Source organism: Ostrinia furnacalis, unplaced genomic scaffold (genome assembly GCF_004193835.3).
Source record: "Ostrinia furnacalis isolate ACB-3 unplaced genomic scaffold, ASM419383v2 OfSCF0918, whole genome shotgun sequence".
In the NCBI taxonomy this organism is placed as follows: Eukaryota; Metazoa; Arthropoda; class Insecta; order Lepidoptera; family Crambidae; genus Ostrinia; species Ostrinia furnacalis.
In genome coordinates this window covers 52,747-124,835 of record NW_021131157.1, presented here as the reverse complement: position 1 = coordinate 124,835, position 72,089 = coordinate 52,747, and the positions used below count along the sequence as shown (strand labels likewise).

Sequence of the window (72,089 nt, the reverse complement as noted above, 5' to 3'; positions counted from 1 at the left end):
ACTCCTAGCACTTGTTTCTGAGATTTCGTGAAGAGTAAGTCATTTAGTCAGTGACTCTTCGCTTTTATAGAAATAGATTAGCTATTACAGAGTATCATAGCATATAGGTAAGGGATGGAAAGCATCTCCTTTACCTACAGTTTGATACCTACATCTATATCCAGATACAGTGAGCCTAGTTCGTACAATGCGGATCAGTCAAGCGTGCAGAGACCAAATTGGAGACCAGGGTTGTCACTTCGTGTAATTTGAGACGAAACCCGAATAAATTGATAGGTTCCTTTACAACGAGGTTATTGCATGCAAAATTTTGTATAGGTAGCCCAGTGAAAACAAACTTTATGGTCGCAATGCTGTTCTAAGATTTTTAGAAGTCAAAGCTTTGTTATTACATTGTTTTCTTTTCAACCGACTTCAAAAAAGGAGGAGGTTCTCAATTCGACCCGTATGTTTTTTTTTTTTTTTTTCTATGTTTGTTACGCGATAACTCCGCCAATTATGAACCGATTTGAACAAATCTTTTTTCGGCGTATAGGTAATACCTCAAGGGTGGTCCCATTTAAATTTAATAATAGAAAAACAACCCCCAAGGGTGGAAAATTGGGGATGAACTTTTTTATACGCAATATTTTTAATTTTTAGTTTTTTTTTGTGTTCACGCATTTGAAGTCGGTTTTATTTTTAAAAAAAGTTAATTATTGTAAGAAAAGTTCGAAACCAACGTACCTATCGATATTATTTATTTAATTTTGTAATTTTTCTAACTATTCCACACCAATTAACCATGGCCCCAGGTATAAATACTCATCATAACACTGAATTCAAACCTATTCAGTTTAGAAGTCTGCGTAAATTAAGTTACTTCTTTTGGCAGCCCTACTGAAGACCTTTGTTTATCCTTAGCTCAGTGTTGAAATCTTGTTATGCCCCGTTTTATGGACTGTGCTCGGAATACTGCTTACTTTGTGGAGTCAGTGCGAATGGTTCGGGGCAGATAATGCATCAAATGAGCGTAACTTTTGGAGTAGGAGCAATAAAACACAAAGTTTCCTGAGGTCTGAGTTTATGGATAAATAATTTGGAGAAATAAATCCAAAACAAAAGTGCAAAGCCTAAATAATTTGCCCCAAATATGGCATGATTCACCTACCCACAAGGTGGACAGAGGACCTCATAAAGGTGGATGCAGGCTGCTAACAACCTGCCGATCTGGAAATCATTGGGGGCCTATGTTCAGCAGTTTTTATTTTGAAACTAGCTGACCCGGCGAACTTTGTTCCGCCTTAATGGCAATAAATAAGCAGACTTTTTATTATTTCGAACGGAATAAAAAGTATCCTATGTCCTTCTCCTGGCTCTAAACTACCTCCCTGGCTATTTTCAGCTAAATCGGTTCAGCCGTTCTTGAGTTATAAGTGGAGTAACTAACACGACTTTCTTTTATATATACAGATTATATCTCGCTTACTTAAAAAGTTATTTCAATTTTAAAAATCTGATACTTAGTTTAGTATTTTGAATAGAAATATAGCTCTTATCCTAATCCATCTTTCAACCTATTATTAAAATGTAAACCCTAATTAAAAAGTATGACAATCACGTCAAGCGAAAAACTACACCCCCACTTAAATATTAAAGCCCCGTCAAATTAGCGACCCCAAAATATTATCTAATGAGGCCCAACAAAGCTGAGCCGTCCCCAAACGTTTTGTCATTAACAGCTTAGCCTTTTTGCCTTCCTGAAATACGGCGTACATGAGAACCTTTTTACGCACGTTAATTATCAAATAGCTAACTAATGTGACCGTATTAATATCAAGAAACTAAAGATTAACAAGCTAGACTTTTTGCGGCAACATCGAACTTATTGCCACTGCTTCTGAGTGTGTGTTCTCGTCCTCTTAAATCAAATCAAATCAAATCAAAAATATTTTATTCAGTTTAGACCACAAGTGGCACTTATGAACGTCAATAGAAAATAATAAAAAAAAGAAAAAGGTAGCCCTTATGGGGCACTTTACATGTCTCCTTATCTTTTGGGCCCTACCAGCGCTTCGAGACAAACATATGGCAAGTGCTGAGAAGAAACGCCGGAACAAACATTTGTACATTAAAAAGAGTCATTAGAAATGGCCAATATTTAAAGACAATGTAGAACGTTTTGACACAAATTAATAATCCACACTTATCCCTAGATTGGACTAGAATCTGAATGAAACTGTGGAGATTATGTAAACTACAGGTTTACATAATCAAGATTTTCGTTTATTTTCAACGCAAGGTAGTTTATTGAGCAAATGATGACAGTGACGTTTGTTTATAAAAATGTGGAGTCACAACCATGCTCCCTAGGTCCTTCACGTTCCCCCAACAACACAAAAATAATTATTATTTCAATATGTTTAACAACTTAAAACAATTCCTAGAATTGTTTACCACTTAACATGATCCCCTTTCCCTTATAGCCTACAAGCATTCTTTTTGTAAACAATCAAGCGTAATTTTCATTAAATCTTCCTTGTCCTAGGGGCTGAATAAACTCTCGTTTGATACAAATGTTCTTTTTAACGAGCTCCTCGCGGACAAGCTGCTCATTAGCGGAAGGATTCAGCTGAGAATATGGCAACACTCGCTTGTTTCATAATGTTTTAAAGTGTGTTTGAAACTGGCAACACTTCAAGCAAGTGGAGGAGTAACATTGATATCGGATTGTTCTTGTATTCTTCTCTTTTGTTAGAAGCAATGTTGAGGATTCTGCAACTGTTAAATACATGTTTAGATAATTTTTTTACCAGATTTTTAGGATCATATGGCACAATAGTCTACGTCTGTTATATTGTGTCAGATTATCGCACTTGAACTGGTCAACTATACATATTTAGCCAATGTCAACCACAACCGAATAAACGCTAGTCAAAAATCATATTTTCAGCTTTCTGTGAAATCCAACTGAAGCGGCAACGCTAATTAATAAGTAACCTCTTCATCTAAGTATTTTGGAAATTACTTGTCTCATTTTACCCAAAATTAACTTAATTAAAAGGACTTGCTTCTAAAATGTTGCTACACTTTGGTTTTCGTGAAACATGAATTCACAGAAAGCCTTTAGATGCGGCACTAAAATTACAATGCAACTTTAGACCATTGTGAGTCGGAATTAAATCGGACTTGCAGTATAGTCGGCACTAATAGTAAACATTGTTGCATTTAATTTGATCACAAATTCCAAGGGAACTTGTTGAAAAATCGAGCTACGAATTACTAAAAGTGCGCGCGATTTTTTTAGTTTCCTTATTTTAGACTTTATCGTTTTCAACCCTGTTATTACAACTCTACTATATTTAGTTAGAGACTCTACACAATTCACCATTCGTGTGTATATTATCAAATGGTAGTTTCCTCTTAAGACTTGATGTTCCACGTCAGAAAATTGAGCCAAGCCTACTTATCCTCAAGTCGGCAGAATTTTTAGTTTCCTTAATAAATTAAGTCTTAAAAGACTACATATTGTTTTTTGCCCTGTTATTACAATATTTATAAGCCTTTAGTCATTAAATGACTCTACTGTTGTGTAGAGTCATTTAATTGACTTAATCATAGGTGTGTACTTATCATACTATCAAAATGGTAGTTTTTCCTAAAGGACTTGATGTTCCACGTCAGCAACTCAAGCCAAGTAGGTCCTCAGGATAGCAAACGGGACTATTCCCACCTCTCGTTCCCACCACTGCAACTCCTGTGTAGCCAGGATCTACAGCTTGACCGCCACAAAAACCCAACCAATGAAGGTCAAGTTTGTCCCGGGGGAAAGTTAAACTGTCATTGGACCCGCAACGAAATTAATCAGAAGAACATAGGAGGAGTTCGAAATTCAGGATAGCAGTAAGTACATAATTTAACCACAAATCTACTTGTATGTCTCGTATACAGGCGAAACTTTAATTAATTTGCCTTTTATGTATATTCTTGTACACACACACCTGTTATACTTAATTTACAAACTTAAGCAGATTAATATTGACGTAGTATGTTTAATCACATAATCTGCATACCTAGACAAGAGTGTGCTTGAATCAGTCCATTTTGTTAATTAGTAAGCTTTTTTAAAGTTACGTTGTGGAAATTAGTAAAAGCTTTTATGCACTCGAAGTCCGACTTAATCATTTAAATGAGCTCAAAGTAAAATTAGACATCATGATAGCCTTTGTATGTTGTAATAATATTATTATAACTAACGGCCGCCCGCGACTTCGTACGCGTGGACCCCGTTTTACCCCCAAAGGGGTGGAGTTCGTAAAAACCGTTCTTAGCGGATGTCTATACCCTTAGATGAAAGGCATTAATAAGTGAGTGGTATTTCGCTTTTATTATTATTGATAGTAGTAGGTACCTACTTCTAAATGTAGTTTCATTTATATGGTCCTGCACATGTATTCTTCTAATAATTTAATAATAGAAAATGTTGTCATCCTCTCAAGGAAAACAGTATTATTTTGTGGCAAAGCGTTTCTTCCTCTTCGAATAATAAAATAATCATTCACCAAAATATCGACGGGGCAGCTTCGGTAAAATAATCATCTCGATATATTGGGTTCTCAACGTAATCAACGAGGCGACAGGACATTTTGTATGTGCCGCGGGAACAATATTTTCCCTCGAAAATTTATTAGTAGCGAGCCGTATATAATAAATCTATATTCGGCCATATTATTATCAGATTATTACACAAAAGGCAATGATCCAGGTAATTTAATTAATAGTTCTTATGATATGATACCTACAAGCTATTTAATAACATAATAATATGCGAATCAGTAAAGCGAAATAGGATGAACCAAATCGAAAGTCTAATTCAAAAGTTTTAGATTAACTTTGAATAAGTTTAGGAACCAATCTAAATTATTCTGGGTCTAATGTATAGGTCGAAACCTAAGTATAATCAGGATTTGTATATTAGGTTATTTTGCGTGAAACGAAATTACTTGATTTCCACGTAATTCATCTTAGTCTTTCTATCGGGAGAGTCTAAATAATTGGGAATACAACAGCGGTGTGAAACTTTATAACTAAGGGCCCTCGCCCACGTTTTGTAAACGCTCGACACATGCTACTAACGCGCGTTAGTCGCATGTGCAACGCACTTTACGCACTACAGAAGGGATGCCAACGCGCTACTAACGCGCTACTAACGCGCAGCGCGACTGCATCTCTACAAAATGTCGCCGCGGGCGAGAGCCCTAAGCCATTATAAGCGTCTGACATAACGGGACTATACCCACCTATCGTTCCCACCACTGCAACTCCTGTGTAGCCAGGATCTACAGCTTGACCGCCACAAAAACCCAACCAATGAAGGTCAAGTTTGTCCCGGGGGAAAGTTAAACTGTCATTGGACCCGCAACGAAATTAATCAGAAGAACATAGGAGGAGTTCGAAATTAAGGTTCGACTTCCCTCCATTGCGTCTGACATAGTCACATATCTTTATAGCGCACATTATACAGTATTTACCATGGTTTGGTGGATTGGCCGTTTCATTACTATAAGAACTATTGCATCCCACAAAAAACATTTTCATGACAAACGTTGCTATGATGAGACCATTGGTTCGCACCGTGAAAAAGTTATTGGATCCCAATTAGATTCAGCTTCTAACTCTACTCGTCCACGCTGTATAAAGCTGTTTTGTTTTTATTGACCCCTAATACATATAGTATAGTAACACATAACAGGAATTTTGTTTTCAAATGGGTCACTTAAAAATTATAGAGCTTGATGGTGAAAACAGGCAATAGTCTTTTTCATGGTTTGTGTAAAACGATCTAAATCAATAGTTATCAAAACATGTTATTATGCTCATTTATTACATCTTCCTGTCAGAAAAACTTTTTAACCAGTACATCAACATCATATGCACTCGCACATACTTCATTATTCACGCGTAAAAAGCGTAAAACGCAAAACCAATCTCCATCATTTTCCGGCGTCTCCAATTTGTCATTTGCCGATTGGGAATCAATTTGAGAGAGGGAACACGTTCCGTGAATGTAAATGAAACATGTTGCTCGCCGTGTCTTTGGCGTGGTTCTGCATATCGATTGACTTCCCTACTCACGACTTCACGGAACGATAGTAAAATAAAACAGTAACGTATAGATAATAGAGAAAGAGACAATTTTGGGCATAATGAAGCACGATAGATTATCCGTATTTATTAGGCATTTAGTTGGNAAGCACGATACTTACCTATATTTGTTCGTTCGTTCGTTTCAGCAGAATGACGTCCACTGCTGGACAAAGGCCTCCCCTAAGGTTTTCCACAAAGACTGGTCCTGCGCCACCCGCATCCAGTAACTAAGTACCTATATTTGTACTGAAACAATAACAAACAGTGCTTTAAAATGCCTATAATATCCAGTACAGTTTTCAAGCTTTCGTCGTGACTTTGACATGGCATCGTATTACATTGCTGAAGTGATGGTCACTGGATAAGAATCTGATAAAAATGTCATTTGTAGTTAGTGAAATTGTTTGAAAACTTGGTACAGACAAACATAGTTTTTATTAATGCAAAATCAAGTCTTTTTTGTAACAATATTTTACTGTTATCCTTTACTGTGGTGCACCCACAGATATTATCAGAGATTGTAGAAAAAATTATAGGAATATTATGAATGTAAATGCAACTTAGCCCGCATAATTCTTTGCGTCTGTACTAGGCATAATGATTGTAGTTCTTTTTGTGTATATTGCAGTGGTGGTGGTGAATACCGCTGTGTGAAAATAATGCAAAGAAAATACAGAGACTGATGGCATGTTCCTAAGAAGCAAAAAGTGGGAAATCAAGCTTCATGGCTCTTGCAGGAGGCTAGACTTAGATCTAACGGAGAATTTTAATGGCAATGAATACGAATGAATTTGATTTTTTTTTACATAATTATAACTACGAGATCACAATATTAATGATAAGTGCACGTTTATACGAGTATTATTCTCTCTTTGACGACCCCCTCGTCAGCGAACTCTTTGTAGTTCGTTGAGCCGGGTCAAAGTGACTCGGCCGCTATTAAAACCTAACCTGCAGCGTTGATTATGAATATGAACAAACGTTACTTTATTTAGTAGCAGCCATATTTTCTTAATATAAAGATACAACAAAGATTGTCCGTGGTTTTCTTCACTAATCTTTAAAAAAATATTTTAGTCTCTTCCAACCGCGTCGCGCGTCGCGGCAACTAACAATCCCTCACAATGACATATCAATACACAATCCCTCGTTCATATATCATCAATAATAACTTTTGCATTGTTTTGTTATTTCTTGTATTGTGCTCTACGAGTAGTGTCAATTCATAAAAATCTCCTGTCGTTCGAATTTTATTGTTTCAAAACTGTTCTATGAAAATAAACATTTTCGTGCTTGCGGCTCTACCCGTGTTTTAGGTTTGCTGTAAAAATTCCATAGTTTTAATTTAAAAGTGTACGCTATTTGCAATGATTGAGTATCTCACAACTTGATATTATCAATATTCATAGGTCCCAGTATTAATATACGTGCATGAAAATCAGTACCTACTTAACGTACTGGATTAATACCTGACATTTAACAAAACATCGTATTTTCAGAGACAAAAACAGTTAAGCCAGTCAGAAAATTGGATCCAGAAAAGTTAATTACCTCACAAAATCAAAGCTAAAATTAATTGATTCATACGGAGTTCGCCCATTTAAATCTTATAGCGCACTCCGAACTATTTAGTTAGGAACTAAAAGCAATACCCTGTTTGCCAGTGGAAAGTGGGAACTACCGAACTACGGGCAACTTTTAGCGCGAACCTTTGATATTGCATCGTGGAACATAATCTAGGTGCGTACTAGAACGTATTATAATTATATTAGCACGAAATTGAAATTAGCTTGGATCGAAAGAAGAATCGATAAATTAGGTTACTTTTTAGGGTAGGTACTATGTATTTTGTTACACATGCTTAAGAATTTACTTACAGATATAAAGGGGTAAGTTATGTGATACAGCGCAAAGCACGCACAGTTTGCGCTTACGTTAATACAAATATTTGCATAAATATCAAAGTAAATAAACCTAAAATACGGCTACAGCGAAGCCGCCTTTATAATATTTATGTAGACCATGTATTTGCATGCAAAACAAAAACATTACAGTCAATTCTGCAGTCGGCAACACCACCAACTTCCGGTGCCGAAGTAACACACCTTTTTTCTTAATAAATCTACTTCAAAAAGTTCGCTCGTAAATCAGAGGGGTGCTTATTTTGAAACCCAAATTAAGCAGGGTCACTCTTTCCGGGTCACCTAATGAATTTATTAATCTATCTCTTATTGAATTCTCGTTTTATAATAATGCTCTACGTGCAATTTGGAACTTTTGTGATATTATTTATTTTTAAGATTAAATAAGCGTTTAAAAGGTTTTTAAAGTTTGCATAAGATGTTTTACAAGAACTTTCGTTATTTTGATCGCGATTAAGGTTTAAAATAATTGTTTCAAATTATAAATACTTAGTTGCACATGTTGAGCAGTATCGACTGATGTAAAATTAATAGTATTTTTATTTTATAAGTAGGTATTGTTTATTATTTATTATCTAATATTAAATTTAACTAAACAATAATGACTTATTATGCTTTTCGTCGGGTACTTTACTAATTCATAAAATGTGTACAATAATGATAATAGAGATGCTACTTATACCTATTTTTAGCATGTTTTCCCCAATAGCTCCCAAGGCACGCAAAGAGCAATTTCGAGGACCAATTATAAAGAACATGGAGTGTTCTCGCCTGCGACTGAGGAACTTCCAATTTATGCATTTTAAAACCCTCTTTCCGTAAATAAACTGATGCAAGAATATCGTTGTCTGTAGGTATCTAAAAAGTTTTGGTAATTGACACGTAACGTAGCGAATACAACATAGTTTCGTTACGATTAAGTTGGATCACCCTAATTACAATGAAAGGATGTTGCTAAATTGCATTGGTAAAAAATACACAGTTATTTACTAAAAGGCAACATGGGATGAATGGCAACTGTTTAAGATGCCCAAGGGCCTTATTACAAAAAGGCAATCCCGGGACGAACATTAAAATTATATTTCCATACTAAGGCTGAGTTGCACCACCTAACTTTGACCGGAACTATAACGGTAAACGGTGCTTTTTGCATGGACTTTAAATTTAAGTAAGACCTTAAAGAAGAACGGTCACGCCCCATACAAAAAAAACCAAGACCCGACAGAAACGAGACATACCTCAGTTTTTTTTGTCATGTCTACTAAATCTCATTATGTTAAAGAATAAATTAAATGGGACGAATCCAGAACGAAAAATATATATTTTTTTAAATTCAGTGTTTCTTACCAGTGGGACGAACCTGTTGTGGGACGAATCACTGAACTACCCAAGTTCAACCAGAGTCTAACTTTTTGTAATACCTAAGGGGGCAAGTGTTTAACATGAAATGCTGTCGTCGAAACATCGTCATGAGCTTTTTCTAAATTGTTAAATAGTTTAAACGTTACATCATCATCATCATCATCATCATTTCAACCACAGGACGTCCACTGCTGAACATAGGCCTCCCCCAATGACTTCCACGTCGCACGGTTAGTAGCGGCCTGCATCCAGCGCCTTCCTGCTACCTTTATCAGATCGTCGGTCCACCTTGTGGATGGACGTACCACGCTGCGTTTTCCGATATGCGGCTTCCACTTCAGAACCTTGCTGAGTAGGTACTATGTGACCTGCCCATTGCCACTTTAGCTTGGGCTATATCAGCGACTTTAGTTCGTTTTTACTGTCACTGAAATTTGCGGGAAAATTAATGATCGATTTGAATTTATTTGTATTTATTACGTAATAGTTACAACATTAATGCTACAATTTCAAAGCGATGAAAGCTGACAGAAGTCTCGTCATTTCAACCGACTGAACCCTGAACGAACGGCGTCCCTTGTGGGTGCATTTGAACATCCTGACGCATTATTCCCGCTCATGTGAGCAGTAACGAACCGAGATGGAATTCAGTGCTCAAATTGCGACAGAATGGAATAAAATAATGGGAATAGAATTCAAATCTTAATGATAAAGTATTCCTAAGTTGTAAGTACGAGTATGTCAAATTATGATAGGTTCATACTTACACAGCTCTCAAAAAATGCCATGAAATTACATTCACCCACGATTATACTTATTGTGCTATAAAATAATGGTTGCATAAACAACTTTGCTCTTTTGTTTCTTAACACTGATATATTCTAATCTCTCCTAGAAGAACATTATTATTGATTGAACGAAATTTAAAAGGTTCTAATGGATCAGTGTTATCTACTTAAATAAACTTTATAAGGTAGCTGAGTTAATTCGTAAAAAACAGATAAAAATAACCGCTGGGATGTCTAAAACTATTGTGTTCACCTGAAATAACATACCACCTACTGTAGCTAAATTTTGGAATAAGTTTAACTTTAACCTTAACTGTCGGTATTATTAATACTATTCATGATAAAGCCCACCACCCAGTGGTCAGTGCCATGGGTATTTTAGGTTCCATCCTTCCATTTCAAGAAATGAAAAAATATGTACTGCATCGAAGATCTTCAAAATAGAAGTATTCTGAATACAAACCCGAAAAACTTAACATGTATGGCATTCATTTAAAAAACACCTAAAATATACCTACATACCTTTTATATGCTGCTTCAAATATGGGAACATAATCCAAAGCCTCATATTTGACATAGCAGAAAACAGCTGCCAAGCGTGAATGTTGTTAATAATTTAGGTCCTGGATTACCATACAATAAACTGCGGGATTGGCTGTCCATTAAAAATACTGAAAAACATGTATGACATGAACAGAATTTTTAATTAATCCTAATTTGATTGAAAGCGCTTGTAAAAGTATATTTTTTTCCTCTGAAGAGATGTTTTACGCATACCAGCTGGTGGTGGTAAGGTATGTAGTTTATGTGGGAATCCCTTGCCCTTGCATAGCTAGCAACCGTCAGTCCATAAACCATCCAGGAGTTCTTTATGAACTCTATATTAAAGGGAAGTAAAGACAATGACGGAAGAATCTTTATCGCTTCCTCTCTTTCTCCTGTTATCTATACTTCTAGTAATAACATTGTGGTGAATACACAGATAAACTATTATTATGATGTGCCATATCATTTATCTACATTACATTGCGTATCTTAATATAACATTTTTAATATAACTTTTCTGACTATGTAGCAAAGACATTTCCTCGAAGTTTAAAAATAGAATCCAAGTCTGTCGCAGCACATTTACATACTTGCTTCGAGATGAAGATTTGCGTGGTGCATTTTTATTTAATAAACAGTCTAGTCAAAGAAATAAAATGCAAAACCATTTTTAATCTTCCGCGGAATCCTAAGCATACGCTGTGTACGTAAATGTGGCGTTATACGTGTACCTNATCTTACGCTGAATGGACTTATAGCAACCGTCAGTCCATAAACCATCCAGGAGTTCTTTATGAACTCTATATTAAAGGGAAGTAAAGACAATGACGGAAGAATCTTTATCGCTTCCTCTCTTTCTCCTGTTATCTATACTTCTAGTAATAACATTGTGCCGAATACACAGATAAACTATTATTATGATGTGCCATATAATTTATCTACATTACATTGCGTATCTTAGGGCTGATTTTTCAATCGTCAGATAACTTTTAACTGAAGAATAAATTGACACATTGACAGTTTCAGTATAGGAATTATGTCAAAATGACAAGTTTATTCTTCAGATAAAAGATATCTGACGATTGAAAAATCAGCCCTTAATGTAACATTTTTAATATAACTTTTCTGATTATGTAGCAAAGACATTTCCTCGAAGTTTAAAAATAGAATCCAAGTTTGTCGCAGCACATTTACATACTTGCTTCGAGATGAAGATTTGCGTGGTGCATTTTTATTTAATAAACATTCTAGTCAAAGAAATAAAATGCAAAACCATTTTTAATCTTCCGCGGAATCCTAAGCATACGCTGTGTAAATATGGCGTTATACGTGTACCTATGTATGTATAAGACATCTTGTGGCAAAAAGTGAGCAAGCACATAATTTAGAGGATTGGGGACATTCTAGGGAGGGGGGAGGGGGTGAGGGTTGCACGTCATTACGGAATGCTTCCAAAACATGCAAAACTACCCAGCAATTAAAGACGCAGTTTAAATTAGAAGGACCGTAGGCTTTACCAAAAACATGAAATAAAATAAGTGCTTCTTCCTTTACCTGAACTTTCATAAAGTTTTTCAGTTTTTACTACGTGACCTCAACTGTTACAACAAGCCTTATCATACAAGAGAAGATTCAGAGCGGGCTCTTTGAACATGTAATTTCAAAACCTTTAAAAAAATCCTTTTTTAACTGCTTTAAGTTTATTTAAGTTAGCCTATTTCAGGCTTGAATGAAGCTGATTTTCCGTAATGCCTAAGATTACGGGGGTCTAAAGTTACGTTAATCCGTTGAAAATTGAAAGTCCGGAAGAGCGGTATTATGCATATGGGTAAATAGAGCTGTCCATGTAGCTTATGAAATTTGAAGTCAGGGTAATGTATTTTCTTACCCACGATTATATCTTAGCGATCTGACATAATCTTCCATGATATATCCATGAGATTTGAAGACAGACACCCCGCAAAAAGTGCTTCTTATTTTTAGATCTACAGATTTTGCTACTTAATTTAATTTACAATTCAATACTAAATTCACTCGTAGGTACTACATACTTAAGTTTTCCTTGAACACATCAAGTAAATTGTATTTCATATTAAGAAACTTGCAACTGCCTGCATGCTCAAAACTTCGTGGAACATAGATTTAACCGTTTCTGCCAACAATTTCGCAGTTCATGCAAATATGAATGTGGTAAAATAAAAGTCACTAAGTTACAACATCATATTGAATACTTAAGATTCTAATGTGGTTTTGACATGATTTTGTCACTAACAAGAGTATCATCGCTTACAAAAAAGTTATACCTACCTGTTAAGTTCGTGTTAAGTACTTTTATGTGCGCTAACTTTTTGAATAAACAAACTTACAAATTGATTATTGAAGCCATCAATAACTTTGAATTCAAGGCTTTCTAAAAATTTACAAACTTTTAAAGAAATTAAACGTCAATTTAAGTTGTACATATAAAATATTAAACATTACTTATTTTTGTATGAGAATAAATTTTATAATAATAGATACATTAACTTAAAATGACTTAAAAACTAAAATTTAAAAATTACTAATTATAAAAACTATTTACAAATTAAAAAATACTTCACCCCCAGCGCCGCAGTCAGGAATGGTGCCCAAAAGGCTGGCAGCATTGCCACGTTGAATGATNTTAATTTAAGTTGTACTAATTCTGACCTACTGAGTAGGTACTACTCGTAGAACCTTTATAATACAATTCAATAAAATGGAAGACAAGGCCTGTCTTTACTACGAACATCTTTACGTTCTAATATAGGAAGTGAATAGTTTCGTTTAGTTCCAGCAGGACGAGCAAAGCGGCGAATGTAATTACATTCGCAAGAAGCAATTAAGAAAACACGACTCTACACAACATTAGTAATATACGAGTACGTCCTATTAAAAAATTAGCGAGTGATGAAAGAGATTGCACTGGTTTTCGTACTAAAAAGCATAAGCTAGATTCATTATTCATAGTTTTTCAGACTTTTCCCTACTAGGTATTCCATACCACCTGTAAATAGGTTTTTAAAATAATGGTAATGAAACTCCTATCTAAATCGCCTACCTAAATAATCGAAGTATGAAACTACTTTATAGTAACTTTACACTTAGTTGGAGTCAAAAAGTAATAGGCAACTTTATTTTGATCTTTATTTTAATGGTACCAATTTTCATCATTTTTGTACGAGTAGTCGTACACACGTATTACTTGCAGCATTATCATATTTAAGTCTCAAACCGAGTAGTGTTTTCATAGAAATTCTGAATTACACTTCAAAACTCGTGTAAGCAGTATTCTAGTACCAACTTTATAAAAACAGCACTTGAGGATTTACGCGGGCCTCTTACAGCCACGCCACTTAACGTCCACTGAACCGACTACTTCCCTGTCCAATCAACACAAAAATAAATAAACCGGGAATCAAAAAGGCTTACATTGATTTCAAACCAAATGTGAATGGCCTTATCGAATGTTTCAATGCAAACACTCGTCATGAAATCACTTTGAAATTCACTCAACTTTGATTTTCATCTTGTTAATCCACAATCTACCTGAATACTTCACGTGAATATGATATGTTTTTCAATATGCGATAAAAAGTTTTCGAATTCAATAAAACTCGAATGCTCACATATTTTTATTCGTCAAACGAAGATCTCCGAGCACAAAAAGTTGAACATTACCAACAAAAAACGTACACAACATTCATGTGTTTAAATTACATAAATTCTGTGTGTTGCCGCGAATATGAAAAAGGGGGAAAAGAATAAGTTCCCGACAAAGAAAGCCAGAATGTCGCAGAAACGCGAAATTCACCAAACGAAGTTTAGAACTCGATTTGCATTTGAAATGGAAATAAAAAAATTGTCAATTGTGTTCAAAGAAAACGTGAAAATTAGATGGAGGTAAAGAAACGTAAATATTTAATGATCTCATCTCGGGAATTGGAACAAGCTTTAGAAGGAATCTGAGATATTTCGGATTTGATTAATTTTAAATTATTGGTGAAGTTGGGTTTTTATTTTAAAGGTGGTTAGTGATTATTAAGGACATTAGTATCTAACATAACAAAGTGACTGCTTATACCTACGTACATTTTATTTTCATTTCAATCTATGGACCCGTGAGCGTGTAATGGGATTAAATACGTACGAGAACCTCAGATAGACTAGTCCTACTAGGGATTGGGTGTAATTGGAAATTACTGTCACATCACTTCTGTAACATCATTGTTAAAGGCACTGTTTTGTGAGGATGGATGTTTTTTAACCTAGACCTAAAAACATTGGACTCAGCATACTCCATTGGTAACTTTTTATCGAATTCTTCGCGGGAGAAGTGATTATTTTTTAGCAGTGCTGTCTACAGCACATTTCGCATACAGAAAATACGTACAAAACGTAAAAGCACATTATGACGCTTAAGATTGAATTGGTATGTTAAAAATAGATAAGAAATGATGGCTGACAGTTTGGTGAGAACTCATATAAATCAGATAAAATCTAGTTTTAATACTTTGGAGAAAAAGAAATTATATCTCTTTTGAGATAACATTTTCGCGGTATAAAGGCTAGATTAAAATATTTCAGCAGTCTCAGTCGCTGGCGCCCAACTCGTAATTTAGTTTTCAGCTTCAAATATGATTAAATGTCTAAGAGCAAAATATCCAAGTTGTAATTATGAAGTGAAGTTTTAATGAAAACCCTGTCGGGGTGAGACGCGATCGCGAAGCCGATCCCACGCGGCAAATTATGGTTTCAAAATAAATAAAAACTCTTTTCTGTCTTTTAACTATCTCTAACTTTAAAATAAACTAAGTTTTCTTTTTTATTAGATGAAAAGGTTGACGCATTTTGATCTGTCATATTTGAAATTTGAATCTGTTTGATAAATGGAACATTTGAAAAACGAAGTAAAGTTTTTTTTTATTATGTAATTGAAAAAAGTTTACGTATTTTGATCTGTCATATTTAAATTTGAACCCGTTCTGTGTTCTATAAAAGAACGTTTGATTTAAATATTTATTTATGAAGTTAACAAAATGTAGTGTATTTTACTTCCTTCCAATCGCAAACCATGGAATTTATATCAGGCCATTATTTTATAACATGACACTGATTGGTAAAAAATAAAAATGTTAAAATCTGTGCTTGAGTTACGAATGAAGTTTTAATCTAAGACGAGTTTTAATCTATTTTAAGATATCGAGACAAGAATCGGGCACAAGTTTATCTAAAACTCAGCTGCTCTCTTTACCGTTAATTTATTTAGCTCTTGTTTCAGTTCTGTTTTAATTGACTATTACCAATTTAGGCGACGCTAAATTAACCAAATAAATTACCAAGTGACACAAAGTAATAAATCAGGAGATCTGTGAAATGAAGTGACGAAAATGTTTTTCAAATATTTATTATCCGGGTTGTATTTAAGCTTCAACCACACCAACGCCGGATAAATAGAATACTGCATATCTACAACATGTCCTGTAATGAAGCTAAGAAAAAAATTTACGACTGGTTGAAACAGATGGACTATATGGAAACTGAAAAACTATTGATTTGTGAATTATGATATTAATTAAAAGCAGTGCATTAATTTCTTATTTCATTCTTATTCATAGAGATTTTTATAAAAATTGAAATGGTGGAATTGTTAAACGTAAAATTATTAGTAACTCATGTTAGAAATTTTAAACATTGTGAAGAGCAGCTTTATCCTAGGACAAGTTTTTAAAAACTTAAATGGATAAGGCTAATTTGTAATGACAATGTAACATGTGTTTCATAATAAAAATATTTGTAACGCGTGCAGATCGCCATCGCCGGCGCGATCACGGGATCATAGGGAAATAACAATGACGACCTGCACGCGTTGGTGTGGTTGAAGCTTAAACGTTGATTTATTGTCGGCCGTTTGGTGTAGTGGTTCAGAACGGACTACTATACCGAGAGGTCCCGGGTTCGATTCCCGGCCGGGCAGAAATTGAAATGATGAATTTTAATTTCTGTGACGGGTCTGGGTGTTTTCTATGTATAATATGTATGTATTTACAAAAAAAAAAGTATTTAAGTATGTTTATCCCGTCGTCTAGTACCCATAGTACAAGCTTTGCTTAGTTTGGGACTAGAGGCGCAGTGTAAAATGTCCAAGGATATTTATTTATTTATTTATTAACAGATCTTTAAACTTTAATTTATTAATCAGTGATTAAATATCAAGAGATAGTAAAAACGAAGTTGAACAGTCAAATTAAGGGATCTTATGGAGTTGTGATAGGAGCTATATTGCAACAAAATGTAGTGTGATGTGTTGTACCCCTATCCTCTATTCCCTTTCCCATCAAAGTTGAGGTCATTTTGGGTCGCCATTGGTTAATCAACCTTTTAGTCGGCATTAGAGTCACAACTTCGTATGAGTTATGTGATGACAATCCTATGGTTATGTAGAAATATTTGGTTTTACACGTAACGACTTTCAGTAAAAGTGATGACAATGAGCATTACTATGAGGTCTCACAGTGCGCGTAGACGCACACACAGGGTGACACACGAACCAATCGAAGGTAGAGCTCTATTCAACGCTGTGCGTTCGATTTGCTGCTCCACTTAAGCAGGCATCGTTTGTGAATACGAGCGTTAATGTTCCCTAGATGGGGCAGAGGGCGTCCACAAAAGTAAACAGTCCAAAAAAGACCTCAATAAAAATGGTCGTGTGACATTTTTGAGAAATATAAGAATACTTTAAAATATTTTATGTACTGGCCACCAATTCAATAGAAAATAAATTGGACTTTAATCATTATGAATTAAGTTCCTGGATGTAGGCAGCGCAGCCGAGCTTGGATGTGATCCGTGATAAAATCTTATTAATCATTTTACTTGACAAATGTAACGTGAAATCGATAAAGTTACGCGCATCCTAGGTCTATACTGGACCGGTCTTTGTGCAAATCCTTGGGAAATGCCTTTGTCCAGTAGTGGACGTAATTTGGTTAAAACGAACGAAGGATTTAAGCAAACAAAAACACTAACTGTAAAAATGCTTTAACTCTACATGGTATAATTTTAAGTATTTTTTTTATTCTTACCCGACTGCGCCAGATGGAGGGTTATGTTTTTTTATGTGTTGTTACAAATTCCAACCCTAAATCGTCGTTGCATGTAAAGGGTCAGATCCCATCCGTCCGTGTATCCGGACTGGTGGATTCAAAATAAATAAAATGCTAATCCGAACTCCGTTACATCCTTTACAGTGGCAGTTAAGTCATAGCAAAAATTAAATCGTAGCATTACTTTTCACCTTTTTTTTAAGGAAAGCAAGTCTAATAGTACCACGATTGTATGTTATTGTCCTGATTCGTAAAAATAAAAATTTTGCTAAAACAATAATTTAGATATGGCAGGGACGGTAGCTATGTTGCTAAAGCTTTGATTTGGCATGTCAATGCCACTTGCTATAATCAAAATAATCACCCACCTTCAAAATCACCCCATAGATGGATTGCCCTTGGAAATCATCACAAAATTCTAGCCAACTTTTAGCTACAATAACGATTACGCGCGCGATGATAATAACATCAAAACTTTAATACAAAATAGTTTTACTGTTCTCTTTTACTATGGCAAAACCATGTTGCGACCCAGGTGCGTCCTCAAGGGACATCACAGTTGGTAATTTGTGTAGTAATTGGTGAATTTTGTTTTGTCATTTCGAAGTTTGTGATTGACTTATTGTGGTGTGCGAGCGGAAACGTACCTAATTGAAACTGGCATGCACATAATGGTAATCTGACTGGTTGACAAGTTAATTGTATTTTGTGTTTTGTTGTAGAAAGAGACAAGAACTGCTGCATTCTAGTTTCCTCATCCATTGGAATGACACATGTAATGTTCATCGGCCAAAGTGTTAACTATCCATTTACGCTTTTGTTCTCTCTGTCATCAAAATAAATGGTGATTCTTGCGAATTTTGGAAATTAAATAGGTATGTCATAATCAACTCAATGAGAGATTATGCTGAATGAACATCTTGAACATTGTTTCACTTTGCATTCAGATATGAGTTTACGAGTACTGAAATCTCTAGAGAAATAAATAGATTGGTATCGACTTTATTAGTTTGCGAGATTGTCAGTTTCCGTTGACACGGACTTACATAATTATTACATCGATTGATCTTTAGATTAACTCGCCCATGAGAGTCGCCTGATATATTGGTCTGTTTTTTATAGTTGGTAAACTAATTTGTATTTATATTTATTTATTTTAATCCAATAAATACACTCGTATACTCTACCTTCCTNGGACGGAGATAGCCGCTCCCCATAAATACGGAATGGACCGCTCCAGCTGGCATGTATTGTTTTGTTCAGTTCAGAGAACAAGTGTTCTGAAGAAGCAAGAACTGAGAAAAGGAAGCGAATAATAAACGCGAGAAGTCTCAGCAAGTGAAATAGTGGTTTTATTCCTGCAAGTAGCACCTACTACGCCTGACATAGTAAGGGCAAGCTCTCAACGGCAGTCATCATCGTCCGGTCAGCGCTCTCGAACACACACAAACGCATACAGTCCACTGCAATCCACCACATTCCTCAAGCCACCAAAAAGACTTACAATTATGTCTCGCCGAACATTTACACAGGGAGAAACTTTTAATGTGTTTTCCCTATAAAAGTACCCTACTAACTAAACTCGATTTGTGCCCTCACTTGTAAGCCCAGTCCGGCCCTGTTCACTGTTCTTACCTAAACTGTACTTGGAAAAATATCCCACTCAAGTGATATTGTCAAAGTTTCGACATAATATCGTTATTTCCCCCCAGCTCGACCCTTTAGTGACATTTTTTTTATAGACGTAACTACCTTTTGCCTGCGGCTTTGTCTAAAATAGGTTTGTAAACAATAATGTATTTTTTCCTGAAATCTCAGAGCATAAAATAAATAATAACTTTTATTATTTATTTAGAAAGATACACCAACAGTACATGTCATTGTATACTTTCACTATTTAAAAAATACAGGTTGTTCACATTTCTTAAACGAGTATACCTATTAAAGGCGTATACAACATTGACAGATAATCTATCTATATAAATAAAAATGAATTGATGTTCGTTAGTCTGATTAAAACTCGAGAACGGCTGTGCCGATTGAGCTGATTTTTGTTTTAAAATGTTTGTCGTAGTCCAGGGTAGGTCTAAACGGTGAGCAAATAGGTACGCGCGCGATATTGTTTTTCTGTGACAGACAAAATTCCACGCGGGCGAAGCCGCGGGCGGAAAGCTAGTATTAAATAAAACAAAACTAAAACTACTCCAGTCTTTTTACAACAGATCGGCCAGTTTCCTTATCAGTTAGTATCAATATTGGCTATCTAACACCGAGTCCTGGCAAAATAAATTTGTTCGTTTCGAACATTAGAAACAAACATTATCTCCCATATAAGGAACGTTCTAAAAGTGTTTAATAAAATCTATTATTTTAATGAAATACAAACAGACACTTCAACTTTATGAAATGTATTTTTAGTTACTTGTTTGCAAGCCGCTTCATAGAATTCGTTTCGAGCTTTTGATTACAAAGGTAAATGAAACACCCTTTTTCATGCCCAAAGTGGCGATTGTGAAAGCGAAATTGAATTAATTATAAGCGTCCTTTTTTATGTGGGTTGTACAGTCGGTAGCACATCCAGCTGTAAAATTTTGCTGCAAAATAGCCCCTAACATAACTACAATAAGATGCCACACTTTGTACTACTGAAGACGCACTTTGGTACCAGACTGCCAGACGGACTGAAAGATTCAATCGAGCCAACTTAAGGGTCCTTAATTGTATGGCTGTTATTTTCAAATAATTTACATGGATGAATTTTATAAAACCAACAATTATTATCATCTTAAATTGGTTTCTAGTTCAATATAATGAAACTCCTACCAAAGAGATGAATTTTTCAGCAGCCGACTGCTGAAAAATTGAAAGAAGAAACTTAACTTTATTTATTTTTAGGGGTGATTCTGTGGTAAAACTAAATTCGCTTTATGTAGTCTTTTTTATGTGATTACATAAACTTAAAAAAAAATAACTGCGGCAACTTTCTAAAAATACCTACTAATAGAGGAGGTTGGTAGCAAAGTGGACATAATAAAAAAAGAAAAAGACCAATTCCTGCATTGTATCCATACATTTTCCTTAATAACCTGCACAGGCCACATTTTTTCCGCGACACAAAAACCTAGCACTCCTTTATTATTTGAGTTTTTCCCGCCACTCACATCCGGTTCTAAGGCATTATTATCTGAGTACAGACGAGGCACCATCATTTTGCCTTTAAGCTTTGTATACATGTAAGTAGTGTGTAGTATCTGTCTACGTATAGCGCCCTCCCGTGCCGAGTGTCGGTACTAAAACACTGTAGTGCGTAGTTAGTCCAAGAGCTCGTATTGTCGCTCATACAAAAGCAAGTCATTTATATGTGTGTCGCTGGCACTTGGGAAATTCTGGCAAAGTAGAAATGGACGGAAAAATAAATAAAGTTTAGAAAGTTGCATTTTATACAGTTGCATTTATGAGATATTTTGCATCAAAAATGTAGGTAAGTATTCTGATTTGCTGGCACCTGTATTTCAAGCTTATTTAGTGTTGGAATTTCACTAGTTTGCCCGTTTTAATTAAATACAAATTAAGTATATTAAGATTCCCCAAAGTGCTATGAAAATGTAAACTTGCACAGCTGTTGATTTTAGTTTTCACGTGAGAATGGACCGGTAAAATAAGCAAAACCTAGGACAAAACGTACTAAATTGGTCCCCAGGTATAGTGCAGGTCCGTTTATGTTCACCCAATTTGAAACCTTATTGTGTTGAAAAACGAATAACATTGGAATATCCGTGCTAGTTCAAACATGAATTTGCTTGGACGTAATCGCAGCTGGACGCGAGTTAACTGAATAAACAACTGGCTATGCCATCGCGTCCAGACCAATAACATAAAAGGAAGGGGATATGAGTGAATCTTGTAAAATTATTATTTGCACTTATTATTATTTTAACAGGACTTTTGAACTAAGAACTGTGATGTATTGTGTAATCAAATCAAATCAAATCAAATCAAAAAATATTTATTCAGTTTAGACCACAAGTGGCACTTATGAACGTCAATAGGAAATAATAAAAAAAGAAAAAGGTAGCCCTTATGGGGCACTTTACATGTCTCCTTATCTTTTGGGCCCTACCAGCGCTTCGAGACAAACATATGGCAAGTGCTGAGAAGAAACGCCGGAACAAACTCAGTCACCACTTATTGCCAGGAATTATCTAAAGGTAAGAATAGTCAAATTTAAGTACATCAAATATGTGCAGACTGAACTGACATGTAACAATGTACGTACATGCAAGTTAATAGAGACTTTAATTCCGGAAATTGTATATTTTTAATATTTACCTGAACATACAAAGCAAGAAACGTTTTTTAAGCATATAAAGGCATCTATTGCACTAATTCCGACACCAAGAAGGAACTTTTTAAATGAACTGTCAATTTTATTGCTATTATAAAAAAAATCATCTTTTCAACAGTTAACCTTGCAATAAATAATATACAAAAACCAAATAAAACCTTTTTGAAAGACTTAGATATTTAGAGTATTGTACAGTTTACTAAAGTGCCTGCAACATTCTTTACAGTTTATTGAAAGAGTGCCTTTGCTTTGCTGGCGCAGTTTTCATTTGCAAAGAAGTATTGTATCGCCGCCTAAGTACGTACCTACAATTGCAAAGCTCCCACTGGCAACTTTTATACCTTGGAAATTGTTGCAACTAGCATGTACTCAAAAAGTACTATAATAGGGATGTTTCCTGGGTCAAAAAGCAAGAGTTTTAATTAGTCCGTCAGTTAACTTATCAAAAAATACTCTACACGTATTTTTCACTTTTTCAAACTAATGAAAATTTAAAGAGATAAAGCGCGCCAAAGTTCATAAGAAGAGGCCCGTGACGTCAATGCGTGCATAAAAGTGCCGCACGTTGTGACGTCGTGCGGAACTTCAACGCACCATAACTATGTAATTATTTGTTAGATTGACAAATAAAAATATATGTGTCCAATATTTTTTGATATTAAACATGACGGACTAAAAAAATTTTTTTATGAAACTAGCCTATTCTGCATTCTTTGGTAGGTACCTTTATTTTAATTAGAAACTACAGAGGTATAGACATTAAAAGAGAGATAGGCTCTACGTAAGGAATTAAAAGTACACCAAGTTGAGATAATTGAAAAACAACACTCCTCTGTATAGTTTTGTTTTAACGATACAGTAAATAACACTAAATATAGGTTTTTCATGACCTAGAGGTTAATTATTCATCACTAAAAAGCCTCAAAAGTGGTCCCTGAAAATGAATTACCTAAAGTTATAAAATATTACGTGATCGTATGTCATGTGTAGTACCAATTAGAGTTTTTGAATAAGCATTTCAAAACGAAACTGCGAGCTTTTTTTTATCCTTTCCAAAGAGAATCTGCCTGCGTACTTACTGCGTAACAACGTATTATAATACCTAATTCTTTGATTAAACTCAGATACTGAGGACTAATAACATCAGAAATACCATTATTATTTCAAAACACATACCATTTCGAATATCAGAGCCAATTACAAGGTTACTTACTAAAAAAACTCCACATCTTGAATAATATTGTTTTCAGTTAAAACTGAACTGAAAAAGGCAGAGACCCGAGTGAGCAAATCCCAAGAATGTTTCGTCGAAAATAATTTATAAAAGAAACACTTGGAACGAAGGAACCAAGAGGGCATTCTCTAACTGATGGGCAATTTATTTAGGTTAGAGGTGTCTTAAAGTTTCCCTTCAAGTGACGCCGGGTTGAGCCGAACTGGTTTTGTTTTCATTCTATAACGCTTTTTCAAAGTTACAAGTGTATAATAATTTGTAGCTAGTCATATGTAGTTATAAAATATTAATTTACAGTGAACTCAAAAAACAACTTGCCCATGAAAGAAAGAAAGAAAGAAAAATAGTTTATTTTGGTTCATAAGATCAGTATTGCAGTATGACTTGAACTAATCTGTCTTTTGCAAAGTAAGTAGATAAGTAGGTACTTTTGCCTTTTTATCTTTGTAGTAAATCTAACGGCATATCAGGAGACTCAAATTCAGTCCTGGAAAGAACTCACTAGCGTTTAGTTGCAGATCTTTCAGGTACTTAATCTAACCTGTGATCTAACAGTCAATTAGATTACCTATGTTTAATATTAATTTTAGCTATAGAAATGGAATTTAAAAACTTAAGTCTATAACCATTCAAGTAACAGCAAATAGAGGCAGTCTTTTGCGACCACTTGTACATATAGGGTTCCACGAGCTAAATAATCTATGAGAAATGGTATAAGTAAGTTACAACCATTTATTTCCTTTCCATTAGATACTAGTCGATTTATATGGATTGACTCGAATGTTTAGTGCTAAAAAGTGATTTGGTTCCCCTAACTAAAGCAATTAGGGTTAATGGTGCGTGTGTAAGCCCGAACGAAGTTCAGCCGTTTAAACTTCACTCAATACCATGAGTCTTGATCCTGCTTTGCCATTACCTCAAGGTTACCTATCCCTGCGTTAGTTTCATCTTATTCTTCTTTACCGTTGGGATATCGACATTAGTTTATGAGAAAGGCCTCGCCACATTCAGCATCGGCATTTAAGACATATATGCCGGAGACCAGACAATTAGTCGGCCGATAATTTCGTCGGCTTTGAATTTGTATAGAGATTCGGCTGATATTAAGTGCGCACTTTCATACATGTACATACTAATTAACAGCCTGACCCAACTATCGGCGGACAAAAATTTTGTGTCTATAGGCTTAAGATACCCCGCAGACTACTATCGGCCGATAGTTTGGTCAGCTTCGAATTTGTATGGAGAATCGGCCGATACCAAATCGGTTATTCGGTGCAATGTGCGCGCCGCCATACATGTTCATATTCATGTTCATTCATGTTCAGTCAGTTACAAAAATCCCACTTTATCCTTACATAAAGTAGCATCCGAATCTGCACCTTACGACTCTTTGGAGAGATGTTATTACATAAAAAAATATACCAACCAAATTGAGAACGTCCTCATTTTGTTGAAGTCAGTTGAGAGTATAGCAACAACGAAATTATTCCGTAATTTCCTGTAAGATCCTATAGCTAATTAACGTTAAAAACAAGTTTTGATGTTACCAAGGAAAGTCGGAAGATCTTTTATACCTTGTCCACCTACGCCAGTAATTTTGTACGCGTATCATAATCTTCTTTAACTTTGAAGATGACAGGCTAAGCTTAGTTACAATTACGATTATAATTAGGTACATACCATTATAAATACGGCACGTGTAAAATAATAATACACACATACATGGTTTTCAATCTCCATTATTCTAAACTAAAATGGGGAATGCTATTAACACGCATAGTCCTCGGTTCTACTTCTTCAATCTCCAGTAGATCAGCATCACATTTCATGTAGTTTAATGGTACAACTACATATTACCATGGAAAAGTCATATTACCTATAGAACTACTGATAGGAAAACTGGTTTTTTCTGTGACTATTATTTGGGACCACTGTACTGACAACGTATGGAAAATAAAAAGTTTCAATGCTTTCAAACAAACTGCTTTTCAGGCTTTTGAATTGTCGTACCTATACAGCTAATAATATAGAATATTGAAGATAGCTATTTATGTCCACTATTTTGTACAAAGCAGAAATAATGGGAATGTCATTTCCGGTAACTACTTTTCCAGTTAAATAGATAGCCTACTTGACTTTTCCAGTAAATATCTTAAGAAGTAAAATACTCAGCCTTCCTTGTGTTGTCTTTTAATACACGACTATACAGGCGTTTTCTGGTTATTTTGAACCAACTCTCTAAATGGAAAGAAAAATAATGTTTTCATCACTATTTTCTCTTTATTAGATGCATAATCTATACTTCTATACTAATATTATAAAGCTGAAGAGCTTGTTTGTTTGCTTGAACGCGCTAATCTCAGAAACTAATGGTCCGATTTGAAAAACTATATTTGTGTTGGTTATCCCATATATTATAGAGGAAGGCTTTAATTTTAGGCTATATAACGTCTCCCTGCAGACAATAGGGTCGGAGTAGTATAAAGAAAAAATTGCAAAAACGGGAAATATTATCCAAATACAGCTAGTACCTAAATAAAAATCATGTACCTACTCTTTTTATACTTACTAGTAACATGTTTCACGACATGTTTATTTATTTATTTATTTATTCTAGAAGGCTGCTTGAAGGCTTACAGAAAATCCAACGCGCCAACAAGTTATAGGTACAATCGTGCAAATAATATCAATTAAAAATGTCAATATTGTGTACAATTGTCAAGTAAAACGATAACAAATCAGTCAAATAAAATCAAAAATTAAATACATAAATAATTGTCTTAGAATGTCATATTACCTACATAATAAGAATAAGTATTAAATATTATGTTATGAAACACTGTATCGTTCGCGTTATTCTTGTATCTATTTTAACATTTGTTATGTTTCATAAGTTATTTCCAGATAAAATGTCACAGTGTCCTCCCTGACCGGCAAATATACGATGACAAATCAAGTTAAACTGAAGCANCCTGTTGTAACTAAGCTTTAAGTTTACTAAGGTACCTGCATGCCGAATTTCAAGCGTCTAACTTAAGCGGTTCAGATTTTTCATACAAAACGATTTTCCCGCTAATTCCCATTCCCGTGGGAATTCCTAGGTATCCTATAACCTGCCCAAGAGTATGAAGAATAATTGTACTAAGTTTCGTTAAAATCCGTCGTGTAGTTTTTGTTTCTATAAGGAACATACAGACAGACAGACAGACAGACAAAAAATTTACTGATTGCATTTTTGGCATCAGTATCGATCACTAATCACCCCCTGATAGTTATTTTGAAAATATATTTAATGTACAGAATTGACCTCTCTACAGATTTATTATAAGTATAGATAACGTCACCCTGCAGACAATAGGGGCGGAGTAGTATAAAGTAAAAATTGCAAGAACGGGAAATATTATCCAAATACAGCTAGTACTTAGATAAAAATCATGTACTCTTATTATACTTACTAGTAACATGTTTCACGACATGTTATGAAACACTGTATCGTTCGCATTATTCTTATATCTATTTTAACATTTGTTATGTTTCAAAAGTTATTTCCAGATAAAATGTCACAGTGTCGTCCCTGACCGGCAAATATACGATGGCAAATCAAGTTAAACTGAAGCACCTTATGTACTAGTAACTAGTGCTATTTTGATACAAACATAAGAGTGTACTGAAGCTGTACTCTTAAATTCACAGACACGTGCCAACCCCCGTGAAACAAAGTTATGAAAGTATGTTGCAAAAGGAGGAGAATCCATAGAAAAGGGGTAAGAGACTTGAAGTTTATGATAACTTTTTTATAATTTTATATTTGGATTTTATTGAGTAATAGTGTGAGCTAAACTGGACGGTGATGACTACAACGATTGAGTAAGCGATTGTACATAATCATCAAATGAAAGCTAATGAAGCTGGAATATTAAATGTGCATATGGATTGAGTGATACTTGCTTCAATCTTAACAAAAATCGAGGAAGGTTTTAGCTCGATTCGCACATATCAGTGAAGCTACAGTTCCGTTACAGTACCGGCACAGTCCCGGCACGCATCCCATACATCTGACAAACAAGTGTCAGTGTCAGTGACGATAGAAACTGTATGAAAGAATATTTCGCTTTGTGCCGGTACTGTGACGGAACTGTGGCTTCACTGATATTATGTGTGAATCGAGCTTTAGTTCAAAATAAAATAAGAACGGAACGGAAGCCAAATTATATTGTTTCTGTTCTTTTCAACTTTTTGCACCAATACCGTAGGTACATTCCTAGGCTTATATCTTATTCCTGTAGATACAAAATAACCCGTATCTTTTGAAAATATATATACAAACATATAAGGTAAACGGAACTCAAACATAATTATTTTTTTTACTTGAGTTTGCCCAAACGCAGCCTAACAATGAGCGATGAAGATTGGATGGTTCGATGTCCACGGCATGATAGATGAAGACAAATTGCGACCTTTGTTCGCGAGGACATTGTTGTCGCACCTGTGGGTCGTAAAGGGTTTATGACGTGTCACAAGGACCCACGTGTGGTACAGTAGGCTTGACACCCGGTAATTAAAGCTAGATTAACGATAACACGGTTTATAAGGGCATTTCACATTTTTATAAGGACTGGATTAATCCTTATACTGTCACTGTAGTGTACGTAGAATATCTCACTATAGTAGGTACGTAGAACTGACAGCCTGGTTCTGGGGTTCTGGAGGCCATGTACCAGAAAGCGCAGCGTGGGACGCCCACAAGGTGGACCGACGACCTCATAAAGGCAGCAGGAAGGCGCTGGATGCAGGCCGCTACCAACCGGTCAATATGGAAAAGCATTGGGAGAAGCCTATATTCAGCAGTGGACGTCCTTTAGCTGAAATTATGATGATGATGATGATGATCCCACTGTAGAGCAGAGAGCGCTACCCAGTGATTCTAAAAGGTTATAATCAGACGGATATTAGACAAACATTATGCTTAGACAAATAAAAACTAACTTTTAAGATTTGTGAATTACGATTTTAAGCTTGATAATGCTCACTGAAGCATGAACTGAAAACTATTTTTGTTGATAAGTAGTCTTATTAAGAAATATGATGAATAAAAATGCTTTTGTCAAAAACAACTGTGTATTTGTTTCTATATTGTTTCCTGTACTATGTGAACCAACCATACACACCTCGATTGTGCATGCAACGTGTTGCGCACAGTAACGTGATACATTTTATAGTGATACTTGTCACGTTAAGCGCTGTAATGGTTTCATGGCGGCTACAGTTGAACTTTGTTGGAGATAAATATTCGTCGTACATTGTGGGAGAACTGTATACACGACTACATTTTAGGAATCTAATAAAACTTAGATTAGAGATTGTAGAGCAATAAGAACAGCTTTGGAAGGTTTCGTTTATGACCTGTTGAGCAGTTTGTGGACGTTATTTGACTGAAGGGAAGGATCAATCAGTAATAACGTGCAAATTCGAAAGACACTGAGTAAGTTGTATTTATCTAACTACTAGCTGACCCGGCGAACTTTGTTCCGCCTTAATGGCAATAAATAACGGGATAAAAAGTATCCTATGTCCTTCTCCTGGCTCTAAACTACCTCCCTGACAATTTTCAGCTAAATCAGTTCAGCCGTTCTTGAGTTATAAGTGGAGTAACTAACACGACTTTCTTTTATATAATAGATAGATTGTCTATAAAACCAGTAGGTATTAAACAACCTAAATACAACAAGAATAAAAAATCATTTCTTTTTCAGTGAACGACATTAATTTAATTATTATAAATCAATGACAACAAAAAATAAATAAAAATACTCTATTGTGAATCTAGAAGTGTACTGACCGTAAAGTTTTTGTTGTCAATAAGCCGACTACTGAATATTGTCATTTATAAGCTCCATTATTGAAATATTTTATTATTAATCCTTTATTATTATTATTAATGTAACTTCAAATAAATATCATGATAATGCCATCTGTGTCGCATTGGCTCAATCAGCACTGTTCCAAACCGAGGGGAGACTAGATTCAGCGTGAAGCTCTATCGACAATGAAACTCCAGGCTTTGTGTGTAGATGGCGCTTCAACAAGATTATGTTAGTAGAGCCTGCTTACTAGATAGGTCGTTTAGGAAATTAAAAAACAAAAATAAAAAAAACATTATTATGTTAATTTATTTTTGTTTCTTTGCAATTTATTTTAGTTTCGATTAATTACATTAGAAGGTAACCTACTTAGATAAAATTATGTGCTCTGTGGTAGATAACGTCAAATAAAAACAAAAGCTGAAAAGGCGCGAAAATATTTTAAACTTTTTCATATCTTTCATTTTCAACTGTCACCTTTTCAGCCAGCCAGATACATTTTTTTAATACGTTACAACCAAAGAGGTTTTATTTAATGTCATTTCAAATAAATTGTTGAGGTTACTAAATGAAAACTGTTAAATCAATAGCATCGAGTCGATTTAAATTCTAATTTCATTTAAGTATGTTTTCTTCAAGCAACAATATATTTTACTGAATTTTAAGTTAACCCGAGCGTAAAATACTTAGTTTAGGAAAGCCTACTTTTAAAGATTCTGATGTAGCTTAACTTAATTAATTCACAAAGGCGTATCTTTCTTCAATAAGCTCACAGTTCACAGCGTTTGCGAGTGCAATTACAGCTTTAAAAGCTTTGTCCATCCACCCGACTGAGGGCGTATTATTTTACATTTCATCATCATCATCTCAGCCATAGGACGTCCACTGCTGAACATAGGCCTCCCCCAATGTTTTCCATGTTATCCGGTTGGTAACGGTATTATTTATTTTTAAGATTTCAATACCCACCTACAAGGTGGACCGACGACATCGTAAAGGTAGCAGGGAAGCGCTGGACGCAGACCGCTGCCAATCGATCAACATGGAAAGCATTGGGGGAGGCCTATGTTTAGCAGTGGACGTCCTATGGCTGAAATGATGATGATGATGATGAAGATTTCAATAGCAATTTCTTATAGATAGTAAGTAGGAAATTAGGTGTAAACCAATTATTACAATTACTTTGGAGTTTACACTGCTTTTAATCAAACTTAAATTAGCATTCGTTAAGTAAGAACTTGCTAGCTCTACTTATTGTAAGGCAAGGTTTAATATGATAATTTTAGCAAAAAATCTATTATTTTATTTATATTAACCATTACCATTAAAGTATCCGAAAAAAATTTATTTCATATACATAAAGATACACAAAATGGGCAATGTATACCTATTTTAAAAAATAATTCTTGAAAAATATCTATCTTGGCACACGCCAAGCTAAAGATTGGATTCCCACCTCAGGCAGCTAATTTTTATCAAGTTCAAAGTCTAGAACAAAATAAGATTATTAATTTCAAACATGACAAACTGCTTGCGCAACCTCATTTGATTGAATCCCACCTTCCCACCTCGGTACAGAGCTATACAACATCTGTATTTCATCTCGTCGGAAAATTCCCAACCCCCGGCTAGGTGATGTGGAGGGCGTCACAACAAAAATAAATCCTGAAATGTCGAAGTTCATACATGATAGAAAAATGCAGAAGGGTCATTGTAAACACAACAAGAAGTACTAGTAGCCAAATAGAAAATTATGTCCTAATTCATCATTATTTCAGCCACAGAATGTCCACTGTCAGCAATAAATCTGAATTAGGCCTCCCCCAACGATTTCCAGATCGACTGGTTGGTAGCGACTTCATCCAATGCTTTCCTTAAAAATAACCTATTTTTAACCAACTTCAAAATAGATAAAATCATGGTAGAGCTGGAAAACGATGAAAATGGTCTCGAGAAACGCGTACCTATGCTACTTAATTTTAGTGTTGCTAAGAATTGCCTATTTCAGTGCAATTACCAATATTTAAGTACTAAATGAAACTCATGGGTGCGAATTCAATGTCGTGATTGGTTGAAAGTTAGTATAATATTTATTTAGTGTCTTGAATCCATTCTTGAATGTAGATTGCTGATTATTGAGGTTCGAATTTTACATCAGTTCACGCCGACACTTAAAACCACACAAAATGCAAGTTTCATNTTCATACATGATAGAAAAATGCAGAAAGGTCAGTGTAAACACAACAAGAAGTACTAATAGCCAAATAGAAAATTATGTCCTAATTCATCATTATTTCAGCCACAGAATGTCCACTGTCAGCAGACTTAAATTCAGACTTAGGCCTCCCCCAATGATTTCCAGATTCGCCGGTTGGTAGCGGCCTGCATCCAGAGCCTTCCTTCTATAAAGTTTTTTGCTTTTTATACTAACCTATTATAACCAACTACGAAATAGAGAAAATCATGGTAGAGCTGGGAAACGGTGAAAATTTTCTCGAGAAACGCATACATGGTAGTTAGTTTTAGTATTTGCTAAGAGTAGTCTATTTCAGAGTCATTACCAATATTTTAGTATGAAATGTTACTCAAGGATGAAAATTCAAGCTTGTGATTGGTTGAAAGTTACTCCAATATTTATTCAGTGTCTTAGATCCATTCTTAAAAGTAGATTGCTGATTCTTGAGGTTAGAATTTTACATCAGTTCACGCCGACACTTAAAACCACACAAAATGCAAGTTTCATCGTTGGCGGCGAGCAACAGTCGCCACAAGCAGGGGTGCTATCCAAGTGGTCCTTCTGTCCCTCCCTGTGTTGTGAGCCTCCAGAGCGAAGCCTCGGCAACTGCGTAGCTTCAACACCGCGCCTGCGCGACCCCATCGATCGCGCGCACCGGTGTGCCGGGGTCATTTTGCCCGCTGCTACCAAATTGGTGAGTACGCTTCCAAATTTCTCCGCGAAACCAGTGTTGGAACACATTTTTGTCCATTTTCGAGACCAAGTGGGTCGAAAAGCGAGTGCATGTACCTGGCAGTGGCGCTGATCATTATTATTGCGAGTTTGGTCAGGCTGCACGTAAGTCGATTGTTTTAATTAACTGTGAACGTCTGCTATCCCACGTGTCTCTAAGCCTTCTTTGAGCTTTTTATTAAAAAATAATGTTTTTTTGACAAACAAACTTCTGCCACTGCTATCGATTTTTTTGACAAGTTTGCCTAATTTTACTTTGAACGCCTCCATTTTGATTTAACAATATTACCCCTGAGCAATTTTCCAACACTTTCTTGTCACTTGTTTGTTGTAATTTTTTATAATGTGTACCTATGTTAATGTTAAGTGCGGCCTTTTTTAACGCGTTACGTACGATTTTTCGTAATTTTTATCGTGATCTTGATAATCCTTCAATTGCGATATCAAGATAAAAACCCGCTTAAAAATCGTTCCGTTCTCTGTTTTGTTCGAAAGCGAAAAAAATCGGAAAAATTTTGATGGCGTCGAAGTTGACGAAAAAGTCGTTAAGACACGTCAACAAGGACGTCTCAAGACGCAACAGGTCGGAGTCTGCGCGGTACCTACTTTGGTGCCGGCTCAAGAGACCCTCCTTAACAACAAGGGTTGACTAATTGGGACAAAGATTTAAATAGCCCTTCAAATTAATAATAAAACGTTTCAGATTTCACGTTTCATATTAATTAATGAGCAAGACCTCATGTATAATCAACTTTTAAATGCTTCAAAAAAAGTCTTTAGAATCGTACGAGCTTTTAAAATGGACAAATTAAAATTTTTCACAATTCCTTTGTTCTTTAAACTCGGCCAATATTCGCAAAAAACATTCAAAACCATTAAAAATTGATTCTCACGAGATTTAATTTCAAAAACTACCCAAAATCTATCTTTAACCGACCTTTATCTCATGATTAAGCCATAAATTCATCATTCAGTCGCACAATATTTTCATGGACGCCATTTTGCATCCTCCATTTCAACATGTCCGGTGCACAAATTGCGTCATATTACACCATCTAGGCCATCTCGTTGCATCCAGACCTGCGCCGTTGCCTCTCCCGGGTCCCGGGCAATATCGATGAAAGCTACCTAGGCTACCTAGACCTGCGCAGTTTGATAGCTCAGTCTATAAATAGCGAATCGATATGATTGCCTGGGGACCCTCCCAGTTGCATTCGGATGCGTCGTAAATTACGACACGCGCGGGGCGAAGTGGGACTTAGACAAAGAAGATAAGGTATATTTCAAGTTGAATTGGGATTGGGTTGTTACGTTTTGATAGGGCAGTTGAAGACTTAGGGGTGGCGCGATTAGCTTATTTTGATAATTGACATTGAACGTACCTAATTGATATTTAAATAAATTATTATTTGATTTTAAAGTTTCAAACTATTGAAAAACAATAATTGATGAGAATTTCAATTTAAAGAAATAAAAACAATACAAAAAATCTTACAATCATCTTAAAGAGTGCAAGATTATTTACTTACATAAAAAATATTTTTTGACATTTTACCAATCTATCTCATACGCGCATCAAAGATATTGCTTTTAGTTTTATAGGACTGGCTCTATTGAATCTTCCTTCGTTTCATCCGATCTATGTGAGTGAATGGATAATTAAATCGCTCCTATCATTCATTCCGGTCACGTACTAACATAACAAGGTACGAGTAATCAATAACTTGTTGCTAACTCATTCAACATGAAAGTGAAAATGGCGGTCACTAGTTCTCGTACCTACAGTGGTCGGTAATGTTCAGTCGAACGACCGAATTGTTATCGTTCATTGCTCATTCGTTCGTTAACACAGAGTAGTGTTTATTCACTACCCTTTTATTCATTCATTTGGTAACCGGTCATTCGTTCTCTAGTTATCTGCCAAACAAATCAATAACTTGTTGCGAGCACATCCAAAATGGAGTGAACGAAAGAGCGGTTGATTGTGTTCACTGATTCGCTCACACACGTCATTTAGGCGATCGTTCATTCCTCTTCAATTGTCATTCGGTCGAATTTTGTTTACAGTTTAGTCAGTCATTCAATACGCTTGCGCTTTTGGAAAGCATTAAAGTTTTTTTAATAAAAGGCATATCGTAAATTAAATATATTATTACTGAATCTTAACTGTTACATTTAACTTGTCACTTCACTTTTAAACACACGATTTAATTGATTTAGTTGGAACGATACGGGCTAATGAAAACTTTTATGAATTGGGCAGTTATTTATTCAGATTCTTTTAAAATAAATAAACTTTTTCGTATTGTTATATTACTCCAACGTTTTTCAACTTTTGTAACATTTATTTGAATGATTGATCCATCATGCAAAAAAAAAGTAGTCATTCTTATAGTTGCTATTTATTTACCAATAAAATACGTATACGAATTTAAAAAAAACTCACACAATAAAAGATTTATTTTCCACAACGAAACCTTTTGTAGAGTGATAAATCACACTTTGCCGCATCGGTAACTCGGTCACATTCGTACATTGTACAGTATGACGTCTGTTATGACGTCACGGCGATAATAAATCAACCTGTCAGTGGTGTCACGAAAACTTGACCTTTAGAAAAGCTATTTATCAATGCCGGGCGCGCACCCTTCGCACGCGTGAAAAGACATGACGTGTCGCTTCAGGACTATTCCCACCTCTCGTTCCCACCTCTGCAACTCCTGTGTAGCTGGCTACATAATATATATAATATATAATAGATCCTGGGATCTACAGCTTGACCGCCATATATGTCGCTTGTGTGCAGATGCCGTGCGTGCCTTATGTTATTATGTTACGAACTTAAAATAAACTATTAAAATTAATATTCTAAAAAAACATGTTACGTATGGAAAAAATAATTTTGCAGTTGCAACTTGGGTATACTTAATGTTTAAAAACTATGAACATTGATGTTTTTCTTAATTAATAATTTTAAATAATGTCTTCTTAAACCTATTGATTTAACATTTTGGCCTAGTTCTTCATTAAATTAATTGGGCTAATTTACAAATAAATCAAACGAACGTAAACGAACCAAAGTCGCTGACATAGCCCGACGGATTAGCAAGCTGAAGTGGCAATGGGCAGGGCACATAGTACGCAGAACTGACGGCCGATGGGGCAGTAAGGTTCTGGAATGGAGGCCGCGTACCGGAAAACGCATCTTGGGACGTCCACCTGCAAGGTGGACCGACGACATCGTAAAGGTAGCAGGGAAGCGCTGGGCGCAGGCCGCTAAAAATCGATCAACATGGAAAGCATTGGGGGAGGCCTATGTTCAGCAGTGGACGTCCTATGGCTGAAATGATGATGATGATGATGATGAATTTACAAATAGAAAGAAAAAAATATACATTTAATACAATGGACATCACACAAATACAGGCAATTACATAGGCATGACAGTGGCACATAATAATGGAAGAAGAAAAAAATAAAAACAAGAGTAAACTGAGCAGTGCCACCCATTCACCAACAAGATGCCCACTGCAACGGGACCCCACTCAGCATATTATTATGCCGTGGCCCACGGTGACGAATGCCACAGCGCTGGTTTTCAGTGTGAGGGTCACGGACCATTGCAAAAACAGACGTCCATTATTTAATCAGTTGGTTTTTTAAATTAACCAAACAAGTGCTAAATATTAACATTCAGTTAAGCCTAAAAGCAAAACAAATCTAAAAAAATATTTACTTGTTTAACTTTGCTATCGATTATTAGATAATATGCTATTGCTATCAGTATGATAAACATCATCATTTGTGGGATTTTTGTGTCAACCAGGATTTAGGTGTACGTGTCGAAATAGAATCGAATCGACGTGTCCCGGATTCGTGCGTGTGCGCCGGAATTACTAATGAGGTGATCGATACGATAGCGATCAATCGATATATCGATACAGCGGTGGCATGTAAATATATGGGTTATTTTCCATGACCAACACTTGTCAAAAAAATTTGTTTGTCAACCAAAAGGTTACATGAATCCCAACTTCCCAACTAATATTATAAATGCGAAAGTAACTCTGTCTGTCTGTCTGTCTGTCTGTTACGCTTTCCCGCTTAAACCTCGCAACCGATTTTGATGAAATTTGGCATAGAGATAGTTTGAGTCCCGGGAAAGAACATAGGATAGTTTTTATCCCGGTTTTTGAAACAGGGACGCGCGCGATAAAGTTTTTCTGTGACAGACAAAATTCCACGCGGGCGAAGCCGCGGGCGGAAAGCTAGTAGGATATAACTTAGTACTTTTCTTGAGCCACCAGACTTGTTTGTGCAATCTATATTTATAATAAATCTGTAGAGAGGTCAATTCTGTACCTACATGAAATATATTTTCAAAATAACTATAGTGGCATGCAGGTACCTAAGTAAACTTAAAGCTTAGTTACAACAGGACATTGCAAAATTTCCACGGGAACGGGAATTAGCGGGAAAATCCTTTTGTATGAAAAATCTAAACCGCTTTAGTTAGACGCTTGAAATTTGGCATGCAGGTACCTTAGTAAACTTAAAGTTTAGTTACAAGAGGATATTGCAAATTCCCACGTGAACGGGAGTTAGTGGGAAAAAACATTTCTATGGTAAAACGGGATCCACGCGTACGAAGTCGCGGGTGGCCGCTAGTAAATACTAATTATGTGGTTTCAATAATTAGAAACAAAGAAAGAAGAAACGTTTATTCAGTATCATCGACAATACCATAGACAACACAATACAAGAATTAATTACTATAATTGTCCAGGACAAAACTTTGAATTAATAATACCTTTTGCCTCGTGGGATTCGAATCCGCAACCTCGCCTGAAACTCTAATTTCCATGATAATATCCTGAATTCACTTAATTTGATACCTGACTATTCTTAATATCGATAACTTAACAGTTCTTTAAACTGTCGTTAAATTATATCGATAGCACTAAGTACACAGCTTTCGACACTGGATCATAATTACTACGTAGGTTGCTCATGTAGGCACAATGTGACCATCGCACGTTTATGGCCATAAAATATTAAGCCGTTTGCGAAACCCACCACGACTTAGCGCGGACTTAGGGACTGCAGTAAACTACAGCAATAAATTAAGGATTTGGATAATCGTTATTGGAACTGATACCTAAGGGCTAATGTTAAAGAGTCGATCTAAAAAGGATTAAGGTATAGTTACCTAATATCACTTAACCTTAAAAAGGTTAAAATTGTAATTCAAAATTGGTGTAGCGAGCAATCTACAGTGGTAAACTCTACAATTTTAACGGTGTACAAAGTGGCATATTTTATAGCAAAAGGTATACTCAAGTTTCTATACAGTGTGAGTCACGTTAAAGTGTACATATGAAAATAGATGAAACTAGACCTATTTTATCGACAAAAAAGAGGTCCAAAAATTTTTGAGATTTTTTTTTTAATTTTTTATAGAATTTTTTTTCTTCCAATTGTTTATTGTTAAGAAAACGTAATAACTTTTAAACTAAGCGGTATATCCTGATAAAATAAAAACAGTAATAATGCTAAATAAATAGGCAATACTAAAAAATACATAAAATACGCAAAAAATGCCAACAAATAATAAAAAATGATACTTTTTGAAAAAAATGTGCTTAAAAATTCGTATTTTTTTTTATTTGATAAATTTCTCCAAAAAATGCCCCTATAACAGATGGTTTTTGTTACTTTTTATTATTCTCTATCGTATTACTTTTGTAAAACCAAAAATCGCATGTCTCTATCCCAATCACAACGTTTGCAATGATCGTTTGAACTAAGCCTCTCCGGGCGCGCCATTCAACGCTTCCTCAACAACGAAACTGAAAGTGACTCTAGATTTGTAATTTTGATAAAGACAAGTTAGATTTTAAATAAAAACAAAAGATTTCGAAGTAAAATAAGCATTTGAATTAAAATTGAAATTGTCTCTACCTGTAGCGGAGAAAAATGTGGTGGCAGGCCTTTGTTCAAACGATCATAGCAAATGTTGTGATAGGGATAGAGACATTCGATTTTTAAGTTTTACAAAAGTAATATGATAGAAAATAATAAAAAGTAACAAAAACCATCTGTTATAGGGGCATTTTTTGGAGAAATTTATCAAATAACCAAAAAAATACGAATTTTAAAGCAGATTTTTTTCAAAAAGTATCATTTTTTATTATTTGTTGGCATTTTCTAGGTATTTCATGTATTTTTTTAGTATTGCCTGTTATTTAGCATTATTACTGTTTTTATTTTATCAGGATATACCGCTTAATTTAAAAGTTATTACGTTTTCTTTACAATAAGTAATTGGAAGAAAAAAAATCCAAAAAAAAATTTAAAAAAAATCTCAAAAAATTTTTGACCTCTTTTTTATCGATAAAAATAGGTCTAGTTTCATATATTTTCATATGTACACTTTAACGTGACTCACACTGTATTAAAGCAGTAGGTATCTACTCAGTAGGCATTATGTAAAAAAAACGTTTGTACAAACTCGCATTTCCCTTTAATATCCTCAACCTTAGTACGCACGCTACTCGTACCATAAACCCTACACATGACATGCTCAGTGGCCTATCAGGTTATCTCCGTCATATTGCGTGCTTCCATCAATATAAAATGGGAGTTACGTTACTATCTTTGGCGCCCCCGCATTGGAAACAGGCTGTGTAGTGATGTGCAAATTTTGTATCGACTTTTTTTAAGTAGGTATGTGTGCGAAATTCGAAGGTAACTTAATGCGATCTGGAAAAAATACTACGATTTTTGGTTTTTACTTAAAATACAAAAATACATTATTACGTTACAACCTTCAGGTTACGAAAAATTCTAAAAAAAATCATTCTTGACAAAATGCATTTTAGAAACTCTTGGTAAGCAAAACACATAAGAAGAATAATAATATCCACAGATTTTTAATACTTATGGAAAATTCAAAAATATATTTTCTTGATTATAACCAATATTAAATATTATGATCCTACAGTGAGTTAAGAAATAAAATCTCATTAAAATACAATACAGTAACGTAACGATACTTTTCAAGTCACTTTTATGTGTTTGGAGAATCAATTTGCCTTATTTGGCTATAACGATTAACTAGATATCGATACATCGATAAATTTGCAACGCGAGCAGACGCGTCGAAAGCCGCCCACGCGGCGCGCGCGCAGGTGCCCCCGACCCGCGTCCTCACCCCGCGCATAGAGTAAACACGAAGGTAGATTAGGATAATACCTACACACATCATTTAACAAATCTTTCCCGAACATTATCGTTCGTTCGTTTCAACCAAACGTCGTCACCTGCTGGACAAAGGCCTCTCCCAAGGCTTTTCATACTGAACGGTCCTGCGCTGCCCGCGTCCAGGTTCTTCCCGCGACCTTTAACAGATCGTCGGTCCACCTAGTAGGAGGCCTGCCCACAATTAACCCGAACACTATAATCTGGGCCTTTTCAAGGCGAGAGTGAGTAAACACTTACTGGGCAGATAAATGTACCATCCTAGACAGCATCTTAATTAATGACAAAATAAGTTAATGTAGACATTAACCTACTAGATGACCGTGATCTTCCAATCAAGCACTGAAAAAAGAATCGCGCGTTCGTCGCGCTACTTTTAAGTGTCTATGAATATAATAAAGCGAAAATCGGTTTATAGTTTTTTTATATATTTATGCTACACATTAACCAAATTACAAAAACCAAAGACAACCTCACATCTTCATAATCTTTGACCGTAGAAAGCTTGAATGAACAATCTAGTGAATGGAGGCAGCTTTAGTCCTGAATCTCGCGCATATCCCCAGTTAGTGGGCCGGTTGTTATCGCGTCTGCAGTTTGCGCTAAAGGTTCGGCCAAACCAACGCGATCACACGCGATGATCGCTGATCGCTGCGTGCAGACGTTGCATATATCGCCGCGACCAATGACAGGACGCTTTGATGTGAACTCATCGCTACAAATTCATACACACTGTCTGGTCGTGGTTTGATTGAACCTTAAGTCTGGTCGCCATCCGCGGCCTGATCGCGTATGATCGCGTTGATTTGGCTGAACCTTAAGTGCGCCGCATCATAACCGGCCCACGTCGAAAATCTTTTATTTTCTGTGTAGGCTTGTACTACACGTCCTAATGCAAATTTTCCCTACAATTGCTTGTTAAAGTGTAGGATAAACCTACGCCTCTTTCCGGCATTAGCAGCCAAAGTATGGAACTACTATTCTAGCAACTTAGGCAAAGTCCAAAACACNAATCTGCCGGTGTGTGTATATGGGTTATTTTCCATGACCAACACTTGTCAAAAAAAGTTGTTTGTCACCCTACCCAAATGATTATGTTCACAATTCGGGATATCGTTTACTAGTTTCTTTATTTATTTAAGTCACGAGACTTATTAATAGATAGATAAATAGAACATACATACTTTATTCTATACACAGGACAAGAAAATAAAAGAATGAAATATACAAGAGAGACGGTACAATTTAGGCGGTCTTATCGCTATAAAGCGATCTATTCCGGACAATTGTTCCAATAATACACCAATTATCTAGGAAAAAATATACTTACCTCACGGGATTTGAACCCGAAACCTCAGCTTCTAAAGTATCGATAGCTTAATAGTTCTCTAAACTATCGTAAACTTTAAATTATTTTATCGATAGCACTAAGTACACAGCTTTCGACACTGGATCATAATTACTACGTAGGTTGCTCATGTAGGCACAATGTGACCATCGCACGGTTATGGCCATAAAATATTAAGCCGTTTGCGAAACCCACCACGACTTAGCACGGACTTAGGGACTGCAGTAAACTACAGCAATAAATTAAGGATTTGGATAATCGTTATTGGAACTGATATAGGCTAGTTCAACGGTCGATTTAAAAAAGGTTCTGGAAATATCATTGAACCTTAAACAATACTTCCAAATATGGTGGCAAATTAAAGGTATAGTCGCAATCAGACTCTACCTAAAGAAAAAAATTTTGACACTTAGTTTAACGGTGTTAAAATAGCACATTACAAAAGAAACACTTTTTATAAGGACAATATTACATTTTAAATTCAAAAATGACATTCAACAATCCACAGCTTTCAAAAAGAGAGACATAAGAGTACCTACCTATGACAGTAGCAGTACCTACTCAATACTTTATTGCTTTACCACATTATTTATTAGCACATTAGATCTTACAATTTAAGCAGAACAATGTGGACCCAGCTAGGGCACAGCAATTTTTGGAAGGAGGCAGAATTATCTAATCTCAGGTGGCATTACGTAAAAAAATCGATTGTACAAACTCGCGTTCATTCGTTTTCAGCCAAATGACGTCCGCTGCTGGACAAAGGCCTCCCCCAAGGTTTTCCACAATGAACGGTCCTGCGCTGCCCGCATCCAGGCTCTTCCCGCGACCTTCACCAGATCGTCGGTCCACCTAGTAGGAGGCCTGCCCACGCTACGTCTTCCAGCCCGTGGTCGCCACTCGAGAACTTTCCTGCCCCAACGGCCATCGTCTCTACGAGCTATGTGCCCCGCCCACTGCCACTTGATTACTACAAACTCGCATTTCCCTTTAATATCCTCAACCTTAGTACGCACGCTACTCGTACCATAAACCCTACACATGACATGCTCAGTGGCCTATCAGGTTATCTCCGTCATATTGCGTGCTTCCATCAATATAAAATGGGAGTTACGTTACTATCTTTGGCGCCCCCGCATTGGAAACAGGCTGTGTAGTGATGTGCAAATTTTGTATCGACTTTTTTTAAGTAGGTATGTGTGCGAAATTCGTAGGTAACTTAATGCGATCTGGAAAAAAATACTACGATTTTATACACTATTACGTTACAACCTTCAGGTTACGAAAAATTCTAAAAAAAATAATTCTTGACAAAATGCATTTTAGAAACTCTTGGTAAGCAAAACACATAAGAAGAATAATAATATCCACACATTTTAATACTTATGGAAAATTCAAAAATATATTTTCTTGATTATAACCAATATTACATATTATGGTCCTACATAATGAGTTAAGAGATAAAATCTCATCAAAATACAATACAGAAACGATACTTATCAAGTCACTTGTATGTGTTTTAAGAATCAATTTGCCTTATTTGGCTATAACGATTAACTAGATATCGATACATCGATAAATTTGCAACGCGAGCAGACGCGTCGAAAGCCGCCCACGCGGCGCGCGCGCAGGTGCCCCCGACCCGCGTCCTCACCCCGCGCATAGAGTAAACACGAAGGTAGATTAGGATAATACCTACACACATCATTTAACAAATCTTTCCCGAACATTATCGTTCGTTCGTGTTGATGAGCACCTTCATGCTGTATAACGTAGAGCTGGCTAGCTGGAACCGCTATGATAGAACTGTCATTTATATTCAAATGTGATGTTGTTTTTAGCTGTGTAATGGCTGTGCCGAACTCTCTATTGTAAATATTCTACGTGTGCTTTGATACCAATATATTTATAATGTTACTACCAACCACTGTGTTTATTGCTCTGTAGCGGACTTAATATATCCCTAACAGTTCGTTTCAGCCAAATGTCGTCCACAGCTGGACAAAGGCCTCCCTCCCCCAAGGCTTTCCATACTGGACGGTCCTGCGCTGCCCGCATCCAGGTTCTTCCCGCGACCTTTAACAGAGCGTCGGTCCACCTAGTAGGCCTGCCCACAATTAACCCGAACACTATAATCTGGGCCTTTTCAAGGCGAGAGTGAATAAACACTTACTGGGCCGACAAATGTACCATCCTAGACAGCATCTTACCTCATCAGGTGCGATTACGGTCAAATCCTGCCTTGTTCTGCAAAAAAAAACTATCGATCTGTGGTTGAAATGATGATGATAGTTATAGGCATGGGATCTAGCTCTACTTGCCACCCCTTTCGAACTTAATAACAAAATAATAATAAAAAAGTGCTACAGAAACAAAGTTTTAATGTCAAAATAAGTTAACGTCTAGATAACGGTGATCTTCCAATCAAGCACTGAAAAAAGAATCGCGCGTTCGTCGCGCTACTTTTAAGTGTCTATGAATAATAAAGCGAAAATCGGTTTATAGTTTTTTTTTATAGGTATATATTTTATGCTACACATTACTTAAAACTTAAGTAAACACCAAAGACAACCTCACACCTTCATAATCTTTGAGCGTAGAAAGCTTGAATGAACAATCTAGTGAATGGAGGCAGCTCTTAGTCCTGAATCTCGCGCATATCCCCAGTTAGTGGGCCGGTTGTTATCGGGTCTGCAGTCTGCGCTAAAGGTTCGGCCAAACCAACGCGATCACACGCGATGATCGCTGATCGCTGCGTGCAGACGCTGCATAGATCGCCGCGACCAATGACAGGACGCTTTGATGGGAACTCATCGCTACAAATTCATACACGTTGTCTGGTCGTGGTTTGACTGAACCTTAAGTCTGGTCGCCATCGCTGCACGCCGGCTGATCGCGTATGATCGCGTTGGTTTGGCCGAACCTTAAGTGCGCCGCATCATAACCGGCCCACGTCGAAAATCTTTTATTTTCTGTGTAGGCTTGTACTACACGTCCTAATGTAAATTTTCCCTACAATTGCTTGTTAAAGTGTACGATAAACCTACGCCTCTTTCCGGTATTAGCAGCCGAAGTATGGAACTACTATTTTAGCAACTTAGGCAAAGTCCAAAACATNCAAAACACTTGAAACTTGAAGCAGTTTTCACGAAAGTTGATAAAAGTTTCTAATCATCATCATCATTTCAGCCACAGGACGTCCACTGCTGAACATAGGCCTCCCCCAATGATTTCTAGAATAGTCGGTTGGTGGCGGCCTGCATCCAGTGCCTTCCCGCTACCTTTATAAGGTCTTCGGTCCACCTTGTAAACGTCTTAACGATTGCTGCTGCTGCGCTTACCGGAAATTTTCTAATGGGGCTTAATTATTCCTGTAAATTTTTCGCAAATTAAAAATATAACCCTCCTTCTGGCGCAGTCGGGTAAAAAGCTTATTTTCGCTATTAAAGCCGTGATTTTTTTTTTTATCAAATATTCAATGAAATGCAATACAATAGTCCAGCTTTCGACTTGAGTTAAATTGAGTCGTCAATCTACATACTTGTTGTTAGCTGCATTACTTGATCGATATTACCCACTAAGTACTGCAGCGGCGCTCACCTTTCAATTTTATTATTCACGCAATCGATTCTAGTACCTCTACTGTTAGGGTTGCCAGGTGTCCGGCTTTAGCCGGACATGTTTGGCTTTTTACGCTCTTGTCCGGCCAAATATTGTCTTGTCCGGCCTGACCGGCTTTTGGCCGGTCCTTGCCGCGCCAGGCGAAAATCGAGCCACAGAATAATATGAAGCGCATCAGGATGTGTTGGGCAACCGATGATGATTGTAGTCACTCGTGAGGCTATGACCCCGTCACATGTCCGGCTTTTAGGGTAAAATGTCCAGCCAAATGAATCACAGAGTCCGGCTTTTGTGTTTTTGACCTGGCAACCCTATCTACTGACCAATCGATACTCTATATTCAATTGGAGTGACAACCTAGCTGCATTGTTTACGTGGTAGTTGGTACTGATCGATATTACCTACGATTTTAGAACTCGCGTTTTATTATTCAAGCGGCTGATTGGTAAATTTCCAAGTCATGTACCGATGCCTAATGACATCAATGCTTACGTAATCCCTGAATAAAATATTTTCGCCACTGCACACGGCCAATCGGCCAAAGGAGACTTGATTCCTGAAAAAAATACTTGTTTTTTTGTTTTACCCAAATCATAGAGGTACCTATTAACTAAAATGTGCTGAGTAGTAGGTGCCATTTTGGTTGAATTTTTTTTGTTATTATCTGTTATTCTGTTAAACTGTGTTTGAATCAAATAAAATATGTTTCTTTCCTTCTTTCTTTAAAAAAGCAAGTGAAAGCAAAGACAGCAAAAGCATAAGCTTTGCATGGGTAATCCATGCAAAGCTTATGCTTTTGCTGTCTTTGCTTTCACCAAAATCAACGTATTTTCAAAATTCACTGATATTGTTAATACCTATCTATGCGTTACTTAGTACTCAGTCCAAGCAAATAGGTTTAAATACAGAATTAATCAATAAGTAAAAGCTACAACTGCAGTAGCGCTGACCTATCAATAATTCACGCAAGCTAAAGAACTTCGAATGACCGATGTTCGATATACAACTCTACATCGTAATAATACAGTCTAGAGTTATTTTTACACTAAGTCGAAGATTATTAATAAATAAAAGTTATCGTCGTTTATCTCTCTTCAGACGCCTGAGCTTGTCTGTGGCTTATGAACAGAATTTAATTAGAGACAAATGAGCAGTGACGTCATGCGACATGGCGGGATCAAAGGAGACCGCCCCAAAACATTTGATAGTATCTTAATCGTCCCACCCACATGGATACACAATGGCACCACGCTCAGTTTTTATTAAGGTTCCGCTTTGTGATAGAGAAATATTTACACTATCAAAGAAAAAGGTAAATAATTAGGTACTTTATTCCGACCTTCTTAGACTTTCCAACATACTTCGTTAGGTTGGGCTCTTTACACATCGTCAATAGATTTTTTTTTCCAAGTTATAATACAATTCGATTTTCTAATTCTCTGAAATTATTTTTTCAGAAACACAAAATCTGAAACGAAACGAAAAAGACATTTTCATAACAGATTTTTATTATAATAAAGTCGAAGATATGATTTTCTTTAAATTTTTCACTGAAGCGAGCAGTAGGTACGCTGTGCGGCCTTAAAATAATCAATAAACATTCCATTTTTATGGGCAAACTTATTTCAGGATGCTTAGATGCACACACACAAAGCTCAAATGTTTTACAAACAAATAATTAGAAACCATAAAGCACCATCAACCATACTGAACCCGAAATATTTGTTTCAACTTGCACTTGCTCAATACCGATATTTTTTTACAAAACATCTGGCAATAATGTTATGTCATGTTAGTCATAAGTCATAATATATTATTGATTCGCGTCATTTCGCACCAGTAAAATTTCGGGCCACGACAAAAAAAGGCTTAGCTGGTCGCTATGGCCACATCACTTTAACCATAACTGAAATGAGTACAGTAACCTAATTAACTGCAGACAGTGGTGACTGAGTTTGTTGCGGCGCTTCTTCTCAGCACCTTGCCAAATGTAGGCTGGTACGGAAAAAACAGTATGAGAAACGTAAATGCTCCATAAGAGTTTTTTTTTTCTAGAAATAATCGACGGTTTGTAAGCAGTATTTAATAGTCCATACGAATAAATAAATATTTGACTGTGACTCCTAGTATAGTTCACTAATTCCATACAAAAAGCACCGGTTATCGTCCTAGTTACCGTCAAAGTTAGGTGGTGCAACTCAGCCTAAGTTAAATACGAGTTAGCACTGCGCACGCGCGTGGTGGTGATTTGTCAATCAAATGAGATACAATAAGCAACGAAGTGTTTATAAAACCTAAATATTCTTTAAAAGTTTAATGAAATAAGGAAATTTTATTAATTAGGATAAGGCCCCCCTCAAAATTCAGTTTCGAGACATCAGACTCTATGTTTGCTGAGCCCTGACAAAAAGGCACCCCTTTCTGTCAGAAGGGCACATAATTAGTTGTCTGTACATTCTTTGTATATTTTCCTCTATTTACTAAAAAAATCTATTCTACTCTCGATTAATATTCAATTAATTAACATTGAAGACATAACTTCAAATAATTTTAACTTTACTTAATTGCAAGTCAAGCATGTTATTCTTAAATCAGAAACTATGATAAAGTTTTTTTTAATTATAACTGCGCCTACTGTATTTCTCTACATATTAACGTTTTACGATGACTAATACAATTTGACTTAGTGACCTTTGTTTGTGTTTTTGTGCTTTATTAGTCCAAGATAAGAGGCTCTTTATGTAGTTACTACTTAAAGTAATCCGTTGTTACTAATTCGATCCCCTAAAAAATTTAATCTCGTTTTCTATCGTGGATCAAAATATAAAAAGAAAATTTTATGATATTACAGTTTATAACCGTCAATATAACGTGTAACTGTTCATAACCTACAATGAAAGAAACCTAGTTACGTGTATGGCTACTGAAAAATTGAGTTATTTCATAAAGTCATTTCTTTGTCCACAGATTAGAAATGGGCCCGCACGAAGCGCTCTTCTTGGCGATAAGCATCGTCGGAACCATGGGCTTTATCCCCCATGGTTCTATTGGGGGAAAGGTTTGTTTTATTTTATATACATAGTTAGCTATGTAGTCAGATACATACCCCGAGGCCCAGTTTCCACCAAAGCGGAGAGAAGATGTGAAGTGTCGGGCCGTCAAATTTTTCTACAGAATTTGACAGCGCGCAGCGCGGAGTGGAGACGAGAAGTGGAAATAATGAAATCTGATTGGTTATACAAAACATTTTTCTGCTCCGTTCCGTTTTGATGGAAGCCGGGCTTTATGTAACAAAGAAGTGTTGCGAACTTATTAGCTCTGACTGTAGTACAAAAGTCGAACCTTACCTTCGACCTCCTCCTATGTTCTTCTAATTAATTTCGTTGCGGGTCCAATGACAGTTTAGCTTTCCCCCGGTACAAACTTGACCTTCACTGGTTGGGTTTTTATTGGCGGTCAAGCTGTAGATCCTGGCTATACAGGAGTTGCAGCGATGGGAACGAGAGGTGGGAATAGTCCCGTTTTTTGTAGTACAGTCAGTGTACATACGCATGCACACCTTGCACCGCCTTATTCGAAGATTTCACTTGAANCACTTGAACGTCTCAACAACTGTTAGCTCATATTACCCTCCTTCCATAGGAGCACATCCTCACCGAAGCTTTACTTCGTGAGGTCGTGGAGCGTATGGGGAAGGAGTTCAACGACGCAGCTTCGAGTTATCTGGATTTCCCGTCTAGTGACAGGCACCTGGCCCTCATGGCTCGGGCCAATAAGGAGCTGGAGAACGAGCAGTTGGACTACGATTCCCTCATCGACGGCAACCCAAACCCAAGCTTGCGCGATCAGGAATATTTGCAGCACAGGTGGGCCCTTTTTATCAGTCTCAACTTTATAGTTATAATAGGCAAAAGGAAGACAGGGCAGCAGACCTACTCGTATACAAGAATCGGATGACAATTACGGAACAAATAAAATAACGTACCCAGCAAAGCACGATGGAGCTATATGTTTTAGTGACTTAAGTACAGCACATAATGAGTTTAATGGACTTATGGAAATAGGTCCGTTAGTTCTAGAGATGAAGCAAACTGGAAACAATGAAATCCTTTGTCTACCGTTTTATGTAACTGTGTATGTACTTCCTAACACATAATATAAGATAGCTAATTAGTTTAAACTTTCCTAGCTCACTATGGGGGCATCAGTACGTGACTGGGGGTGCCGGGGAAGGCGACCAGCGTCTTCACCCTTCAGGAGTGGTGCCCAACCGGCAGATGGTGAAGACCGACGCCGTGTTGCCGGCCTACTGCAACCCCCCCAATCCATGCCCCGTTGGTTACACTGGTAAGTTAATGTTTAAGTTGTTCTTTAGTTCATCGTCATCGTCAGTTCATTTAGACTTTACTTCGGGAGGCAGACCTTCTCTTATTTACCAGAGGCAAATACATGACGACGGAGAATCATGTGTATGCGCACGGAAACAAAGGCGAATAAAAGTGAACATATTTAGCTCGCGAGCACATGCTCGCGATTTTCCATTATTGATATTTGACATTTCAAAACTTCAATATTATTTTCATTTGTTAGCTACTTAATTCATCTTTATTTTTACTAGATTGTACTGTAAACGGCTCTTTTTCATTTTTTCTCTTGAATTCTGTCCTCTTTTTTTCTTTCTTCTTTCGCTCGTCCACCAAAAAATCCAAGCAAGTAACAAGCTGGAAGCCTGTCAGTCCAGGTCCAGATAAATTATCTTCTTGTTAGTCGGGCACTCTTGTCAAAGTGGTCGTGGTTGCGCTGACGAGGTACACGGTGGGGTGTTCGATGTCATCTCCGATGATAGCTCTCCTGGCGATGTGCTTCCATGATGGTTAGAAGCGTCGCGAGTACACTGGACCATGGTGTACAGTAGCCTTTGTGATAGCGTCTATCCAGCGGGTTCTCAGCTTCATATATCTTCTCCTAACAGAAGACCAAGGCTGCATCAGCGAGTTCGAGAACACGGCTGCCTTCAGCCGCGAGTATCAGCTGTCGCAGCGCTGCATGTGCGACGGGGAACACATGTTCAGCTGCCCAGAGTCGCCCTCTGAGCTGGACATGCGCTTCCCTGACCACCACAAGAACCTGGTTGCCAAGAAGTATAAGCCTGACGTGAGTATTAAGTATAAGATTGGACAACTATAGTAGAGTATTTCAAATGCTCTCTGTGTTGACTTGAAGATAAGTGCAACACTTATGAAGGAGTCATTCATTAAATACGAGTATAAAATTTGACATAATACCTATTTCAACTGTTCTCTTTAACATAACTTGAATATGAGTCCAAATTAGAGTCACTTCAATTTTTTTTCAAAAGCACATTTGAAATTTTACAAAAAAAAATACTGTTCACTAAAGGGGAGTCAAGAACTTCAATATTGAGTAGGTACAACTATGAATTGACTGCATCAATAAAAATATCTATTTCCTTTTCTTTCTTTCTATTTGTAACTTTCTTGTGGCCAGCACATCAAAATCACACTTTCAATAATTCCATAAACCAACTGATTTTCTTTCAGGTGGAAAATCCATACTTGATGGGTGAGCGGCTGCCTATAGCGGCCAAAAAAGGTTTTGATGTTATTGTATACTAATAATAATATAATTAATAATATACTACGCATTTAGTGTCTATTTTATAAATTAACACCCCTAAGTACAGTAAGGGATGCGTTAATATTGTTTTAGAGAGTTTTACGAAAAAATTTAATATTCGATTTATTGACATAAAATGTCCAAATTTTTAAATATCAAAAAGCAAAAGGCAGTAACTAAACCTTACTATACTTAAGGTCCTGATCTCAAAATTCTTGTTACAACCTCATTAATGGAATGCGTGGGAGATGGAAATATTTTGCTAAAGAATTTTCAATACGTAGCGGGATCGTTTGAAGGTATATTATAGTTCGGCCATTAAACTTACAGTAATATTTTATTAAATAATATCAGTAGAAATCAGTACAATTGGTGTAATATGGATGTTGTGTGTAGAACTCAGTTTGTTGCTCTGAGACGTAGAAAAGTTTGATAATCTCTTGCCATTAGGGAGGTGCACTTCTTCTAACTTCTATTCTTGATAAATATTATACAAATTAAATGGTCGAACTATTATCTAGAAAAGGTAGAGAGTACGTAAGAATATTTAGGTATACAAACATTTAGGTAAAATCAAACAAAAATATTTTAGGTGAAAATTAAAAGTCGGTTTGAAATGAAATAAAATTAATTTAGTTCTCAACTAATGTAAATGTTCTAAGGTCGCTTTTGCTAACGCTTTAATATTAATTCATTGACTTAAGTAAATTAAATGGGCGCACACTACGAGGACATTAGATATTTAATGACTATTAATAGGTTTTTAATATTTTTTTGCTGCAAGTTTCCAATTATTAATATAGTTAGATTAGAATATGTAGTTATTAATATTACAAAGATGGAGCGAAGTTGCTAAGGTAAATATTTTAATATTTATGAGGATAATTCTTTAAATGAATTGATTGATATTGCATAAAATCTTTGTTCAATATTATGTAGTTTATTGAGCGCATTCCACCTACGCAATAGAGAGGTGGGTCGAAAATTCTACACCTAATGGCGTGAGGTGCTTATTGAGCATTCCGATTTTCCTATGTATCTGGATGTATTTTTGGATAGGTCACTCTGACTTTTAAGAAAAACTGTCAAAACATCAAGTAGAAGGTACATTGGTTTAGCGCTTTCCTTTTCAGCAGGCGAATATGCGAGCTCTTTATGGAGCCGCTCAGCCCATGCCAAGCTAGTAGCTAGTAGATCTTTGATGACGGTCGGTCAAAAGAAAGATGCAGGTTATGGCGTGAGAGAGCTGATATTCCCTGCCTTTTCTCTGAGAGTATTTCACCTGGACATGAGCTCCTCTAGCTTACCTGGAAGTCTTAAATAGAGTTCGGACGTAGGTCGGCCGTAGTAAGGGCAATCGGTTCTCAGATGGTTCCAACTTGGAGTGCAGGTGTGGTTGTGTTCCCCAATCGATGAAGCACATGATGTCGTGCCCTGTTTTCCCAAACAACTGCACGCAGGAAGATATGAATGCTATTGACATCGCCACTCTTGTAGCAGAGTTTTGGGCTGACACTGTGTAGGTTTGTTATCGACACGACAAGAAGAAGTGAAGATATTTAATTACTACGAGTATATTAACAAAGATTTTAAGATAATATTTTATTAATTTCATTTTAGTCCGGGCTTGCTTTGATCTTAATATACATATTAATATGTCAAAAATTGTAATATAATTTTATTAGGTGTAGTGTACGAATTTATTTTTAATGTGTATTTTCTTAAAAGTAACGACGCCGACGCTGTGAATTTTGTTAGATGTATATACCAAAATATTGGAAAACATATAGAATAAGTAAGTTCTATTTTAATTAAGAGAATATCCGCAGTTACATGCGTATAAGCTAAATTAAGAAAAGGTAACCTAGTTTAGTAATCAGGGTTTAAAACCATTAAATGTAGTCTGCAATAAATTGGCATGTATTATTTAAATCAAGGACGAAGGTACTTTACAATCATTAGAATATATTAGGTATTACATATACCTTAAATAGTACTTAATTACTACTAAATAATTATTTAAAACAAAACAAGAAAGTGGAACGTAGTTACGTAACAGTAGTCTGTAAATAAATCATAAGTTAAAAAGTATTTAATTAAANTTTAATTATAAACAACTAGCTGACCCGGCGAACTTCGTACCGCCTTAGCGTAGAGATTTTCTTAATATTTTTTTCCGTAAGAACCATCCTTGGACTTCCACAAACATTTAAAAAAAAGAATTATCGAAATCGGTTCAGCCGTTCACACGTGATGCCGTGACAACGCGAAACGGGTTTCATTTTTATATATATAGATATGTTAGGAAAAAATATATATTAGACGTAAGTAAGGATATGTACATATATTTCAAGAGTCATGGCGATCTCCCCTCAAGAATAACTGTAGTAGAAGATTAGTTTAGCTTAGGAGTAAGGATTGGCTTTGCCATAAATAATGGAAAAACTATAACAAAAATACAAAAAAAAAATAAACAAAAAAAAAACAAACAAAAAAAGACCAAAAAAAACAAATAAAAAAATAAAAAATACACATTTCTTTGCTGAAGTGAGAATTATTTGCTGTATGGAAATTATTTTCAATTTCATTGGTACGTTAGGTACTTACACCCCAATATTTATGAATTTAGTAAAGTTATTGTTAACAATTATTTGAAAAAAAAAAACATTATCAAGTTAAGTAAGTTCTAAAAGCAAAAATAAAACTCATTTAGATCCAATTTATCATGGCGTCATGACGTCATCACACCACACCATCATTATATTTTTTGTAATATAGTATTTTGTTTCAACCACAGTCACGCTAGCACATCAAATTATACGTCATATAATTAGTGTACTTGTATACGTATTGCAAAATCACACGTAAAACAACTATGGTGTTCATAACAAAATGATAAGTGGTAAAAAACTAATATTATAATTTTTATTTTCTTGACGTAAATTTTAATGTGTGATACATTTATTTTAAAACCGGTTTGAATTTAACACGTTGGACGCAGCTCACCGGTGAGCCTAGAACAGTAAAATTATTGTGTCTAGCATCATAATAATCCATTTAACAAATCTTAACAAACAAATTAATACTTCTACGCAGTAACATTATGGTTTTACATTTTTCTCAGGACAATGATTACATTATATTATGTTCATTAGTGGATGTCCTATTGCTGAAATGATGATGATGACGAATAATAATTACATGTGCGCAGAATAAGCTCTCAGCCCATAAATCTTAATGTATAATTAAATAAAATTTACGCACAATTAAGAAAAAAACATTTTGTGTATCTTTGCAAAGGGCAATTATTAACTGCACTGAATTTAGGAATGGAATAAGTCATTTTTGTGTAATCAGTTTAAAAAAAATACTATATTACAAAAATACTAATTTGGTAATGAGCAGATGTAAAGTCAGCGCCAAATAGCTCGTGACACCCCAAGTAGCCAAAAAGTTGGTGACGCGTTTTGTTATAATAACTGTAATAGGTAGGGTTGTGTTGTCAACGTTTTCGCCATTTTGGGTGTCACGAACAATTTGACGCTGACTGTACGAGTAAATATTATCTTTTAATTTCTACATCACATTCAGTCAGCTACTACTTATTCTGCCAGAAGCTACTTTTCAATTAATTATGGATCAAGCTATTTGATTTAGGTAATGATAAACTTTGCTTAAAATAAATTAATTCTAAGGTATTTAAGTACTTTATGATGTATAATTAAGGTCGTATATACGTCTTATTTGGGTCGCAAAAAGTAGATTGTCAAGATGTGACGCTCACTGCCAAGATGGCAAAGCGACTGCTTGACATAGGATAAAGTATGTCTAAGTATAATTTTAGTATAATAAAGTGGTCTAAGACGTGATATCCGGAATAGTGAAAAGACCTAGAAATAATCCTAGGCCTCAACAAAACAAAGTATAACAACTAGTACGAGCATAGTTGTTAAATTTTGTAGTTGAGTTAACTACGGATCAAAAATTAGAACAAATGTTAGAGTTAACTAATTATTAAGAAACTGGCCCTGAAGCGAAGCCGAATTTTCCTAACAAACTGGTAAAAATTAGTTTTAGAGTTGCCTAATTACTTAGGACACCTAAAAAACTCATGATTATTGGCTAGCTTCAGCTGAAAGAATTGGATCCATCTCCCAGCTGATAATGTAGATCCTAGTTAAATATGAAAAATTATACACCGTGAAATATTAGTGGTTGTTTTCCCGCGGCAGAACGATTTACCTTTAGTAGGACTATTGAATCGGGCGAGTTATTTTAAAAAAAAAATGTTCTAACAACTAACCAAAAAGAATCATTAACTCGAAAGCATAAGAAACGAATATTTAAAGTAAAAGAAGCTCCTGCACTAAGTAATACCATAATATTTTAATACCTACAGCGTAAACTGAATCGCACACGCTCCGTACAGGCTATTTTTTGATTTAAAAAAAAACTTCCTTATTCTATTGTACTACTAAGATAGAATCATTTTACTGCGGGAAAACAACCACTAAAAACCGTGTATAGTTAATACTATACTGAAGATATCTACGTCTCCAGACCACTTAAATGAAAAAAGCTACAATAGCCGAACGGTGTCAGTTTTGAACTGCCGATTCGAGGATCGGTAGTTCGATGCCCGTCGGCCTCAGGACTATTGTAGTGGACCCACTCCTAAAACAAGATGTTAGGGCTTGTTCCCATGGAGACATCCCGTTTTTGCAGGAACTGTTTTTTGCCGGATCCCGTATAGTATAATTACAGTTCTTGCAACTCTCGAAAGCGAGTGAGTTTCGCACATAACGAAGCAATAATAATAAGCACGTAATGTCTATCAAAATTTTTGAAAAACGGACAATAGCGAGCCACCACACATGTAAAGCTCACTCGCCTTCGTGAGTTGCAAGAACTATGCCTTGGTACGTATTTCAATATTAACGTTTACACAAACATCCCGTTTGCATTGCACCACAAAAACCGATCCGTTAGGCCCAGAACAGACGGTGAAACGCAACTGCAACGAACCTGCAACTTTCTGATGATTCTGATGAATGAAACTGAAACTGAAAGTTTCAAACTGGTCGCGTCATGTGTGGTCTCTCAACGGACGCTATGGCAGAAACTTAGATGCAACTCAAAAGTAACTAGCAGTTGCAGTTTCGTTGCAGTTGCGTTTCACCGTCTGTTTTGGGCCTTAGTAGGTATTTGTGATTCGAATTTCAAACACACATAATTAATATGGTGTACACACGACAGTCCACTTTTGATTGCCGTGGGAACGAGCCCTTAGGTGTTAATAAAACTTTATAAACAATTTTATTTTAAAATATGATTAACTGTTTCTATTTTAGGGTGAGAGCTAATAGGTCCCGGCCACATTAAATGGGCAGTCAAAATTATACAGGGTGACTTTGTAATCAGTATCCATTTTTTTATAATAAGCTCTATGGAATGATTTAACAACACAACTTTATCTTAGTTATTTTGAATCGTGGTAGTTCTCGCAAACAATAATATTGAAAATTTAATTCCCATATCTTAAGATTTAAATGGCTTATTTTCGCGCACCACTATATCTAGTAAGCTTTGAAGTTAACTGTATGTACGTATCTATCTACGAACGATGTAAATTATCGACGTGTCCCAATTTTGAAACCGCGCGCAGTTGATAAAAATAAATTAAATATGAAGAAAAAAACAATTATGTTTTCTTTACGTAAATCGATTAATTTACTAATTCTGAGTCGCTCCTAAAAATTTGGACACTGATTGCAAAGTCACCCTGTATTCATAGTAATAATTAATTGTTAGTATAGAGGAATAAGGAGGATAAAGTGATAATAATATCTATTGTACGAATTTTTTCATTTTAATTAATAACTAAATAAAACAGAAAACATTCGATATTTAAAAGCCTATTAACTCCAGCACTGCAACAGAAGAAGTTCAATCAATGAAATATAACTTTTATATCTTAAAAGTAGAAAAAAAAATCCTAGATTTACAATTTCATCATAACAATCGTTTTTCTCATTGTTAAAAAAGATCACAGAATATTGATGCATCCAACTATCATTTTTGCTATTAATTTTTTTTTCAGCCAAGTTGGTCTTACATAAATAAATATTTTTTCCTTTTTCCAATAAGATAATTAATTTATGAAATAAATGACTATGACCATTGACCATACTAAATATTGTAAAGTCAAAAAATCTGTTCAGAGTTTAAAGTCAAAATAACTGGAAAAAATATGTCATCCAACTACTACATTGTGAATTTTGCTTTAATGTGACTGTTCATGAAGTTACTGGAATAGTCCCAATGAACTTCCAACCTTCATTGGTAGCAAACAAGGTCCAAGAAATAACAGCAAAACAGATCCCTGATTTTTTTTTCACTAGACTTGTAAATTGAAGTAAAAAAGTTCGTACAGTAAATAGTATTATATGAAAGGTCACAAAATACCTTTATTAGTGATAAGTCATAAAAGCGCGTGGAAAAAACGTAGAAAATAGCTAAGAACTACCCTTTTTAATAATAAAATAGTTGAACTACATACAATAATAATGGCTAATAATGATGGTTCTACCTCAAATACCATGTTCATTCAGAATACGATAACTAGCTCCGTATGGTTTTTATCATTATAGATACAACAGCTAAAGTTACTATTAATCGACATAATTTTTATTGAAATATTATAATTTCAGCTGTTTTTTTAATTCTTCGACACCAATATAAAAAAAAATTAAACGTCAAAATTCTCTTTTTTTCCATTAAATTCATTTTTCATTAAGTTTCCTGAAAATATTGTTTTTCTTAAATTCCCTTCCGAATAATTATGTCATCAACAATAATGTTCGGAAAACCTAGTACAATTTAACCATTAATTTAAAAGTAATTTTATTGTTAAGTAGTAATAGCCAACCCCGCCGAGCGACACGTCTTCCTTAGTATTTACGTAAAACATACCAACAAATAATATTTATAATTATAATAATTAGGATAAGTATAATAAAACAAAAAAAAACAAAAAAAAATATAGGCATTATGACAGATCCAAAGTTTGAACGAATAATAACAAGTTTTATTTCAAGTCTATTGGAAAAAGTAATGAATTAAAAAAAACAACGACACATCATTTTACATCTACCAAACAAACAACTACCGCGATACTTTTAAAAACTACTTACGCGTGATTTTACAACTAATCAGGTGTTTTTTGGGAAATGTGAGTTTCAAATGGAGATTCGGGAAAACTATTTATCGTATAATTTATCCTAAATTCAGGCAACTTTATCACCAAAACAAAAATTTGTCATCATGCCTATTTAAGTCCTATTGGATTAGTTACCTTTTCTAGGTGGTTCTATTGCAAATATCTGAACACAATTTCAGTTCTTAAAATAACTAGAAAAAATCAATTTTAATAAAAATATCAGTTTCTAAAACACTGTTTTCTTTCTTTCTTGAACAAAAAATGGTTTGAAGATATTGACGTCATCTTGAAAAGAAATTATCGCTTCCAACACAAGAGTGTGGTTTTTGGTGTATGTACCTTTTTAAATAGAAGATATAAAAACAGATAGCGGAGCCTTTATTAAAACTCACCCTATTACTAATATTGGTCCTCGGGCTAATGTCACAAAATACATGCTGAATAGGCTGATTTAGAAAAACTACTAGCAGGAAAGGCAAACGGAAAAGTAGAGTCATCTTTCACAAATAAAGGTTGCTGAAGAAAGTTAACTAATTAAATGGGATCTAGAATATACAAAGTGTCTAATGTAATAAAATAAGTTTGGAGAGTACCTCTTCTATATTAGGTGTTAAGTTAGAAGTAATGTACATTATACAAGATCACTTCGTGATCGAGTTGCTAATACAAGAGTCTCACTAGTCATTTGAGTAGATTGTAAATATGTAGTCAGAGAAAAGAACAGAGAAATATATTTTTGCTTCAGGATATATTTTTATAAAAAAAGAAACAAGAAAAATTAAACAAAATAATAGCAGTTAAAATTAAAATAGGACTATAAATATAATTAACCGCAGCTACCTACAAAATCGGTGAAATAATCATAACTAAAGGTTACCTCATAATAATAATATAGATAATGTGACTTGAAAAAAAGTGTGTGCAATATTTTCATTTATTACATAACTTATAGGTAAATTGTTTTTATTTCTCGTTTATATTTTCAACTGCATCTCTAACTTTCCTTAATTTTATTTTTCAAATAATTGTAATTGTTTTAATTATGGCATAAGCAAGGCTACTTCGTTGAGTTTTCACTAATACTAAACACAACTCTACACCTATCGTCCTATTTAAATAGCATTTTTTTACCATTTTTCCATCATAACAAATGCAAGTTGCAATAAAATTCCCACTTGTTTTAAATAAAACAAGAAATTGTCGAGAATTAGTGATAATATAAATAATTATTGTATTAATAAGAAAACTCAAAAAAAATACTGTGATGCCTATTTAAATTCATGTATGAATGAATGTTTCATAACTTAACTATTTATTTACCATTAGCTTAATTTATTGTATATTAAGTTATGTTGAATATAATTATGAATTAAATTTATAATAATAGGTCGGGAAAAGTTTTATTGGATTTTTAAAAATATTATAAAGTTTTAATAAAATAAAATCTATCTTTGGTCCTGGCAAACCGTGACGACTGTAAATCACTAATATCTGCATATTAATATTTCCTTCTATTCAATTTTTATGAACTTTTTAACTTTTGCTAAGGCAGTCCGTAACATATGCCATAGCGCATTTAAAATAAAAAAATTACTGTTTTTTTATCCACCAAAATTATGTTTAGTTACTCGAAAAAATTCGGTGCAATTTTTAACAGAGCTAGGTTACTTTTATGGGCCCAATGAATTGCCAATTAGTGCAATTTTCAACCGACTTCAAAAAAGGAGGAGGTTCTCAATTTGACCCGTATGTTTTTTTGATGTCAATGATGCAACTCGCTCAGTTACAAATAAAACACACAATTTCTCATAGTAGTGCGCAGCTAAAATATAGCTAAAGAACTGAAAATTAAACCCAAAATCTCGATCTATTAGAATACGTCTGGACTCTGGATACACAAAAAATAGGATTATTTGATCTCCGAAGAAGCTGAGCAAAAAAAAAAACAAATTAAATTAAATAATATTTATTTCAATCACATTAGTTCAGGTTAGTTTACATTCAAATTAAATTAAATAAATCAATAAAATATATCCAAATTACAATTTAAATTTACAATAATTTTAATAATGTCATGGTTATTTTAAATTATGCACATGAATCATGCTACAATGANTCATGTACTGAAAGTCAAAGCTTTTAATATTTTTACTACAAAAAGAAATTGAAAATTTTAGAAGACAATCATCCACGACAACAAATAATATATCGGTAAAGCTCGCTTTCACCTTTGGCTTGCCAAAAGCTTCCGTTGGGTTAAAAAATATGTATTATATTGATAATATAATATATTATTATTATATACTTCGTGTGTATCTGTCATGTAGAAATGTAGTGTAACGTATGTATAAAGGTATGTTTGATTGAAATTTATAATATTTTTAAAAGAAAGGTAAACAATTCGCTTAAATCTAGATCATAAATATTTAAGTTTCATTGAATATTTAATCTTGTAAGTTATAACTATAAATAAATCTCGAAGGGATACATGGCGCGGCAGACACTCACAAGAATGTATAATAAAATTTAGTAGTATAAATAACGCTTTTTAAAATTATTTCTTAAATAATGTTCATTTTTCATTAGTCACTCAAGTGACTCAAGGTCAACCTGAAAATACTAATATTATTTCTTATCGATTGAAAGTTGACGAAATCATAAACTATTTAGAAATGCGCTGGCGATTTAGAAAAAAAATTCCCTAACTTGAAATCAAAACATTTTTAAATATGAATTATTTATTTTGATTCAGTTTTATTTATCGTAGATTTTTAAGTTGCTTGTAGCTGGAAAAAGATCTAAAACTTGTATTACTAAATTAGCTGTAATTGTACATTAAATCAGAATGCGATTGTAAGCCATACTCATTATAAACTAAGATATGGTTTAAGTTAGATTTAAGTGTACATTGATGAGGCGTGACATCATTTGAACCCACCGTACAGCATAGATACCAAAGAACAAGTAGATTCATTTATTTATTTGCGAGGGTTGAACGATCAAAAGTATATCTCTTATAAATTAACCATCTTAGTGAAATAAGATCTCGTACCCATTTAAGGATGAATTTCTAATAGATATGATAAGTTGATGTATAAATGTTTGATGGAATAAACATACAAAAGCCACTAAATACTTACATTTCAATAACACCAACTCATTGACTAAATAACTACAAAAATAAAGGTAAAATGATTTTTGTATATCACAGTCATATCTATTTGAATAAAGTAATGCTTATGTAACTTTGTACATAGCACCATTACTTTGTTTTATTAAGTATAATCATACATATTTATTACCTATTTAAATTATTATATACCTAGTGTTTAATACTATATTACCAATGTATAAATTATACTCTTTCATTTATTAAGTTTAACAATCCATCATAACCTAAATACCGTAGAGTTTTTATTTATCTTTAAGTGTTTCTTTTTAATTTAAATTGTCTTAATATTACCTAGATTGAAACTTTATCGGAATGGTAGAATGTAATTAACGAGTTAATTATTTAGTTTAATCACTTTTTTGTTCTACCAAGGTGCATAAAAGTACCCAACAATTAAATGATTGTCATAATAATCCATCATAATATTTATCCCATTTAAATGTACTTACTTATTGTAAAATACGCTTTTCGTGTGTCCTTTGTATATTTTATTTCTTCGCTATTACCTAATTTGTTAAGTACCTACTATAGTCCCTAATAATAATTTTGTAGAGGTTTCGCATGAAAACGAAAGAAAAAATCAATGGATGACAACGGCTTAGGAAATATAGTTGCCTGTATGTTGTGTTGTTTGTACCTTGTTTGTTAAGTTCGTGGAAAATCTAGCAAAATTTTATTATTAAACCTGATGATTGTAAATGTTAGTACTGATACATCGTTGAGTATAATATTTCACGAAAACGTACTAATAATAAGAGCTGTACTTTTTGTAAATCGTATCTTTCATCCCTCGTTGGTAGCTTAAAAAATGTAGTATTTATTCTTGAGTATAATAATAATAATTAATAATATTATGTAGAGTTACCTAATAGGCAATATTATTATAAGGTATAGTACTATGTACATTAAAATGACGAGTAAACCGATGAAACATAACAGTAGTGTGTAAATACGTAGTGATTGAATTAGAATAATTGTTTATAATGTTATTATTATAAATGCAAACAAATAATAATAGTGGTAAAATTACTGACTGTGTCGAAATATTTCTACTACTTAAGTGTATTATATAAAATCTGTAACAATTGTCATGATATATTTAGGGTGTTAATTGTACAAAACAACAAAGCTTTTTGTACCCGGTGGTAGAGCTAAGTGCAACTCGCCTGGGTGGGTACCACCCGCTTGCACTTTTCATCGCATCGCGTTGCATAATTTGGCTGTCGAGATGCGGTCAAAATGACAAGTGAGCCAGTATACTTGCACTGGAGGATAAACATCTCATTCCTCCCATACATATTTATATATCTCTCTTCATATTTATATACTCGTATGTATATCTTCTTATTTCTATGTATTATATCAGGCAGGACTCTGTGGCTGCGGGTTACGTAGGTACAACCCCTTTTGAGCAACTTGGTACTAAGACACTCCTAATTACCTATTATGACACTAGTAATTATATTCATTAGATGCGGTCTTAAAGAAAAGTTAGCACGCTGAACAGAATTTTGTAATAAAATAATTAAAATATTTTGAAAATTGAAAACATTAAACATTCTGACTGAACATTACAAAAAATTACATTTACACAAACACAGACATACCTAAAAATAGATAAAGATACATGAAACATCACCCGGTGGTAGAGCTAAGTGCAACTCGCCTGGGTGGGTACCACCCGCTTGCAATTTTCACCGTATCGGGTCACATCAATGATTACGTTGTTGTGACACGCGGTGCAAATGGCAAGTGAGCCAGTACACATGCACTGGAGGAAAAACATCTTAGTCCTCCTTTATTATTTACATGTATGTATTTCATATGTATTTTCCATAGTTCAAGTCCTGTTAAAGTAAATACCTGATAAGACATTAAAATCAACGCCTGGTTCATAAGACACCTCTTATGAACCAGGCGTTGATTTTAATGTCCTTTACCCACCGACATCTCTGCATGGTACACCCTCAAGCCCCCTTTGTGCTTCTCAATGATTAGGTACCACCCATTATAACACCAGCAATTCGTTTGGTGCACAAGACTATATCCATTGACATGAGCCATATTCCCCTATGAAACATCAGCCAATGGTAGAGCTAAGTGCGGCTCGTTAACGCTCGTTTTTCCTACCTACAACGAGTAGGTAGGAATAGCTAAAACCTCCATAAATATTTATATACTCGTATGTATGTATTAATGTATATATTTAAATAAGACCCCATTATACCCAAAGATACAAGATATGTATGAACAGATAGACGCCATTTAGTATACATATGTACATGAATACTANGAATACTGCATAAATATTATTTCACATCATCTGTTCTAGTAGAGCTACGACCTGGCCTAGTGGTTCGGAATATTATGCCAGAGATTGCTAAGTTCTGCCAAAATACAGACATTTTGATATCTATGTATATATGTATGTATGTATTTTAACAATGCGTATAATAATCTATTGTCTAATAAATCCAGGGTCGTTGTTTAGGTCCGCGAGTTCAATAATACAGTAAATCAATGATTGATTCTAGATACTAAAAATATCAGCAGAGTTTTCCACGTCTTAAATAATTAACTCTACATATAATACTAACGGTATCTACGTCTTAATAGGCAGCGAACCCCATGTAAACTGAATTGGCTTGTCTTGATATCCGATGGTATAATTTGAAGCTGCAAGCACTAGAGGAATTACATCGCAGTCTAACCTGCAGTGCAGCCTCAAGGTTCATTTAAGATCTGTAACCAAAACACATCTTGCATTACAGAAAACTTTTGTTGTCACTCTACAAAAGATATACCTAACCCAACCAATAATAAACGAAATCTAAATTTTATTAACTCTATCTAAACTACGGGAACATCAGTGAAATAAATATGAGTCAGAACCGAAATAAATATTAGAGTAATAACATTTTTGCAGTTATTGCCCGCATCCTAGACTTGGTACTTATGGAAAACAAATCTATTTGGTACAGTCATCATCTAACTGCAGGACCTAGTAGGTCATACAGATTTTTTTACTGTTTATCTCGTTCCCATCCACGTTATGATACATTCCACGTTAACCGGTGTCAGATACTAAAACCCTGTCTAAAAAAATTAATACTCAAACACTAAAGAAATCACACAAAATATCCGTCCAGGATAGTCGTACAATACCTATGTGTGATGTTATAGCCTAGTAAATATTTTTGGACGTCTTCAGCAGTGGACGTCCTATGGCTGAAATGATGATGATGATGAAGCATTTTTGGATTAAATAATATTTGGACCATCAATAAATCTCATACATGCCTATGATCAAACAGCGATACATCTGCCGCCTTTAGCCTTATTAAGCTTTTCTGAGCTTTCTTTTTCTGGTACCTAAGCCGTAAGCCCGTATCCGGCTTATGCTTTTAACACCTAGTACTATACTCTTGTGAAGAGGACTATTAGGGCAAATGAGCGAGATCAATAAGAACACAATCGAACACCTAATTATACACTGTATTGGTAGGCACTGATATCCATAAAATCTACTAAAGATTCCTAGTACTCTTAGGTCAGAGAATTTCTATCATCTAACACCTTTCTAACATGAATTTAACTGATACTAAAGAAATTTCACTAACGTAGAAAAATCATGAAGACTCAGAAATATTACTACTTCTGGCACCCTGCCACACTTTATCGCACTTAACAGTACTTGAACGAATAACCAGTTAAATAATTCGTACTATACTGTCAGATCCATAGTATTATGAACAAACATCTCTCGGGAAGCTTTTGGGCTTGTACCAATAAGTACCGCAATTGGTGTATTAGCCTGCAAACATTATGTGGCTATAGTGTGATGTTGGTACATATTTATAAAATTTTTGACATATATCACAGTGCCCTTTTACTAAACTACCGATACCTAATTATGGTGATGTTTCATCTCATAGCCTGATATTTCAAAGAATAAAATGTCAATCCAGCGCGTGATACACTCTTGTATGTTCTGCACTAGTTATGTGGAATCTATCACTGCAAGCAATGTATTAAATATATTATAGAATACCTCTTTTTATACGTATATATTCTATTATAGTATGTATGTATAATATTATGCATTATATGTATGGTATTTTAACGAACAACCGGACAAGAATAACCAAAACCTTGCTTGTGAAAATTACGGCACATCTAGCAGAGTGCCATTTACAACTAAAAAACTTTTGTTAACGTACACTTTAACACCCTTTCTTCTTATTATTATTTATTGCAATCTGCAATTATCAAACTTATTATTTTTATATAAGGGATGGGTTAACGGGACTACCCATCTCTTGATCCCACCGCCGCATTCCTATGCAGCCAGGATCTTTAGCTTATTATATTATTTTTACATATACAAGGGATGGGTTCACGGGACTACCCATCTCTTGATTCCACCGCCGCATCTCCTATGCAGCCAGGATCTTCAGCTTTTTATATTATTTTTATACAATAGATGGGTAAACGGGACTACCCATCTCTTGATCCCGCCGCCGCAATTCCTATGCAGCCAGGATCTTCAGCTTATTATATTATCTTTATACAAGGGATGGGTTCACGGGACTACCCACCTCTTGATCCCACCGCCGCAATTCCTATGAAGCCAAGATCTTCAGCTTATTATATTATTTTTATAACGGATACGGGACTACCCATCTCTTGATCCCACCGCTGCAATTCCTATACAGCCGGGATCTTCAGTTTATTATATTACTAGCTGACCCGGCGAACTTTGTTCCGCCTTAATGGCAATAAATAAGCAGACTTTTTTTTAATTTCGAACGGGATAAAAAGTATCCTATGTCCTTCTCCTGGCTCTAAACTACCTCCCTGACAATTTTCAGCTAAATCGGTTCAGCCGTTCTTGAGTTATAAGCGAAGTAACTAACACGACTTTCTTTTATATATATAGATTTTTATACAAGGGATGGGTTAACGGGACTACTCATCCCTTGATCCCACCGCTGCAACTCCTATTCAGCCAGTATCTTCAGCTTCACCGCTAATTAAAACTCAGTTTAAAACAACATAATAGTTACAGTGTTTTTTTTCTTTCATCATTTATCAAATAAAATTACAGACAATACGCCTCTGTGGTGTAGTGGTAAGATCACCTGCTTCAGACGCAGAGGTCCCGGGTTCGATTCCCAGTGGGGGCAGATTTTTCTGTTCGGTTTGGTTGGTGGTAGGGCTTGTTCTAAGTCCGCCTGGCTAGCTACCACCATCTTACCTAAGTCTGTCGCCATAACAACAATGTTTACAGCATTGTTGTGTTCCGGCAGTTAGAGGTAAGATAGCCAGTTCCTCCGTGGTTGAGGATTCCGGGTGAAGCTCGCTTCCACCTTCGGCCTGATCGTCACTTACCATCAGGTGAGATACAGACCAAGAGCTTCCTCGTTGTGGATAAAAAAAAAAAACAATATTGTTTGTTTCACAGCATTCAGGTAACCACTAAGTTTAGTGTTGATTCTGTTGCATCTACGTCTGTTACGTCTACATCGATAGTTGCAATATTTTAAGAAAAGAAACACTTCTAACACCCCCTATAAAACAGTGAAGCTTCTATCAAGGTAATTATTTCTTAGAATAAATAATAATGGCAGATTTATAAGAATAATCATGTTTAATTTGAAAAAAAAAACTGGACTGAATCAGTTTCCAAGATCAGTCACGACTATTGCATTACCTATTTGTCGGCTATTTTCTATATTATGCTGAGGAACTGATTAAATGTAACACAAGCTTACTTAAAATAGCACCTGGGAAGGATTTACCACATAATATAATAAATAATCGACTTTTACATGGGACTAAATTTAAAAAAACATCCTAAATGTCGTGGCAGATTTTATAACTTTATTGTACTTTTTTCTAAACTTAAACAAACATACGTTCTGAAAATATTTTTACTTTACAACATACCTGAGTTTGTTAATACTCACATAACAAAAAATATATTTATTTCATAAAATTAAGTCAGTACTGTGGTCAGTATTCATTACCATTGTTATTAATTGTGTACATAACATAGAATAATAATATATAGAGAAAATCATAATATAAAAGCTATACTTATACCTTAGCTAAGTTATTACGAGCAGTTATTATGAACAAAACTTATATTAGTGTAGTTTAATTTTCTTCTGCTATTTTGAAGAGGTTGATTTTCTGAGGTTGGATTTCAAACATCTATAAAAGAAAAAATATACTATATCCTGAATTTCTTGTATGACCACATGTAAGCAAAACAGCCTCTTGAAATGCAGTCATTAAGGAACTAGGCAAGGCGCCTTCGGAGTCATCACAATATTGATGAGTAGATGTAAATATGGTATGTTTTTAATATTAATTTAATAATACTTTCTCCTACTACTAAAACTAAGTTTATGTAATAACATTTTATTTTAGCCCGCTTTCCTATAAAATATATGATTTAATGGAAATGTGCGTGAGTCGCGGTGTATACCTAAATAGTGAAAAGATAAATTAATGAGGTTGTAACAAAAACAATAATAATATCAATGTCTGTCACACGCTTCTGTTTTAATAAATATAACAATTTCGGTGTCTTTGGTATTTTATTTACTAAACCATACTACTATCAAAGAAAAAGGTAAATAATTAGGTACTTTATTGCGACCTTCTTAGACTTTCCAACATACTTCGTTAGGCCGGCCGGTAAGTCGGCCGTTTGGTGTAGTGGTTCAGAACGGACTACTATGCCGAGAGGTCCCGGGTTCGATTCCCGGTCGGGCAGAAATTGAAATGATGAATTTTAATTTCTGTGACGGGTCTGGGTGTTTCTATGTATAATATGTATGTATTTACAAAAAAAAAAGTATTTAAGTATGTTTATATCCGTTGTCTAGTACCCATAGTACAAGCTTTGCTTAGTTAGGGACTAGCGGCGCAGTGTAAAAATGTCCAAGGATATTTATTATTTATTTACTTATCTTCCTATAGTACTAACTATTCGACTCAGAATAAACTAAAAGTCGCACTATTTACTAACCATAAGAGTAGGCGCATACCGTTGATTTTTCGTCGGCCGATAGTTTAGTCGGGCAGTTGATCAGTATGGGCATGTATGGGAGTGCGCACACTACGCCGATTTGATTTGGCCGATTCTTCATACAAATTAAAATCGGACACAACTATCGGCCAACTAAAAATCAACGGTGTGCGCCTACTCTAAGGCTTAGCTTTCATTAGTCTGTCGCAACCTACAATTTAACAAAAACATAGTTCATACTCACATTCGTTGCTACACTTTACTGTACACTAAGTATTTGTAACAATCTTTGATTATTTATACTACATTAATTACTTAGTGTGATCATGGGCACCAACTACACCCACTACACCCACCCATATCACAGTATTTTCTATTAAAATGTAGCCATACTATGTTTATGTCGTTTTGCTTACCAAGCTGCAACCCTAATTACGGTTTAGTGTAACCTAAGCTTAATAGTCACAATAAAATAATAAAGAACTGACTATTTTTCATTCAACCACTGTAATGTCGGTAGTATGACTGTAACAGATTTCCCCAGAGAATTTAGAGAAAAATGTTTTTCAGGAAAATGCAAACCTTTAATTTTTACTTCAATGCCAAAAGCTCCTGATTTGACATGATAAATTAATGTCAATTGTACACTTAATTAAGGATACCTTCCTTTAACAATAAGACAAATTAAGGCAGTGTGTTAATACGAAAAACATTTCCTTTTATCTAGTGGAAGTATGTAGAGTCAACGAAACAACGCAAATAAAACACACAAAAACTATTATTTCATTTATTTTGTAACTTTCAGAACGAATTCTATTTCTGTTGAGTCAAAATTATTTAACAAAATTGTCGTTCAATAAGACATTGTAGCAAAACATGCGTGATGCGAATTCAAAACAAATCATCAAAGAAAATAGGCAGGTACATTTCCGCACAAAATTAAGTACATACATTTATTTTGCAAATTTTTAACTTTCGACAAACATTAAAAAATCAATTTCAGGGATTGGTAACTGAAAACATATTTTAAGTTCGGTTTTTCAAGAAATAAAGCAAAAAAAGTAAAAGTAGTAACTAAAGTTTAAGATTGCTTGATGAACAAATAGAATTTATTTAAACATCATTCCATTACTTTCTCGTCTATGCATAAATAATACTTTTTCAATTACATAGATATTAATTTACTTTGTAATTTATGAAGTTTATAATACTGATGATACATGTTAACTGCATAATTATGAAATGGTTACACAATTTCTACAATAAATACCTAATTAGGCCCAGAATCATAGATACGTAGACATAAACAATAGTTTGTTTTGAGAGCGAACAGAGATCATAATAATATTTCAGTTATATCATTAAACCTATGTTTACACTGCTGCACCGACCGACTCTACATCTTACTTTTATTCCGCTCATAACTTCACTAAAAATAGCATAATTATTACGTACTTATAAGCGTATTTCGGTATAGCTATAACAGAAAATAAATAAACAAACATCCCTAGACTGATGCTTTTAAATCTAATATGTGACTTGTTAAAGTACTTACTAATCAACGCACTGGCTCTACATCTAGTATCACACATTCAGTAATATTATTAAACAAATTAATCTCTAGCACTAACACACTGTCCACCCACGGCACGTTTCCACAGGCTCACATCAAATATCCTTAAACGAACGCAAGGCCACCGATGTTCTAACAAACTTCCTAATTAGTTTCGCTACGAACAATTAAAGCTTTTGCTTGACGACTTGCAGTCGAAGCCGCTCGAGAAAATAACTCTACACTGGCATCTAATTATGCATCACATGACGTCATGTTTATTGACGTATGAGAGCACGCGAGCCGAATCCGTTACCAGTAGTGCTGGAGGCGAGAGACGATCCGCGCCCGCAGCGCCCCGGCTCGCCCGGCCTCTATCGACGTCCTCGACGGTAGCACGCCTCTGCGCTGGAGGCTCCGTCCTCGCGCCGACGTCAATTCACACCCACCGGCAAACACTTGCATTGCTTGATCTTCTGCAAGCGTTTACGTCTGAAGGGCGGGTTCTGACCCGGGCACCGCAGGGTCACCGTGATCCAGGTCACCTTCTTGGGCCGACAAAACGAGCAGGACTTGAACGCCGGCGGAGGCCGCTCGTCGTTGTTGTCGCGGCGCCGCGGGCCCTTCGGAATGTAAAACGAATTGCACTGACCGTAACAGAATTTGTTTATCACCGTCGCGGGTATGCAACCGGGCTCGCGGATTTTTTGCACTAGCGGTTCCGTTTTGCACCAGTCTTCCTTAAGGTACTCCTTTTTGGTGACGACGAGTGCGTTTTTGGATGATTTCAGGGCTTTTCGAATTTCTTCCTGGTCGGGTACGGAGACGACCATGGCTTCGGCGCTGCCTTCGCCGAGTTCGTTTCGTTGCACGTAAGAGGTCGGCGGCGCGGTGGCCTGCTCGGCGCGCTGCCTCGCGGCGAGGATCTTCTCCACCTGCTCGGTGTCGATGATGTCGAGGATCGAGTCAGTCGGCGTGAAGGGTTTCCGCACGCCGGCGCCGGCGCAGACGCCGCAGGCGGCGAGGAGTGCGGCTGCGGCGAGCCAAAAGTGTGTTTTTGTGAAGCTCTCCATCTGCAAACAAGAAAGTTTTGGTGAGTTTCGAGTAAGGTTTTATTTGGTCCGTGGGCTCGAGCGGAAGTCGTAGGCTAACTCACGTTGTATCGAGAGATGGGAGCCAACATGTCGTAGGCAGTGCGTCGGCGTAGGTCGGAGCGCGGCGCACGTGTGCACTGCCGGCGGGCGGAGCGGTAATGAGCGCGCGCTCAATGGACCAGCGCTCAATGGACGCGTGACTCACGCGCCGCGCCTCGGAGCCCCCCCTGCCATTGCCGGCCGACACATGGGTCGGCTTAGCGCGACAAAAGACACCTTAAACCCTTATCACCATAAAATAAACCATGCCCAAATAGGCCACCTGTTTGCAAACAATGTAATCTCAGCTTTACGGGCTGTACTAAACAGAGATAAATTTGAGATTTGAGACCCTCCAATAGCACCGATAAGCTGAATAAGTTATTGTTTAGACACCTGCGTTACAAAGTATTGTCTTAAGTATCAGCTTGTATATCAATGGATTATACCTTAATAGGTGCCCTAAAGGGTATTTTCACCTAGCGCCAAACGGTGTATTTGTTCATTATTGTAACTTACCCGCATTTATGAACATTACCGATAAAACCCTGTACTGAACCGTTTTACGGCTAAACGTTTTACAACTAACATTTCAAAGAGCGATAACAATGTTACTACGAGAGAAATAAAATGTGAATTATTTGTTAACTTTACCATCACATCCAACTCTACATTAGTATCGTCTTTTTTCAAGTGAAAAAGCTCAATATGTTTATTTTTAAGCAAAACAAAGCTCTACTCATATTTTCTTATATTTATCATACGATCTAAAAAAAAAACAAATTATGGAACCATTAGATAATTGCGTTAAAACAAAATTTCGAGGGCTCATTATAAAGGCAGCATCTGCCGCGTTACGGAAACGTGTCGTGCGCGTTTTCCCACCTGACTGGCGCCGGCGCAGCGAGCTATATGCGGCGAGGCGCCAGCAACGACGCGGCATTATGTTTACATCGAGCGATACTTTTTTTTAATGAATATACAAAATATTGTCCCAATTAGTGAAAGATTTTATGTTAATAAAATGAATCAATTTGATTGCGAAAGTAATTTTAATAATTGATTTCATTATGTCTTGTATTATTTTAAAGAATATTTAAAAGTTAGTTGGAAGTAATCTCTAAAACTGCTGAAACGATTTTAAAAAAATATTTCACCAATAGAAATTGGTGAAAATATTTTCTTACTGTGACATACCAAAATTCACTCAGGCAAAGCCGCCAGCAAAAGCCGCAGCATACAAAGTACTGTATAAAACGATCATAAATACTAAATATTAAATGTTCTTTATCAATAAAACACGAAGTGTATAAGCAGAATTGAAATAAAATCAAATGGGCTGAGCTTTTATTAGGCACTGAGGATTAACAAGCATTTTTTACATCAAATACTATAAACAAGTCTTCAAATAAACCATAACGAATGAAAACAATGCGTTTTCCCGGCTTGAATGTAGAGCCAATTGTAATTGTTATAACAACTTTATCGCCTCTACAATTGCTATTTTCGTAGCTATTGAATTAGCTACTAAACTCAACACAAAGCGTCATTGGCCCAGATGCTCGCGATCATATCGATATAATCGATTATCCATCGATTCATCGATCGGCCCCGTTCTCGAATCCACAGTTTCCGCCCAGTTGAGCATCCCACTATGTGCCATGGGGCCTGAGGCCGTAGGCGAGGTGTGGGTGCGTTGTATAACTATTGTTGGGTTTCGTAGAGGAATTCGGGATCCTAATAATGTTAAGAAAATCTTATCAAGTTAAGATTTTAAATCGTGTAAATAATACCTCATCATCATCATCATTTCAGCCATAGGACCACTG

The 72,089-nt window shown here is 35.5% G+C and overlaps 2 protein-coding genes across 2 annotated transcripts; one reads left to right on the top strand and one right to left on the bottom strand.

Annotated features, from left to right (window-relative positions):
* The first annotated feature begins 32,240 nt into the window (after positions 1 to 32,240).
* 7B2 (Secretogranin_V domain-containing protein 7B2) lies at positions 32,241 to 50,642 on the top strand. Its single transcript, XM_028301392.1, has 6 exons — positions 32,241 to 32,384; positions 47,476 to 47,566; positions 48,151 to 48,374; positions 48,698 to 48,855; positions 49,481 to 49,662; positions 50,070 to 50,642. Exons 2-6 carry the CDS (start codon positions 47,483 to 47,485, stop codon positions 50,142 to 50,144), a joined length of 723 nt encoding a protein of 240 aa, XP_028157193.1. The 5' UTR covers positions 32,241 to 32,384; positions 47,476 to 47,482; the 3' UTR covers positions 50,145 to 50,642.
* A 17,758-nt stretch (positions 50,643 to 68,400) lies between these two features.
* LOC114350554 (gremlin-2) lies at positions 68,401 to 70,782 on the bottom strand. Its single transcript, XM_028301396.1, has 2 exons — positions 70,284 to 70,782; positions 68,401 to 70,200 (listed from the first exon to the last, which is right to left on the bottom strand). Exons 1-2 carry the CDS (start codon positions 70,308 to 70,310, stop codon positions 69,562 to 69,564), a joined length of 666 nt encoding a protein of 221 aa, XP_028157197.1. The 5' UTR covers positions 70,311 to 70,782; the 3' UTR covers positions 68,401 to 69,561.
* Positions 70,783 to 72,089: the final 1,307 nt, after the last annotated feature.

Coding starts and splice junctions, on each gene's coding strand:
- 7B2 (XM_028301392.1), top strand. CDS start 47,483: ATGGGCCCGCACGAAGCGCTCTTCTTGGCGATAAGCATCGTCGGAACC. Junction 47,567..48,150: donor ATGGTTCTATTGGGGGAAAG/GTTTGTTTTATT, acceptor CTCCTTCCATAG/GAGCACATCCTCACCGAAGC. Junction 48,375..48,697: donor CAGGAATATTTGCAGCACAG/GTGGGCCCTTTT, acceptor AAACTTTCCTAG/CTCACTATGGGGGCATCAGT.
- LOC114350554 (XM_028301396.1), bottom strand. CDS start 70,310: ATGTTGGCTCCCATCTCTCGATACAAC. Junction 70,201..70,283: donor CTCCCATCTCTCGATACAAC/GTGAGTTAGCCT, acceptor TCTTGTTTGCAG/ATGGAGAGCTTCACAAAAAC.